This window comes from Saccopteryx leptura, chromosome 2 (assembly GCF_036850995.1).
Source record: "Saccopteryx leptura isolate mSacLep1 chromosome 2, mSacLep1_pri_phased_curated, whole genome shotgun sequence".
Classification (NCBI taxonomy): domain Eukaryota; kingdom Metazoa; phylum Chordata; class Mammalia; order Chiroptera; family Emballonuridae; genus Saccopteryx; species Saccopteryx leptura.
The window spans coordinates 328227057-328282261 of NC_089504.1; the positions used below are offsets into that span (position 1 = coordinate 328227057).

At 42.8% G+C, this 55205-nt stretch overlaps 2 protein-coding genes across 4 annotated transcripts in view; one reads left to right on the forward strand and one right to left on the reverse strand.

Annotated features, from left to right (window-relative positions):
• Nucleotides 1-5045, reverse strand: part of LOC136391602 (asialoglycoprotein receptor 2-like) — an 8700-nt gene extending 3655 nt beyond the window's left edge. Inside the window, exons 1-2 of one of the 3 annotated variants that reach the window (XM_066363364.1) lie at nt 4692-5045; nt 4196-4431 (exon numbers count right to left, since the gene is read on the reverse strand). In XM_066363364.1, coding sequence (XP_066219461.1) covers nt 4196-4319 — 124 coding nt within the window. In that variant the 5' untranslated portion in view covers nt 4320-4431; nt 4692-5045. The remainder of the gene's footprint in view (nt 1-4195; nt 4432-4691) is intronic. The other 2 variants (XM_066363365.1, XM_066363363.1) reach the window with 2 other exon arrangements.
• A 5289-nt stretch (nt 5046-10334) lies between these two features.
• On the forward strand, nt 10335-47106 carry LOC136392261 (leucine-rich repeat-containing protein 37A2-like). The gene is made up of 15 exons (XM_066364331.1): nt 10335-12127; nt 15372-15443; nt 20541-20612; nt 23559-23630; nt 24251-24331; nt 33744-33815; nt 34399-34473; nt 37116-37231; nt 39582-39716; nt 39960-40087; nt 40473-40577; nt 45122-45162; nt 46660-46684; nt 46764-46897; nt 47009-47106. The coding sequence occupies exons 1-15, from the start codon at nt 10335-10337 to the stop codon at nt 47088-47090; spliced, it is 3003 nt and encodes a 1000-aa protein (XP_066220428.1). The 3' UTR covers nt 47091-47106.
• Nucleotides 47107-55205: the final 8099 nt, after the last annotated feature.

The window sequence follows — 55205 nt, forward strand, 5'->3', positions numbered from 1 at the left end:
TTAAAATCCATGCCTGGGCCCCTCGGACAAGTCCAAAACTGGACCCCCCCCCACCCCGATTCCACTGGGATATTTAAGTCCAGGGCATTCCAGCCCAGACCACTCCCCAAGGGCTGCCCTCCAAGCTCATCCTCTCATCTCCCACATCTCTCTGCCCTTCCACCTCAGAAACCCTTGTTCCACTATAAACTCTCTCCCCTTAGACCTGTCACCTCACAGAGACCTCTCCTGCCCCTTGGTCAAGCTGAATCCTGAACACACACACACACACACACAGTTTTCCATTTCACTCCCACACTCATTAGTACATACACACTCATCTCCGCCAGCACTGCCAGCATCTCCTCTCATCAGGGCTCCACCCCTGCTGCCTTGGGACCCAATGACACAGATGGCCACCAGCAGCAGGGTATTGAGGTCCAAGACAAGCAAACACTTTATTAACACACATCCTCACACACACATCAACATGCACATTCTCACACACAGTCTCACATCTTATAGCACACAGTCACAAGTCTCCTCACACATATACACACATTGACACACACGTCCCCACATGCACACATGTGCCCACATCTTCATATGCGCAGCCCTGGCTCCACCCCTCCTGACCTGTCCCTGGGCCTGGAGCAGTGTCTGTCCTCCCAGGCCCAGGCTGCTGCCTTTGCACCATCCTCTTCTAGCAAAACGCTTTCTCCCCTGTGCTTCAGACCCTGCCCTTCCCTCTCTTCTCGCCGCCATCACACCCAGGGGTCCTCACATCTTGGGAATGCTCAGTCAGGGGCCCAGAATCTTCCTCTCCAGTCCATCAGTTACCATCAACCTGAGCTGACATTGTCCCTGTGAGTAACCACCCAGAACTCTTGGCCATTTTACACTAATGACTGTCACCTTCCTCCACTCCAGCCACACCTAGGACCCCATCTTGACCCAGAAAGGCCATGTTTCTGACACTTCCACCACCCGTTCCCCACTCAGAGCACTGCCTTCCCTCTGCCTCTCCCCACCATGTCGACTGTCATCGCCCGTGCGTCTGTCCATCTGGAAGCTCTCACTAAGCACAGTTCTCCCCACCCGCTGGGACCCTATGGCTGAGCCTGACTGCTCTCTCCAATACTGTCCACTTAGTGGCCTTTGTCCTGCTTCTCAGCCTGACCTATGATCCATAAACCCTCAACTCTGGGTCAGCTCAGCAACCTGTCTCTGCGCCTCTGCCCTGAAACCAGACCACTCATGGCTGAGTCTTAACTCTGCCACCCACTAGCTCTGAGATCATAGGTAGGTCACTCAACCCTCTGGTGCCTCAGTTTTCATGTCCCCCTCTACAATCTAAAGTACTCAGTCTCGTAGAAACAGAGAGTAGGATAGTGGTTGCCAAGGACTGGGGGACAGGAAAGTGGGAGTTGCTTTTCAGTGGGTGTAAAGTTACAATTATGCAAGAGATCAAGAGACCTGCTGTACAACACTGTGCTTAGAGTTAACCAAGCAGTATTGTGCACTTTAAACTTTGTTAAAGGGTAGATCCCATATTATGTGTTCTTACCATAATAGAAAAAATACGTAGGTAAAAATAGTAGTTACTTGATCGGGTTGTTCTGAAAATGAAATGAGCAAGTTTGAAAATAAAAGTTCTGCCCAACATGGAATAATAAGGACTAGATTTGCCCTCTCCCAGAAACAACCAGAATAAGAAACAGAAACCTATAAAAAACAAACATCTTCAAGACACTGGAGTTCAGGAAACGGGACAATTGATCCCTGAGAGACAGGACACTAACAAGATGAGCCCTATGATTGTCCCAGCCCAGTGCTGGGAGAAAGCGTTCAGGCCATGGGGCAGGGAGGGGCGATCCAAGCAGAGCCCAGCACATGCTCCCAGTTGAGGAGATGGGGCCAAGAGTCTAAGAAGACCAAGGTCACAGGACCTCAAAGGACAAAGTATCAGAGGAGGTCTGCACAGAGAAACCCAGCAATCTGTGGAGGGTTCCCTTCAAGCACTCAGCACTGAGCAGTGTGTGCAGGTAAAGAAAATGACTGACACCCTGAAAAACAATCTGAAAGGATTAGGACATGTTTGACACTCATCCAGGGCCAGAAATAGTGCCTATTCCTACCAACACAACCCACCAAGCATGGGTGTGGGGACCAAAAGCCCTTGCCCCAGTAGCGCTTCAGACCTGCCTAACAGGTTATAAAAACAACACCAAAAAGGACCAAAGTGACTCCAAGTAACTTAACTACATACCAGAATAAAGTTCAAGAACTTTTAGAGGAATACAAATATACGCAACACACAAGGTAAAATTCACAATGCCTGGCATCCAACAACAATGACCAGATGTACGAAGAAGCAGGGAAACACAAGGAGGTTAATAAATCTATCAAAACTGATCCAGAATTGACACAGACCTTAGAATTAGCAAATAGGAAAGTAAAACGGCCATTATAACTGTATTCCATATGCTCAAAAAGTTAAGTAGAATCTCAAGGAGGATATTTCAAAGTCCCAAGTTGAATTTCTAGATATGAAAACTACAATGTCTGAAATAAAAAATATACTGGGTACAATGAATGGAAGATTAGACATACATTAGGAAAGGTTAGTAAACTTAAAGACATAGCAATAGTAACTATATAAAAAAGAAAAACCAAGAGATAAAAATGTTTCTAATGGAAATAGTGGCCCTGGTCTGGCGGCTCAGGGGAGAAAACATCCTACTGGCACACTGAGGTCGTGGGTTCGGTCCTCTGGTCAAGGCACGTAGGAGAAGCAATCAACGGATGCACAACTAAATGGAACAACAAGTTGATGCTACTCTCTCTCTCTCTCTCTCTCTTTCTCTCTTTTTCTTTTTTCCTATCTCAAATCAATGTAAAATTAAAAAAAAAATAATGGAAATAGCATCAGTGAACTGTAGGACAACTAATAGATGCAGAATTGGAGTCCTTGAAGGAAAAAGGAGAAGGACAAGGCAGATAATGAGCAAAATGTTTCAAATTTACTGAAAACCATGGGCATATAAGGGGCATGGATGAGTGGAAGATGGTTGCGGGTGAGCAGGTGGTAGATGTCGGCTCACCTGAAGGCCACAGAGGCTGCTGGAGAGAATGCGCTGACGGTGGTAGCACCTCAGAGGTGCCCCGTGGCGTCATCCATCAGGCCTTTGGGGTGAGCTTCTCCCACGAAACCCAAAACCTCGGGATTCTCGCCAAGCCTCCTGCTTCAACTCTGAACCCTCTCACCCTCAGAAGATCCAACATCATCCAAAAGCATTTCTGAGTGTTCACTACATGCCAGACATCATGTATATCTCACCAGGGGAGTGAGACAGATGTGGCCCCTGCCCTGGGCAGCCTACTGCCCGGAAGGAAGTCCTGCCAGCCCATCACCCCAAGGAAAGGAGAAGCCTTCGTGAGAACGCCTGTCCCCCCTGCAGCTCCTGCCCTGCCAGACCCCACCCTCACCTGCAATAGCACCAGCCTCTGCAGTCTGCCGGCCTCAGAAAGGGGGCTTTCTCTGCCCAGCCCAGGCTAGCCAATTCCTCTCACCGAGCTCTGAGCAGCAGCCTGTGCTGTCTCCACAGAGCCCCACTCCATCACCAGCGCCCACATCTCACACACCCTACAGCCCTCCCCTCTCCTGGCTCCTGCCCTTCAGCTAGGATGGCTCAGGCCTCTCTTGCCTCAAAACCTTTTCTCAGACACGGGGCCTTCCATCAGGATCTGCTAGAGAAAGACCCAGGTGGGGGCTTGGGGAGAGAGGGAGTTCTCCACAGTATCTCTGTATCTCTGTGTCCATTGTCCCACCCATCCCCACACCCTCCCACATACAAATCCACTCTCCTGGCTAAATGTGCTGTCCTTGCCCACACAAAATGTGCACAGACAGGCCCGGCCCATGTCACACACACAGCACATGTCAGAAGGAAGGGTGGAAGGAAGAGGGGAGGAAGTCACCTCCAGCTTCCACTTATTCCCTTCCCGCTGAGCACATACCCTTTCCTGGGTCCTAAGCACGGAGAGAAAGCTGAGGTCAGGGGGCAAGCAGAGCTGCTGGTTGGCACCACACACCTAAACACCTACGGGGTGCCCAGGCCCTGCTCATGGAGTGACTGTGACAGCGGCCTCAGAGAGACAGAGCAATCCGGAGCAAGACCGAGGTGAAGTGAAGCCCCCAACACTGGGCACCTGCCTTTCCAAAATGCGTCTTCTCTCCTGGGATTGTACCCACGGGCTCCTGGCCCCTCACCCCTACCGAGCGGGTGGTCATTTTCCTCCGAGTCTAGGTGCTGGATGTCTTGAAAGTCCTTGGCCATTCTGGGTCCAGTGCAGCAGCTGGACCTGGGTGGAGCCGAAGCTGCAATCAGGGCTGGGGCCGAGTGCAGGGTTGATGCTGTGCTGAGATGCTAGTTCAGATGGAGGCTGGCACTGGGATGGGGGTAGGGTCAGGGTAGGTCAAGGCGGCAGCCTGGGTTGGGTCTGAGGTTGGAGGTGAGTTTGGGGAGGTGAAATACAGCCTGATCCTCTCCCGTCTCAGGTGTTGGCTTAGGCTGTGCCATGGCCAAGGAGGAACATCCCTTCACATGCTCATCTTCCCATCCAGCCCCCACTGTTCCTGAACTATGGTCCCCTTAATCCCAAACATCCCCAGGCCTGCCAGCCTCTCCGTCCTCCCCACCCTCGGTTACCTGTTAACAACGTGGAGGGCTTACTCTGGAGCTCCTCAGGCTCCCGGGCCCCAAGGCTAAGGAGGAGCTGGAGCCAGGGGAAGTGGGGCATGTGGCGCTAGACAGGAGGGAAGAGGAGGGGAGGGGCCTGGTCCCGGTGAAGGCCCGGAGCCCCTGTGTCTGAATGTCCAAGTGGTTCTAACCTGGCATCTGCTCACCTCAGGACTTTGGACAGTAAACAGGAGAAATGGAGTTGGAATTCAGGCAAAACATAGTGGGGGCTGGGGAAAGGACTGACTGTTTTTCCTAGAGAAAGGGTCTTCTGTTCTGTCCCCTTCACCCCTATAAGACGGTCACCTCACTCTTCACTGCAGTTTGAAGGAAAGGCCAGACCAGGGGCGTGTGGGTACAGTTCAGGGTTTCCTCTCATTCTCCCCTCTTTCACTTCCTGCCTCTGAATTTCCCAGAATTGCCAGTGTCACTAAATACCTCTGACCAGGATCAGAGGGGCCGGCTCTCTGTCTTGCTCAATCTGGCATCTGAGCCTAGGCCCCCGCTTCCTCTGGGCTCAGCCACAGGCTCCCAGCTCTGGGCTAACAAGCTTCACCCTCCTGGTTCCTGGGGAACTGGAAGTGCAGGGGGGAAGAGAGGACAGTGGCAGAGGGCAGCCATCCTGGGGCAGGAGGAGCTCAACTCCAATAAGCCCCTTGCGGGGCCCTGGCAACACAAACCTTTGTCCTCACTCAGCCAGTGTCCCCTGTAACTCCCACAACACAACACCCCAGGAGGTGGCTGTTGTTCCCATTTTACAGAGGAGAACTTGGAGCCTCAGGGAGATTTACGTGACTTTCCCAGGGGGACGGGTCAGAGGGGAGGGAAATGGGAAACAAAACAAGATAAAGAGGAAAAAAGTCATACCATAAAAGAGAGGTCCTCAAGGGAAGTTGGGGTTCATGAACTGAGGAACATTTGTAACCATCTATACTCACAGTAACAATAGCTGGGGGAAGAAAACACATTTTTTGTCCTTGATTTTTAGACCCCTTGTGCTGGGATTTTTTTTAATGGAGTATAATTGACATACAATGTTATATTAGTTTCAAGCATGTGCTTTTCTTGTGATGACACTCTGACATACACAGGAAGTAGGCACACAATTCGATATCCTGATGTTCCTATGAAGCCACTAGGGCAGTGGTGGCTGCTTTGCTATTTGACTGCGACCCACAGTGAGAGATACATTCTACAGTGTGGCCCAGAATGCACATGCGAGCAGCTGTGCACACACACACATTTGTATGCTTTACTTTCTCCTGAATCCCCAGTGCCTGGCACATAAAAGGTGCTCAACAGGTATTTATTAAATAAACGAGTGATTGAATGAATGAATGGATGAGTGAATTTGTAGATATACTATTGCCATGAAAGTTTCATAAAACAATGTTTACCTTCCTACTTGCATTCCATTGAGTTTCCTGATCCATGAATGGGCCACAAATCAAAGTTTGAAAACAGTCACAGAGCCCCAATCTTGGCAAGGATGTGGTTTTAGTGTGCCAAGATATAGACAGGAACCTAGTAACTAGATTACCAACTGCTTGTCACGGTTCACTGACTGCCATCCAGGGACTGAGTTTCACTGGCCACCCACCTCGACTGAAGTAATCCCAAATTTCTGTGTACAACCCCTCGCTCCTGGCACGGTGAGATAGCACAGAAAACAAGAGACATCCTCTGCATCCTATTCTTTCTAACTATTCAAAAGTCAACATTTTAATTAACCAAAATTTGACATACACATGGGTTATTTCTTTAGTTTCCATATTGTCTCCTTACCTTTTTGCTGGGGTTTTTCTGATTTGCTTACAAAATCCTGCTTTATTTGGTTGATTTTAGTTTGGGGTGGTGGTGTACCTCAGGCACAGAAAGTTAGGTTAGTCCATTTCTGGGTTTATGACACCCAGTCTTCCTCTGAGGTCTGACAAGATCTTTCTCTTGTTTTATTACTTTCCCAACACCGATTCCTCTACTCTTCACAGGCAGCCAAAATGATGTGTTTCCTATATGTGGCAGTCTCCAAAGATGGAAGCCATCACTTCTCCCTTCACTGTATGTGCGCGTGACAACACCTTCCAGAGGAAGTGTCTATTCCCCTCCCCTAGAATCCAGAATGACCAAGTGATTTGCTTTGACCAATAGAAAGTGCTTCAAGTGACAGTTATGCCAGTTCTGGGTCTAGCCTTTAAGAGACAGGGACAGAGGTGGATTTAACTGTGGGTGCACCCTGTGTGCCCTGGGCCCTGACATCTGAAGGGCCCCACAAAACCTCAACTTTACACTTTTTTTTCTAACATAAGGGGCCCAATATTTCCTTTTGTGCCTGGGGCCTAAACCATCCTTAATCCGCCTCTGGACATGGAAGCTTCAGTTTTCATTCCTGGAAGCCAGACACCCATGCTGAAAGGAAGTCCAGATATCCTGCTAGAGAGAGACCTCATGGAGAGGTGGAAGGAAGGGGAGGAACTTATGAGTGGGTGGTGAAGAAATAATACGAGATAGAGAGGGAGAGAGACCACACAGAGGAGCACAAGGTCTCCAGAAATGTGAACAAAGCCTTCTGGGAGCTTCTAGAAGCCCAGCCAACAGCTGAAGACATCCAAGCATGCAACCTAGGCAATACCACATGGTCCACCTGACCTAGCTCAGCCCATATTTCTGACCCAAAGACTCTCAAGAAACAATACGTAGTTGTTTGTTTTAATCTATTGAAATTTTGGCTTGTTATGTTCAAATAGGCAACTGAAGCAATATATATTCTTAAATATGTGGTTGTACAGTTTGCATGTTCTATTTTTTTATAAACATAAATATTTTTGGAGTTGACTTGTGTCCTTTTTGTTCAATTTCATAATGTTTTATTTTCTCAGCATGTAAGAGCTACCATTCAAAGAGTGATTTAATAAGCTGACAGTCGTGACTCTACCCTACTAATTTACCTTGTTTACCTTTCCAGTGGTCAAGCCAGCACTCAATTCCAGCCAAAGCAGCTGGAATCACCATAATCTAGCCACACTCTGCCCATTCCTACTTTTGTTTGTGCCTTTGGCCATCTAAAATTCCTTTGTTTTGCTCTGCACATGGAAGTCCTATGTATCTCTGAAAAGTCAGCTCAAGGTCATCTTTCCTCATAAAGCCTCCCTGAGTACTCCAGCCCCACTAGTCCTAGTCTTTCTGTCAGATTTGTTAGCATTTGGAAGGGGGGCAATATAAGGCATGCCACTCTCTTGAAAATTTAAAAATATGGTAAATAGTCTTTTAAGAATGAAATACCAAGGTCAACACATCATGAGCAGAGCAGAGATGTTTCTGTACCAGTAGCAGCATCACTAGGTGATTCCAGTTCCTTTATAACACATTTTCTTATCTGGTAGGATAAGCTCCTGCTTTTTATTTTACTTTTTCATACATTTCATAGCTATTCTTGAATATTTTCTCTACCAGATGTCAGCTGGCCAGTTTTTTTTAGCAAACTGTGTTGTAATTTGAATAGGATTGCATTGCATTTGTAGGTTAATTAGAGGAGAATTGTCATCTTTACAACATTCCAGGAAAGCGATATCTCATGTTGTGTATTCTTCCTAGTGTCCTTCAGAAGAGTTTTGACGTTTCCATCACGTAGGTCTTAGACATTTCTTTGAAGTTTATTTTTTGTTACTCTGTGGATTTTTATTGATATTGGAAATGGTCTCTTTCTTTCATTTTCTAAGTTATTTGTGAGATATAGGAAAGCTATTGAAATTTGAACGTTGAGCTCTTGATTATGGATTTAGCCATCTTACTGAATTGTCGTGTTTCTTGAGATAAAATTTTAGTCAATGCTCTTGGGCTTTTTAGGTTGTACATCATCTCATAATTAAATATGTTTTGTCTCTGTCAAATAGTTCCTTTTTTTACTTATTAAATTGATTAGGACTGCAACAATGATGAATAGTAAGAGTAGTAACAGACATCCCACCCTTGTACTTGACCTTAAAGCTGCTATGTAGGTTTTTGGTATTTTTCTTCTCTTAATTCTAAGAGGGTTTTTTTTAGTAGGGGTTACCGACTGAATGCCAATAAAATGCATTGCCAGTTGCATGCAAGACCCTAAGTTAGGGACTGTGGAAGAGTCCAAGGACTCTGAAAGAGAATTCCTGTCCTTGGAATCAAGCATTTACTAATTTAACAAAATTAAATCAGAACTGGAATGGAATGGTTCTTGAATTTACCTTGTGTGGGACTTCTGAGAATACGTAGCTGGAACTTTGAAATGTGGATGCTCTGATGACTACAGAAAGCAAAAGCTCTGGTGTTGTCTTGGGCTTTAAGAAGTCTGTCTTCCTGTGAAATATGTGAGGAAGGGATTCAGTATTGATGCTAAAGGTTTCAGAAAGTTGATACAATAAAAGGTCCATCCCTACATGAGGCCAATCCTGGACTCAATTCCATTTAAAAACCATTGCTATGGGCTAGACACTGGGAATTAGATGCAGCCCTTCTCTTCTTGGAGTTTATATGCTAGAGGTTGGGCCAGACAATAAACAGGAGTAAAATAAAATAGAATGTGTAAAGGGCTATGAAGGAAGCAAATTGGGTGCTACCTACAGTGTTTCAAGAAAATTATGTGACATGCTGGTTTTCCACCTTAAGTGACTTTTCCATGTGTGCACATGGATGGGGTAGACCTATGAAAAGTGGCATTGTTACTTTTCTAGATTAAGGACTGTGTTGAGTCAAAGTGGGAGGGGGACGTTTTTCTGTACCCTTGTAAAGTGGTTATTCGCTTGATTTCAGACCCACTTTTCCAGAATGAATTGCTTACCCTCCAAAGCCCCATCTAAAAATGTTATGGAGTCATCACTGATTCAGTGGTAGCCCCTATCTGATAGAGTGGTGAGTTAAGAATCAGACATGGATACAGAGAATTTTGAGAAAATGGCAACATTTTGCCTGCCCACCACCCCACCTGCTGTTCATTTTGTAGGCCAGCTACCTGGAGCAGTATGGCCAAGGGGAAGAAGAATGTCTCTGAGTTTTCAGCTTGGAGGAGGAGTTCAGATTGCCAGAACTGGACCAGCACTTCTGAGTTCCTGGGGTGGAGGCCCTGTGGCTTCCTTGAAAAGCTCTGCACCATTCCCCAGTTCCACCCCTCCATTAATAGCCCCCCTGTCCCACCAGCCCTGTGCCACTGGAGTCTGGGCCACCCAGGTGTGCAGGCCCAATCTGGCCTCACTGTGAGGGCTCAGGGGAGACCCAGTGGGAGTTAGCTGTGCCCTCTGCAGGGGAAAAGGACTTCTTGGTTCCTAGTGATTCTAGGTCTAGGAGAAAGGTTTGCTATTCTGCAGTCATCTCAGCCCAAAAGTAATAAAGGTTATATAAATACAGGCTGGGACCAAAGGAGGGGGTGCTTGGTTGCTAAGAGATGCATGCGTGACACGGCTGCCAATTATGACACGGCTGCCAATTGTGACACGGTGAGCAATTGTGACACTGGTGTCAATTATTCACTTTATCTCAGTGCATGGTACTGGTACCTCATTTACTTAGGTCACATACTGTGAACTACTTGTGTGGGTCACTTTCCGTGTCCCAATTGTGCGAATTGCTCTCTGTATCCCGAACGTCATGTCCGGGATGCGCTTCTGGGCCCCACAGCTACTATTTATGTGGCAGCTGTTGTGGCTCCTGGTCCAGGCTCGCCCGCTTCCAGAGCTGGCCCTGGACCCTAACCTGTTGACCACCACCACCCTGGGGCTCACCGAACCCTGGCCTCAGGATCAACAAAACCTTGCCGAAGAGCCCTCATATACTGCTGGAGAAGTAGAATTTCCCTCCCAAAAGGAAGTCTCAGCTCTGCAGACAGAGTCCTCTGAGGAGGAAGAAGAGGAGCCTATAGAAGTGCCTCCAAAGAAGGGCTCAACTACACCCCAAGTGCACTTTGCCAGTGCAGAGCTTTCTGCAGGTAATGAAGAGGGTCCTGCTCAGCCTCCAGAGATCCCTGAGGCAGCGCTTCTTCATCCAAAGCCTGCTCAGGCTCAGCAGCCAACCCCGCCTGCAATCGCGGTTGAGTCTTTGGACCTGGGGCTCATCATCACCCCACGTCCAATGGAGGAGGCTGCACAACCTACCACCCTGCAGCACACTACAGTGTCTCCAGAGATCCCTGAGGTGACACCTCCTCATCCAGAGCCCTCAGAAGTCCCTGAGGAGGAAGAAGAGGAGCCTATAGAAGTGCCTCCAAAGAAGGGCTCAACTACACCCCAAATGCACTTTGCCAGTGCAGAGCTTTCTGCAGGTAATGAAGAGGGTCCTGCTCAGCCTCCAGAGATCCCTGAGGCAACGCTTCTTCATCCAAAGCCTGCTCAGGCTCAGCAGCCAACCCCGCCTGCAATCGCGGTTGAGTCTGTGGACCTGGGGCTCACCATCACCCCACGTCCAGTGGAGGAGGCTGAACAACCTACCACCCTGCAGCACACTACAGCTCCTCCAGAACACCCTGCGGTGACACCTCCTTATCCAGGTCCTGCTCAGGCTCAGCAGCCAACCCCGCCTGCAATCGCGGTTGAGTCTGTGGACCTGGGGCTCATCATCACCCCACGTCCAATGGAGGAGGCTGAACAACCTACCACCCTGCAGCACACTACAGCTCCTCCAGAACACTCTGCAGTGACACCTTTCCATCCAGGTCCTGCTCAGGCTCAGCAGCCAACCCCACCTGCAATTGCGGTTGAGTCTGTGGACCTGGGGCTCACCATCACCCCACGTCCAATGGAGGAGGCTGAACAACCTACCACCCTGCAGCACACTACAGCTCCTCCAGAACACCCTGCGGTGACACCTCCTTATCCAGGTCCTGCTCAGGCTCAGCAGCCAACCTCGCCTGCAATCGTGGTTGAGTCTGTGGACCTGGGGCTCATCATCACCCCACGTCCTATGGAGGAGGCTGAACAACCTACCACCCTGCAGCAGACTACAGCTCCTCCAGAACACTCTGCAGTGACACCTTTCCATCCAGGTCCTGCTCAGGCTCAGCAGCCAACCCCACCTGCAATTGCGGTTGAGTCTGTGGACCTGGGGCTCACCATCACCCCACGTCCTATGGAGGAGGCTGAACAACCTACCACCCTGCAGCAGACTACAGCTCCTCCAGAACACCCTGCGGTGGCACTTTCATATCTGGGGGCTGTTCAGAGTCGGCAGCCAACCTTGCCTGGGGTCATGGAAGGTACCAAGTCTCTACAACCAGGACCATCTGAACGAGTTCCTCCTATGACTGAAAACAAAGCCACCAGGAGCGTGTGTCAGCTCTGCTCCTGCAGAAATGAGACGCTGTCCTGTGTGGCTCTCGACTCAACGCAGAGGCTCCACAGCGTGCCTGTGCTGCAGCCCGGCATCGACAAGGACACCTTCACCACCTTGTAAGACTCCCCTGTCCTCGTTTGTTCTCTGCATCCTGCTGCACAAGGCAGCCTTTTCCTGAGGTTGTCCTGAGCTTCCCACATCTTCCCCAGCTCAGCTTGACTGATGTGGTTTTCCTTTTGTCAACTATCCCTTATCTTCTAATGAGGAAACATCAATTCCTCATTACCCTTCTTACTATTATTTCCTGTTTACTAGTATTTTACTTGTAATTGCCCATATTATCTTTCCTTATTCATCTTTTTAGCCCATCACTTCATTCCTTAACCTCCACTCTCCCACTTTTGATCCATTTCTTTTAGAATGTGGCCCCTCCCCATCTCACTGGTGGTGATACAACATAGTGGTTAAGAGTAGAGGTTTTAGAGTCAGAGTGACTGGGTTTGAACCCAAGGATGTCATTCATTAGTATTGACTTTTTTTTTTTTTTTTGGTGACAGAGATAGAGAATCAGAGAGAGGGACAGATAGAAACAGACAGACAAGAAGGAGAGAGATGAGAAACATCAGTTCCTCATTGCAGCTCCTTAGTCTCCTTAGTTGTTCATTGGTTGCTTTCTCATATGTGCCTTGATGGGGCCTGCAGCAGAGTGAGTGACCCCTTGCTCAATCCAGCAACCTTTTGGCTCAAACCAGCGACCCTGCGCTCAAGCCTACAGCCCCGCACTCAAGCTGGTGAGACTGCGCTCAAGCCAGATGAACCTGTGCTCAACCCAGCGACCTCAGAGTTTTGAACCTAGGTCCTCTGCATCCCAGTCTGATGCTCTTTCACTGTACCACCGCCTGGGCAGGCCCATATTCATCAACTGTAACAAAGATTATGATAGTTATCATCTCATAGGATTGTTGTGATATTTGGTTGAGTTAATATAAACTTAGATCAGTGCCTAACATACGTATGTGTTAGCTATTATCATTATTCAATCCTCAGTTATGTCGAAACTTATCTTTGTCTCTGGCTTTCTAGATAAAATACTCATTTTGTGCCCAATCTAGGGCCACATACTGTGTGAGCCACAGAAGTATGTCATTGTGGATTGTGACAGTGAGAGATGAGAAGGAAGATAATGTGCATAAAACAGGAGGTGATATATGATTAAGTTCTAAAAGAGATTCAGACCAGAGGTGTGACAGTTCACCACAGTCTGTAGGTGCTGGGGTGTGGAAGTCAGGGAAACCTGCAAGGATAACCTAGAACTTCAGCAGGGGCTTAAATGCTGGATATGATTTGTTAGAGAAAAAGTATTGAGTAGTGTCCAGGCAAAGGCAGGGCTGCGGGAGTGATCAGGAATTAATAGGCCAGTCTCGCTGTAAAGCATTGGCTTAGGAAGCAGTGAAAAATAGGACTACGCAAAACCTTGGCTGTCAGCTGTAGGGGTTTGAAAGTCACACTGAGACAGGGAGAGCCGCTGAAAGATTTCAAGTGAGAGAGACAGAAGATTAAAATAAAGATTATTTTAGATTTCATATATAGAGCAATGTAAAGAGGAATGCTTGACTCAGGGAGATAAAATGCTCTGGCTAATTTAGGTGTGAAATGAGAAGGTGCTGAAAATGAGTGGTTGTGACAGGAGTAGGAAGAAAATCCTGGGAACTCTATATGGAAGAACAGACAAGATTTAGTAACTGCCTAGAGTTGGGAGATGGGAGCTAAGGAAAGAGAAAAGTCAAACATGACCCTGTCAAGATTTTGTCCTGGATACAAGGAGAATGGTAGTGGTGTAGCAGGTGAACATACAGCAATTGGGAAGGAGAGCCAGGCTGAGGGAGATGAGTTCAGATTGGGTATTTTATTGCTCAGTGTAAAGCAACCAGAAGGCTCCTGGTTGAGTGGAAATGTCCATTAGGCAGAGGGGTAAACAGGTATCTGTTTGACTTTTTGTGACCTTCCTGAAAAATCTGTATATAAACTGAATAGGTGAGTTGTTGCTGATGAGAGAGGACAAAGCTAGAGGTAAAGATTCAGAGCCATCCACAGACTTAGTGGTTGAAATGAACCTCAGGAATTGATCAGTTTCCAGTCAACATCTGTAATTCATGGATACGTTCTTACTACTTTTTGTTTTTTATTTTTCTGAAGTGAGAAACAGGGAGGCAGAGAGACAGACTCCAGCATGCGCCAAACCAGGGGGCAATGCTCTGCCCATCTGGGACATTGCTCTGTTGCAACTGGAGCTATTCTAGTACCTGAGGTGGAGGCCATGGAGCCGTTCTCAGTGCCTGGGCCAATTTTGCTCCAATGGAGCCTTTGCTGCAGGAGGGGAAGAGAGAGATAGAGAGGAAGGAGAGGGGGAAGGGTAGAGAAGCAGATGGGCGTTTCCGTGTGCCCTGGCCGGGGATCAAACCTGGGACTTTCACATGCCGGGCCGACGCTCTACCACTGAGCCAACTGGCCAGGGCCTTGATTTTTTTTTTTTTAACATCACCAAAGTATATTGGATAAAGTGTGAAAATCCCACCTAACTCTTTCTATGTATTTCTTTTGAACTTATTTATTAATTTTAGAGAGGAAGAAAGAGAGGAGTCAGAAACATCAATCTGTTCCTGTATGTGCCCTGATTGGGGATTGAACCTGCAACCTTTGCAAATTGGGACGATGCTCTAACCAACTGAGCTATCTGGCCAGGCCTCCACCTAACCCTTTCTGTCACTCTTGTTACCATTTTGGTGTATGTGTACCCTTCCAATCTCTCTCTCCTTCTCTCTCTCTCCTTTGAACTCTTCCCCATAATGAGGTGATATTTACCCCTTGTTTGGTGATTTCTGCTTTTCCTATCAAATATGTCTGTGAGATCTTTCCATATTAGTCCTTTCACTTCTCTTTGCCCTTATTCTTCTAACACCTGGAGAGATTTTTACAGAGGGCTTGAGCCAAAGCGTTGATGAGGCCTGGCATAAGGTTTCTTTATATTTATTTGCTGATGTGATATCTTTTCCCATTGATTTGTAGAAGGAGTCATTTTAGATACAAGTAATTGGGTGGGGGGGAGCACTCAGAGTAATTAACTGGCAGCACCTGTCTCAGATAAGAAGGTCAGGTCTGAGGTGGTGCCTCATTATTTGTGCCAGCGACCCCACATCAGGTCTTTATTAATTATGCAACCCGGGAAGCTGATGGCTGTGGAATGAGAAAGCTGGTGTGTTCTGCATTTGAGTATTCCCCACAAGGTCGCCACGGCTGCTTCACTTACTCTGTTCATTCTTTCCCTGCCTGTTCAAGGACACTGACTGTGTTTTTCCACAGAGATTTGCGAGGAAATGCCATAGTGTCACTGAGTGAAAATTCCTGGCAGTCCTTCCACCACATTGAAAAACTGTGAGTATATACCTCCAAAAATGAATACAAAGAACCAACCGCATTGTAAGATCCTTCTTGGTCCAGTATTTTGAGGTCAATAGCTCTGAAAAAAGGTGTTTCCTTGTCTGCATCCCAAATTAACCTCTGTTGATTAAATCTGGTGTTTATTTAAAAAATTTAATTTGGCAGGCCCTCTTTACAATGAATCTGTTTAAGCTGATTTTCTATTATCACAAGTAATACACGATTACGTTTTCAATATCTGACAATGAAATAACAGGTATCGTGAGAACTCGGATGTGCCCTCGTCCCCCACCCTTAGGGTAACCGCCACTCTGAGTTTACTGTATCCTTCTAGACCTTTTCCCACACACTTGCCTAATTACATATTTACAGAGAGCAAAATAGGGATGGCACATGATTTTCATATCACATGTTTTTTTACACCAATGGTAATGTCCTATGACTTGCTTTTTTCACCTAACGATGTGTCTTAGGTTTGTTGCCATCTTGGTGCATAGAGGGTTTCCCCATTCACTTAAACTCCTGCTTAATGTTTCAGAGCATGGGTGTATCACAGTTTAATAACCCTACTGACGGATGTTTAGATTATGTCCAATTTTCTCGTTACATGTATTGCTGCAACAAACATTCTTGTACATGCATCTTTGTATACACTGGCAGGTATTTATGTCGCATAAATATTTAGAAATGGAATTGTTGAGGTGCAGACTATATCGACATAGCATTTTAATTGTCCTCAAAGAACTTGTGCCAGCTTACACTGCGATCTGTGGGCCACGACAGCATTCATTTCCCTCTACCGTCCACCACTGGATAGTCTCCACTTTTTGGCTGATCTAATGGGTGAATAAAAAGGGGTGCCATATAAATTTGAATTTCTCTGTTTACTTGTGAACTTAAATATCTGCTTATATTTTATTGAACATTAGTATCTCTTCTCTAAATTTATCCTGTCCTTTTTTGCCCATTTTTCTATTATTTATTTGTTTTTTATTGATCTGTAGCAAAGTTAGTTTAGACACATAAATGATTTTGGGAAAAAAATATTTACATTCAAAGTAACTAAGTGGCATATTAGTTCTTCTTGAATAAATAAGTCAAAATGACTTCTGAATTAATAATAAAAGACATAATAGTCATAGTAATCTAAAAATAGGGTTTAGGACCATTGTAAAATATTCCTCTCTTAGTTTATCTTATTGGTAAGGAAAAAATACAAGAACCAAGCTGTTTTATTTTTTACATAGGAATTTCTTTAAAACTCTATATAGTTTATATTTCCCATAATAGTATCAGACTTGGAGATTTTATTTCCCAAATTTGTAAGAAAAATGAAAGTCATTTGGCACAAGAAATAAATAATGTGAGTTTTCTCTGAGGAGCTGAAGGGGTGGGGTAGGCTGAGAGTCAGGAGGAGGAGAAAAAACTTTGGATTGTGTACTACATACCTTTGGAATTTTGAGCCACGAGTATATTGAGTTTTATTCAGCAATATCTGCCCTAAAGAGAAAGTCCACAAATGGGAATGACACGCACACTTTTGCATGTATTCAAGAAAGTGCAGTTTTCTAGGGAAAGGGCCCATAGGCTATATGAAATTCTTATAGGGCTCTTGTTTCAAAGATTAAGAGTCACAGATGTAAGGGAGAAGAAAGACACATCTTTTCCTTTAAGGCTGTACTTACCCTCATGAGTACTAATAAATGGATGATTTGTTTTAAATAAAAGTACTATACCTAAAAATTAACACCGGCTACTCTCTGAAGTCACTGGACAAATATTTATGAAACATCTTCTATGTGCAAGAAATGTTTCTATGTGTCAGGGTTATAGGCCCAAGAGCAAAATAGACAAAATACCCAAGCTCTCAAGGGGTTTACAAGGATATACTATAAAAATGAATAGATAAATATAATAAATAGATATAATTTCAAATATTGGTAAGGTCTTTGGAGAGTAAGATAGCTGGGGAAGGAATGTGAATCAATTCCAGAAAATGCTTGCATCCTATATATAGTTAAGTCCTCAAAAATCGCCCCCCAAACCCTGAGCCTCTCAATTCTCTGGAAGTTACAGAGGAGGTGCTAAGGAGAATTGTATAAGTGATTTAGAATTAATGACAAATATGTGAAATTCAGAAGCTTGCCTTAGTGAAAAGAAGCCTGACCAGAAGTCAGACATGGACATTTCTTAAAAGTTAATTTATGGCAGGCTTTGATGTTTTTCTGGTGTGAGAAAATTTTTAGATGTGGCTTTAACTCTGATTCCCTATAGTTTTTAAAATTTTTGCTTTAGTCAAAATGAATATGTGGAGTTCTACAGATCAGAGTTTTGTTACAGTTGGTTGCTTATTTGAAGCTCTTCTTTTTAGGTAATTTTTTGGTGACTGACTCATACTCAATCTAAACATTCATTCCAGGTTTAATTTACTGTTCTTATTTAAAAAATGTGTTTTGGCCTGGCCGGGTATCTCAACTCAGTAGGACATCATCCCCATATTTCAAGGTTATGGGTTTTATCCCTGGTTAGGGCACTACAAGAATAAGAATCAGCCAATGAATGCACAAATAAATGAAACAACAAATTGATCTCTCTCTCTCTCACTGTTTTTCTCCCTAATTCTCTCTCTCAAAGCAATACAAAAGTATTCTTAATTCTTACTATGCTGTCATCCAAATAGCTTCACAAAAAGAAACCCCATTAATTCAAAATCCATACATACCCTTGAGTTACCCTTTAGTTGATACTCAAACTCTTTCACCAAACAGACTATGGGCTTTAGCCAATCAGAATGGACTACTTTATAATAGCTGAGGATTTGACCCATTTCTCTGTCCATACTGGATTCCTGTCAGGGTTTTGTATATATATAATGTGTGTCTGTGTGTGTGTGTGACAGGGATAGAGAGGGACAGATAGGGACAGACAGACAGGAAGAGAGAGAGATGAGAAGCATCAATTCTTTGTTGCCTCACCTTAGTTGTTCATTGACTATTTTCTCATATGTGCCTTGACTGGGTGGCTACAGCAGAGCAAGTGACTTCTTGCTGAAGCCAGTGGCCTTGGGCTCAAGCCAGCAACCATGGGGTCATGTCTGTAATTTCACGCTCAAGCTGGCAACCTCGGGGTTTCAAATTCGAGTCCTCCACATCTCAGTCTGACGCTATGTCCACTGTGCCACCGCCTTGTCAGGCAGGGATTATATTTGTAAAATGATAATTGTATATACAACTTTACTTTTGTCTTGATTTCTTCATACACCATTATTTATTTACTATGATCTTTTTGTATATAATCTATATGATACACATATACCTTTGTTAAGTGATAGGGGGAAGTATAGGTTTTTCCAAGTATTTATACTCAAAAAGGATTACTATAGGCCCTGGCTGGTTGGCTCAGTGGTAGAGCATCGGCCTGGTGTGCAGGAGTCCTGGGTTCGATTCCCAGCCAGGGCACACAGGAGAAGTGCCCATCTGCTTCTCCACCCCTCCCCCTCTTCTTCCTCTCTGTCTCTCTCTTCCCCTCCTGTAGCCAAAGCTCCATTGGAGCAAAGTTGGCCCGGACGCTGAGGATGGCTCCATGGCCTCTGTCGCAGGTGCTAGAACGGCTCTTGTTGCCATTTTTCATACTAAGTCTTTGAAATTTCCATTTGTTTGCTAAATTTTTTTATCATAAAGACTTGATCTGTATTTAGAGTGTATAAATTTACAGTTGAAAAAGTAGCATCACATACCCAGTTGTTGCTACCATATTTAAATGGGAGTCGGAGGAAGGGCTGTGATTGGAGAGGACCATCCTGTGGGCTCTGGGATACTGCAGTGTTCTTTCTTTCTTTCTTTTTCTGAAATTGGAAACAGGGAGGCAGACAGACTCCCACATGCGCCCAACTGGGATCCACCCGGCATGCCCACCAGGCGCGATGCTCTGCCCATCTGGGGCGTTGCTCTGTCGCAACCAGAGCCATTCTAGGGCCTGCGACAGAGGCCATGGAGCCATCCTCAGTGCCCGGGCTAACTTTGCTTCAATGAAGCCTTGGCTGTGGGAGGGGAAGAAAGAGACAGAGAGGAAGGAGAGGGGGAGGGGTGGAGAAGCAGATGGGCGCTTCTCCTGTGTGCCCTGGTTGGGAATCGAACCTGGGACTCCTGCGTGCCAGGCCGACACTCTACCACTGAGCCAACCAGCCAGGGCCTGCAGTGTTCTTTCTTGACATGAATGGTGTCACATGGCTGTTTGTATTTATATTGTGTGTGCTTTATGCACATTTTAGTTTTCAAAAAAATGTTTTATATTTTTATTTTTTAATTTCCTTCTTTTCCAAGTGAGAAGAAGAGAGGTAGAGAGACAGACTCCTGCAGGAACCTGACTGGGATCCACCTGGAATCCCCTGTCTAGGGCCAATGCTCTGCCCATCTGGAGCCATGCTCACAATCAAACTGTTTTTCACATCCTCAGTGCCAGGACCTGGTACACTCAAACCAATCGAGCCATGGCTGCTGGAGAGGAAGAGAGAGAGAGAGAGAGAGAGAGAGAGAGAGAGAGAGGATTTGAGGAGGAATGGAGAAGCAGATGGTCATTTCTCCTGTGTGCCCTGACTGGGAAACAAACCTGGGACATCCACTCGCTGGGCCGAGGCTCTACTAATGAACCAACTTGCCAGGGCCTAATAGAATTTTTTTTTTAATAAGGGAACTCCTTGAATGGCTTCACTTGCAGCCCTAATGTGTTCTGTATGGGACTTCCATAATAAGTTTTGGGAAAAGAGAGGAGCAAATGGTAGTTCTGCCAGTGTTGGTACCAGCCAAAATTGGGTTCTAACAGACTTTGTTATCTAGAGAGTACGCATTAAATAAGTGACTTGTGTGAAGTGTGTGTGTGTGTGTGTGATGGAGAGAGATGGACATAAAGGAGGACATGAGAAGGAAAGTTTGAATAAAAACAGAACAAAGATCCTCATCATTAAATTAAATACAAATTAAATTAGGGTATTTCTATGGCACCATTACTCAGGTTTCCCCATGGATATTTCTATGTAGTTAATGGTTATAGTTATTTTTCATTATGATCCAGAAATAACCTTTTCCTTTTCAGCATTCTCAGTGGAAATGAAATAACAGAATTAAGAGAAAATTCATTTAAAGGACTGCTATCTCTCAAATATTTGTAAGTTTTTTATATTTATTTTTCTATAATTTTTAGCTATAAAATATATAAAATAAATAGGGGTGTAACTGATTTAATCTCCTTAATTTCTCTCAGGAATAGAATTCTGAAAATTTCTAAGTTATGTAGACCTACTGCCCATCTCCAGCATTTAATATTTTTTATGTACTTTCAAATTTTTAATCATATAGATAGAAAACATCTTTAGTTATAGAGGAAAAATGGTAAGAGGTCTGAGTAATTATAGGCACCTATAGGAACCTTTTTATATGTGTTCATATACCATCTGCTTATATTCATATTTAGTTTAGAGCCCATGGAACAAATCGGGTCTATTGTCTATTATTTTACAGCCCTTAAGTTAAGAATAATTTTCACACTTTGAAAGGTCAGCAAAAGAAAGAAGAAAAGGAATAAACAAAGAAGAATATGAGACAAACTGTTGGTGGCCTGCAAAGCCTAAAATATTTACTCTTTGGCTTTTACAGAGAAGGTTTTAAAATACTGATTTAGTAAAATGGGAGGAATTCAAGTTAACCCCAAATTGTCACTATAAGACAAGAAAAGATACAACACTTACATTAACTTGAATGCCATTAAACCAGAATTTTTTGATAATTTCATTTACAAGAGAATAATATTTACATATTGAATGTTTAAGCAGATGAATTATGTAGAGTCTGGTAAAGAACATGATAAGTTACCAAGAGGACAGACTGGTGTTAAGGATTTCAGTGCAGGAATTGTTATACCAGTATGAAAAATAAATGTTTAAAATGATGGCTAAGTAATATAATGAGAATTTTTTACACTAAGTGAGCCTATCAGAAATGCTTCTAACTTCACTTATTACAAAATAAAAATCTCTCTAGCCTCCTGTCTTAAGAAGTGCTTGCCTAGCAATTCTATCTATGTAGAGATAAAGAAATGCTTTTTGCTATAAAAACTTAATGCTTATCCTTTGTCCATGGCATCCAGAGCTATGTATGTCACTACTTCTTATTAAACTAATTAATGATGCTCTTTAGCAAATATTCTTTTTGCAAATGGAGAAGGCTAAAGGGAAGTGGGTGTAAAGAGCCTCCCATGACACTGAAAATAGTCCTTTGAATTATCAAACATTCCCAGCCTCAAGGGGCAACCACTTTCATATTGGTCAGTGGGTATCGCTGTCCTCTGGTTCCAAGCCTTACAAATTGAATGAAGAGAAACAATTGAGGTAACTAACAGCTAAATAGTTTAGGTCATTCATTACATCTACTGTGAAATACATGGTAAGCTAATTATTTCACGCTAGCATAAGTATTTTCTTTCATTAAAAAATGCCAATCTGTAAACAAGCAGAATAAAAATATGCCAAGCACTGTACCTAGTGCTGTCAGCACAAAGGTAAGACAGGGTTCCTACCCTTCTAGTAACTCATGATCCCACATGAAAGTCTACGCATAAGCTCAGACCATAATGCACAAGAGCTCAATGGAGAAGGAAGGCTGCAGAGGCACACAGGAGGGGGCCGTGAAGGATTAAAACTGCATTTTTTAAAAAACAGTTTCCTCCCTCTACTTCCCAGTTATTGTACAAAATTTGAGTTTGCATATGTTCTTGAGTTTTAAACATCATAGACAATGCAGATGAGCAAGACCTAGTTCATACTTTCAAAGAGTTCATGCTCAGAGGAAATAGGATACATAAATAAGTGTGTTAAAAAGAAGAAATGCATATGGGCCACGACAGGCATAGATTGGTTTTGGAACACAGCAGAGGAAAATGAGACTTCCGGTTGGAGCAGTGAAGATGTTACTAGAGCAATGCCGCTTTGAAAACGGCTTTGAAGGGTCCTTGGGGATCATCAGACGGACATCTTGGGTAGAATGAGTTTGCAACAGGAGCATGGAGAAAGACAAAACAAGAAAAAATACTGCGAGTACCTGTAGAGTACAAGTAGGCAGAGTAGGAGATGAGAGCCAGATCTTCTGGGGTTTGGAGGCCAAGTTTAATACACCAAGCTACCATGTTATCACACCCGCTCTCTAGCACAAACCAGCCTACAACAGAATCACTTGGAATTAAAACTCAAGCTCCACCGCCACGGTTACTGATTCAGTCTGTCCAGAGTAGGGCTGAGAATTTGTATTTTCAATAAGTTCCCGAGTGCTGCTGGCTGGCACTTGAGAACCACTCTGGAGAGTTGATCTGGTGACTGTGCAGGATGGATTAGAAAGGGTGAGCCTAGAGATGGAAACGCCAGTCAGAAGACAGTTACACCGTCCAGATGAGAAGGGAGGGACTAAGCTGGAACCAATGGACAAGAGTGGGTGTTTTCAAAGAAAAATCCAGCACCGTGTGGTTTTTCGTTGTCCCAGAACTGCACAACTGAAGCAACTAAATTTATGAATTAGTAAAGCAGTGTAAAAAATTGAATTTCGATTAATATAGAAAGAATCATTCTGAATTAGTTCAAAGTTCTGATTCAATTAGAAGAGTAAATTCCTTCCAATTATGTGAGACTTGGCATTTTTTATTTCTTCTGGTATTGAACTGACCTAGAAAAACAACTAAACTAAGAAGGTGTGTGTAAATGTGAGACCAGTTCTTTTCATGTTATAAATATTTAATTATATATGAAGATAAAAATTTGGAGCTCATAATCTAAACTTGATAAGACCACAAACGGTCATCCGGTCAATTCCTTTGCTCTTAGAAAAGATCACCTTCACAATCTAGCAAGATCTATAGTTGTATATATTATTTAAGATGATCATGAAGGTGAGACACTTATGAGAGGTGAGGGCAGGGTTAGGGGCTGTGGAAGGCTCAGATCACAATTCTGTTCAGAGTTTAGACTACAGCTAAGTATTCAGTATTATCATTTTAACCTTTGCCAGTTATTTCTACTAATAGATATCTAGTAGCTAATTGAGGCAATATCTCTTTTACTTTTTCTAGAGACTTATCATGCAATAAGATCCAGTTCATTGAAAAAAATACATTTGAATCCCTTCCTTTTCTGCAGCATTTGTAAGTTATAAATATATCTTCATTATGTTTAGAATTTTCATAAAACTTAATTGTAAACCTCTTTGTTACAGTAATTAAAGCTTAAAATTTTGTTAGAAAGGTATTAAAGTTATGTAGCAAATTCTTCTTTTATGTAGCAAAAATTAATGTGAGAATTATCTCACAGATCAGAATGAACCTTTCTAGAGCAGTGGTTCTGCACCAGGGTGATTTTGCGCCCAGGTGACAAGATCCAAACACATTTTTAGCTGTCAGAACAGAAGGTACGCTACTGGCACCTAGTGGGCAGAGGCCAGAGTTGCTGTTCGACATCCTACAATGCACAAGACAGTCCCCTTATCAAAGAATTATCTAGCATAAAATGTCAATAATGTTGGAGTTCTGTAACCCTTTCTAGAAAAATAAACATCACTTAACACAAGTATTTGAGCACTTACTGTTTTGTATCTAATACACCACATGCATAAACATGAAAGCATGAATCATAAGCAAATACTTTCCACAGTGATACTTAGAGTATGGAGGGGTATTGAGGTTGTTTTATCATAGGTGAATTAGAATCTCAGCCAAAGGATAAATGGTCCTAAAGAATATCCTTGTTCTTTTTGTCTTTTTTATAGAAATCTGAGCTGCAATTCATTAGAAAAACTGAGCTTAGAAACATTTAAGGCCTGGCATGGAATGCAGTTTTTATACAAAATGTAAGTGAAATTAAAGATGAATACACGTAAAAAGCTATATGTAAAAACATCATACAGTGATTGGTTAGCTGAGTATAAGCCCAGTTTGAACTCTGAAAAGGGTGGCTTAAGAGTCATTCATTTTTCAAAAACACTGCGGTACAGAGAGGCCGAGAGACTTGTCTGACTCAGAGGTGGCATGCTCTGCTTTCCCCAGTGCTGGCCCTCAGTGTGGGCAATAGAAAGTACCTGGCAAATTACATTCAAGGTAGCAATGTTGCAGGAATTCCAGCGGTGCTGCTGCTCCGCTATGTGAATGGTCCTTGAAATTCCACGTGTGCATTTCACTTTGATTCCTGCTCATGTGCAAGTTTTCTGACTGCTCATCTGTATGCAGCATAGAACTGAAAGAATTAGGTTTGGCTTGAAGCAAAATGTCCAGGTATTTGTCAGCCATGAGTCTCTTTTAAAGGGAAAAGCGGAATAAGTTCTGAAAAACCCACCACAGGGCACTTCTCTTCTCGATCACCCAGAACACTGTTTTTCAGAAAGTATATGCCTCTGAAGTGAATTAATTACCTTTGGGCAATGGAACCTTTGAGGCATGAGAAAATACACTGTGTGAAAAATATATTCATAAAGAAAATACATAGCTATAACCTGATTCCAATATTTTTCCTGACGACTACTCAGTAAGGATTGTGGGTTTTATTCCCTTAGCTGAAAAATTCTGTGATTTCTCTGTGACCCCAGCATATTATACTGGGTGTGTTCAGTGGCCTGAAAAGGATTTTAGACTCAGGTTGAAGTACAGCAAAGACTGTCTGACTGTCTTGTGGTTCAGAAACCCAGTTTCACACAATTCGTTTTGGGTTAGATGCAGGTGTTTAGGGCGTGTCTGCAGCTGGACTGACAGCTCCTGCAGATGCCCATCTGTAGCGGCCTCCCCTCTTCTCTCATTCATTTGCTGATGCCTGACTTGGGACAGAACACTGACGGCCAGTTTCCCTTTCGGCAATGCAGCAGAGAGCATGCTCATTAGGTCCCTCCACCAGGAGGTTTGGTAGCGTCAGTACAATGTGTTAAACTCACCACCTTCACTAAGCATTGTGGGACACCAAGAGTCCCTTATAAGAGTCTGTGTTTCACTATAGTTATGAAGGCAACACAGGAAAAAAACTGTGGAAACACAGTTGACAAATATTAATGAATTCATTCAAAAACATTTATTGGGTGCCATGTTCATGGTGTGTCAGCTCTATTCTAAGTGCTGGAGGTACAAGAAGAATTCGACAGGGACTTTATCCCCAAGAAACTTTTATACTGGCTGGAGGAAGATGGATGTGATGGGAAAGCACACAAGAGCTATGCCAGCATCTCTACAGAAGGGTATCAAGTTAGTGGGGAGACAATGTAGAAAGTGGTGATAGGTTAGAAAAGATTCGTGCCTTAGCTGGGTGGTTCAGTGGATAGAGCATCATCCTGACATACTGGGTCATGGATTTGATCCCCAGTCAGAACATAGAAGAAGCAATCACTGAGAGCATAAATAAGTGGAACAGTCAATGCTTCTCTCTCCCTTCATCTCCCTCGTTTTCCCCATCCTCTCTCTCTTGCTCTCAAATCAATGGAAAAAGAAAAAGGACTCATAATAGGGGTGGCACTGAGTTGTTAATTTTGAGTTTCTGGGTTCATCTAAAATGACAGAAAATGTAATGGAAGAATCAGAGCTAGCTGGTGTTAGAAATAAATTTATACCGTACCACGTGACTTGAATAGAGCTGTATTTCTAAAACTATTTCACAATCACTTTCAGAAGATCATCACAATACCGTAAGTGTGTGTTGGGCACAGGGCTCCTTTGTTTTGGGCCAAATCTTTCAAACAGACAAAGCTAATTTGCTTCAGGAAGCACTGGGTCTTAAGACAATTCCATTTTTAATTTTTTGATGAAACTTCATACTGTTTTGCACACGGACTGCATCAATCCTCATTCCCATAATAGCGCACAAGGTTTCCTTTTGTCCCTCTCCTTGCCAGCACTTGTTTGTTGATTTATTGATGGTAGCGTCCTGACAGGGATGTGGTAGTATTTCATTGTGGTTTTAATTTGCATTTCTCAGATGATTACTGACGATGAACATCTTTTCATAGGTCTATTGGCCACCTGTATGTCCTCTTTAGAGAAGTGTCTATTCAGGTCCTTTGGTTATTTATTAATTGAATTGTTTGGATTTTTTTTTTTGGTGCTCAGTTGTGTAAGTTCTTTATACATTTTCTCAGATGTATCATTGGCAAATATGTTCTCCTGTCGAGGGGGTGGACTTTTCATTTTGTTGATGGATTTCTTTGCTTTGCAAAATCTTCCTAATTTGATGTAGTCCAATACTCATTTTTCTTTTGTTTCCCTTGTCAGAGGCAATATAGCAGAAAAAAAATATTGCTGAAAAATGTTTGAGATTTTACTGCCGATGTTTTTTTCTAAGATTTTTATGCTTTTGAATCTTACTTTTAAGTGTTTAATCCATTTTGAGTTTATTATTGTGTATGCGTAAAGTTTAGTTTCATATTTTTGCACATATCTGTCCAATTTTCTCAACGCCCTTTATTGAATAGACTCTCTTTACCCCATTGTATGTTTTTGCCTCCTTTGTCAAATATTAATTGATCATGAAGGCATGGGTCTATTTCTGATCTCTCTATTCTGTTCCATTGATGTATATTTTTTTTGTTTCATCTTGTTTTGCTTGCCAGTAACCTGCTGTTTGGAGTTCTATGGCCTTGCAGTAGAGTTTGGAGAACAGTAGCATGATTCCTTTAACATTGTAGAACAGTATCTTTTAAACTTTGACTCTGAGATAGCCTGTCAGAATAATAAAAATCTCTGCCATGTTTTATTCTTATTAAGGTAAGCCCATAAACATAAAAAGGAATGAACGAGGAATCAGCACACTGTTTATCTGTAAAATGAGGGCATTGATGGGAAGTGGAAATTATACATAGTGCAAACACGCAATCACTCATATTGTGGTTAGTGGAAAAACAGTTGCTGTAAAGTCCCTCAAATTTGAGCTGTTGAGTCCGCTCTCCCTCCTTCTCTCCTTTGCCCAGGCACAACCCTGGTGAAGAGAAGATGGCACTAAAGGCCAGAGGAGGAAATAGGATTCTTGAGAGTGGCTCCATATTTTGATTCCACTAGGGATAAATGCATGGATATTAATCTTCAATATTCTGTGTTCTGGATGTAGACCTCTATCAAATATATAATTTGCAAATTATTTTCTCTGATTCTGTGAGTTGCCTTTTCATTTTCTTGATAGTGTCTTTTGAGGCACAAAAGTGCTATATTTTTATAAAATTTATCTATTTTTCCTTGTTTTTTTGTGTGTGGTTTTAGTATCCCCTCTAGGACACTGTTGGCCTAATATAAGGTCATAGAGATTTACTCCTTGTTTTCTTCTAACGGTTCTATAGCCTTAGCTCCTACATTTAGGTATTTGATTCATTTTGAGTTGATTCTTATAAACAGTGTGAAGTGTAGGCTGAATCCAACTTGATTATTTTGCATGTGGATGTACTGTTGTCCCAGCACCATTTGAAGAGCCTATTCTTTTCATATTGGAGAGCTTTGGCAACCTAGTTAAAAAAATCAATAAAAAGTACATGTGAGCACTGATTTCTGGACTGTCAATTTCATTCCATCAATTTAGATGTTAGTACTAGAGCCTTCTGCAGGTAACATACTGTGATTGCCATAGCTTTGAATTGAGTTTTGAAACCTGCACGTGTGAGGCCTCCCACGTTGTTTCTCTTTATCAAGAACGTTTTGGCTATTCTCGGTCCCTTGAATTGTTATACAATTTTAGAAGAGCTTGTCAGTTTCTGGGAAGAAATCAGTTGGGAATTGGATTAGGATTACATTGAAACCATAGATCAATTTGGAAAGTAGGGCCATTTTAACAATATCATTTCCTGATCAATGAACACAGCTTGTCTTTTCATTGATATACATCTTCTTTAACTTCTTTGACCAGTGTTTTGTAGTTTTTAGTGTATGAATCATGTACTTCTTTGGCTAAATTTTTTTGCTATTTCATTCTTTTTGATGCTTTTATACATGGAATTATTTTCCTTTCATTTCTTGATTACTCATTTCTAGTGTGGAGAAATACAGTACAGCTAAGTTTTGCATATTGATCTTGTATCCTGCACCCTTGCTGAACTCACTTATTAACACTAATAGTTCTATTCTAGATTCCAGGAATATGTCTTATGGTCTTCCAGTTTCCCGGGCATGTGCTGAAGCTCTTCAGAGTCTCTATGCACATCATTTCTCAGCTTTTTCTTTTAAGCTTTTTTGCTAAGTCATTTTTTGCTCCAACTGTTATCTGTTGTCTCACCACCTGTTGTGTTAAAACATGTACTGTGATTATTTTCTTTTTGTTTGTTTTTTTTGTTTGTTTGTTTATTTTTTTTTGTGACAGAGACAGAGAGAGTCAGAGAATAAGTCAGACAGAATGGAAGAGAGACGAGAAGCATCAACTCTTCGTTGTGGCACCCTAGTTGTTCAATAGATTGCTTTCTCATATGTGCCTTGACCAGGGGGCTACAGCAGACTGAGTGACCCTGCGCTTTAGCCAGCAACCCCAGGCCCGAGCTGGCGAGCCTTGCCCAAACCAGATGAGCTTGCACTCAGGCTGGTGACCTCGGGGTTTTGAACCTGGGTTCCCTGCATCCCAGTCTGATGCTCTGTCCACTGTGCCACCATCCAGCCAGGCTTGTGATTGTTTTTTAAAAAATTCCCCCTGAGGAGGGAGGCTTTTGGTGCTAAGCCGCTTTCAGGCAGGTCAGAGACAAACCTTCCATGTGAGGTCTTGCAGGGAACCACCCAGTGGTGGGATTCAAATACTTTAACAACCAGTTCTCTGCCCTAATGACTGTTTTAAATATAAAAGAATGATATACTAAAAGGTAGTTTATTATTTCATGCATTTAATACTTAAATGAAAGCAATAAGAGATGTACAAACAACTAGATTATGCTATAAGAAAGTTTTAAAATATTAATGAAAAAATTTTAACTAATACCTGACAAAACCCAATAAAACTGTTATGAAGTTATTTCCAATGACAGCTTGTCACCCCCTGGCCGTCTGGCATATTCTCTTTACATTATATGTTTACTGAAGGAACAAATGCAAGGGGATTAAAATGTATTTTATCTAAGGTATAATGAGTTTTATGAATGAATAAACAAATATAAGCATAGTTCTGTCAATTTTTTTTTACTTATTGACTAAATGAACATTATTACAGGTGCTTAGAATTTGCTGTTGCTAGTTAAAATGGCCCTATTACCCAAAGCAATATATAAATTTAATGAAATGCTCATCAAAAGTCCAATGGTGTTTTTTATACAAATGGAAAAAGAAATCACCAGGTTTGTATGGAACCATAAAAAACCCTGAATAGCCAAAGCAATCCTGAGAAAAAGGAATGAAACCAGAGGTATTTCAGTACCTGACTTCAAATTATACTACAGAGCCACGATAATCAAAATAGCATTATATTGGCTGAAAAATAGACACACAGACCAATGAAACAGAATCAAAAGCCCAGAAATAAAATCACATACATAAGGGCAAATCATCTTTGACAAAGGAGCCAAAAACATACAATGGAGAAAAGAAAGGCTCTTCAGTAAATGGTGCTGGGAAAATTGTAAAGCTACATGCAAAAGAATGAAACTTGACTACATTTTGTCCCCCTGCACAAAAATTATTTAAAATGGATCAAAGACCTAAGTATAAAATCTGAAACAATAGGTAGTAAACTCCTGGACCTTGACTTTAGAGAAAACCCCCTTTTTTTTGTATTTTTCCAAATTGAAGTGGGGAGAGGCAGACAGATTTCCGCACGTGCCTGACCGGGATCTACCCGGCAAGCCCACCAGGGGGTGATGCTCAGCCCATCTGGGGCATTGCTCCGCTGCAACCAGAGCCATTCTAGCACCTGAGGCGGAGGCCATGGAGCCATCAGGTGCCCAGGCTAACTTTTTGCTCCAACGGAGTCTTGGCTGCAGGAAGGGAAGAGAGAGAGAGAGAGAGAGAAAGGAGAGGGGGAAGGGTGGAGAAGCAGGTGGGTGCTTCTCCTGTGTGCCCTGGCTGGGAATTGAACCTGGGGCTTCCACACACCAGTCTGATGCTCTACCACTGAGCCAACTGGCCACAGCCAAGAATTTGACCCCAAAGACAAGGGAAGTAAAGACAAAAATAAATGAATGGAACTATATCAAACTAAAAAGCTTCTGCATAGCAAAATAAACTAACAACAAAACAAACAGGCAGCCACCTAAAAAGGAGATTATACTTGCAAACAACAGCTCTTATAGGGGTTAATATAAAAAATATACAAAGAACTCAAAGCTCAGCAATAAACAAGAACACAATCCAATTAAAAAATGGGGACAGACACTCCTCCCAAGAGGACACACAAATGGCCAACAGATATATGAAAAGATGCTCATCTTCACTAGCTATTCAAGAAATACAAATCAAAACTACAATGAGATACCACCTCATGCCTGTTAGATTGGCTATTATCAACAAGACAGGTAATAAGTGTTGGAGAGGCTGTGGAGAAAAAGGAACTCTCATTCACTGTTGTTGGGAATGCAAATTAGTACAACTGTTATGGAAGAAAGTATGGTGGTCCCTCAAAAAATTAAGAATAGAACTACCATATGAGCTAGCAATCCCTCTACTGGGTATATACCCCCCAAACTCAAAAACATCGGTATGTAAAGACACATGCGCCCCCATGTTCATGTTGCTCTAGTCTGTTTATTTATGTAATGTACCTCACTCCTTGCACAGGGACCATATTGGCAGAGACCTGTCGTGTAGATTGTGAAGCGAGCAACTCTAAAGGGATGGAATGTTGGGCAAGCAAGTGTGTTAGGCTTGCTCACTTGTAGTTTGCCTGATTGGAGCATGATCTTGGGGCAGCACCATGTGTGTATAGTCTGTAAGGCTGCAGGTGCTTGCCTTCAGGACTGCAGAGTGTACATTGCAAATTGCATTTCACTTTTTGGTATTGTTTGCCAGAGAAGGTTTTCTCCTCCAGCCTGTTTGCTCATCAGCCCTGAGAAAGAAAAACAGTTTACCCTGCCTGCTCGCTAGTCTGCATTGTAAGACTAATAAATGGAACGGCTCACCATTTTCCAGCTTCGTAGTTTCTCTACCATCTCCCCGAATCCAATGTGAACTTGCATGGCCATGGCCACCAGCCTTACAGGGGGACATGGGGGAGGGTGTTGGGGGAAGGGTATAAAGAGGGACAAATATAAGGTGACAAATGATTATTTGACTTTGGGCTATAGGTATACAACATAATCGACTGTTCAAATGATGTTTACCTGAAATCTATGTACTCTTGTTGGTCAATGTCTCCCTGTTAAATTTAATTTAAAAAATGAAAGAAAAATACTATGCTATTGTGCAGATGAATGTAAAAAAGAGGAAGGAATGTGATGTCCACATTGGGCAGTTGCCCAGGCGCCCACCTTAAAACCCTGATTACAAGTATCATTTTAACTATCAGTTTGCTGAACTCAACAAAAAATTAGCTATTGGTTTTGCTGAACTGTTGCAAAACAGCTGATTGCCACCACTGGAACCACTGGACAGTTTAAAGGACAGTTCTTTGGGGATGAGAGTTTTGTTCTATTCTGCTCCCTCTGGCATTGGGGATTGTGAACTAATTTTCAAGGTTACCCCTGAGATGCAGAGCAAAGGTCTAGAATGTGCTAAAACAACACACAACACTGTTCTTGCAGAAATGAATCATTTTTCTTGGATAAATGTTTTCTAGATTTCTGCAAGCCTGTTGGTTGCCAGAGTTTGAAAAAATTCTGACAACTTTTGCCAGTTTTTGGTTGTTTTTTAGGGATGAGTTTCCAGGTGTCCTTACTTCACCCTTTTCACTGATTTGCAGGGTTCCAAATCCCTAAAGTCTCAATGACTATAAGCTAGTTAACTATTTAGTCATGGGAGATAATTTGGGAACAGGAATGAAAAGAGAAAATATAATTCTCATAGAGGCTCTCCCAAATAGTACATGAAATTTGAAAGGTATTTCTCTATTTAGTGGTCTCAGAATTAAAGTTAAAGTAACAGCTATTTTAAACCCTTTTTATTAATATGGGTTCAACACAGGCTTTGGAGTCAGAACTGATTTCAAATTCCAGCTCTGGTTCTTTCTAACTTGAAGACCTAGGACAAGTTACGTAACCTCTCTGTTCCTGAGTTTCCTCATTTGTAAAATGGGATAATAATAATATCTATCAATAAGGTTATTGTGAGGATTAAATGTGAAATGTTCATCACAGATGACAGCAGCCTAATAGATATTAGCTGTGATAATCACCTTTATAATATGCTGCAAAAGTACACTCATGATTCTTGAATCGAGTTAACCTAAAGACAGGTATCTTTATCTTTCTTCCTGTTTTCCTGTTTTGCTTATTTATTTTAAAGAATTGAGAAGAAAATTTATTCCAGCATTTGGAATAAAAATTTGTGTCAAAATTTTTATTTCATTGAATGTAAACAAAATGTAATTTATATATAAAACAAACATGTCTTACCTAGTAAATGTCAGGCAGTACCAGTCAGAGAAATTGACAAGTAAACAGGTGATTACATACAATCTAACAAAACCTGTGCTGCAAGAAGACACATGCGCCTATGTGATGGGAGTGGGGCTTTCAGCAGCTCCTTTTCTATTTATCCCTTCCTTGGTTTCAAAAGCACGGAATTAGTTCGTTTTTGTTTTTAACTGGGTGATTTAAACTGTGGAATTCTTTATATTTCTAGAGATGAAAGAAAAGTACTTTGAATTACGGAGGACACTACATAAATTACAGTATTTCCTGTAGAGAAAGAGCTTCCTAATAGCACAGTCACGTCTAGGTTTTTTATTGATAGAAAGATTGATTGATTGATTTTAGAGAGGAGGGACAGAGAGAGAGAGAGAGAGAGAGAAAGAGGGAGAAGCAGGAAGCATCAACTCACATATGTGCTTTGACCAGGCAAGCCCACAGTTTCAACCCAGTGATCTCAGCATTCCAGGTCAGTGCTTTATCCACTGCGGTACCACAGGTCAGGCCTAGGTGTTTTAATCTGAAAAGTTCTTGAGCATATATTTTTCCTTTGCTATTCACTTTTTTTTTTTAACTTTCTGTTCTTCACTTTATCATTTAGAGACCTGCGTCATTCCCCAAAAAAGAATGTTTTAGAAATTCTTAGGGTGATCTATAGGTAAAGACAGAATATAATTTTTTAAACTTCAAGTTTTGTACTAACAAAATGAATATAAATTTTCATGGCAGTTATTGAAAATGCAGATAATTTTAATTCCATTGCATTTTTCAGAATTCTCGATCAAAATCCTCTAACCACAATTGAAGATCCAAATCTTTTGAAGTTGCCAGCATTAAAATACTTGTAAGTATTGCAACATCTCATGCCTCATGAGATGGTTTCTGCTCTTTTTTTCATCAAAGATTAAGTATTTTGCATTTTGACTAAAAAGTTAAAATTTAAATTTTAACTGGGTTATTACTGAAAAAGTTATTGGAACAGAAAAATGATTGAGAAAAGATGTATGTGGAAAAGCCAGCCAGCAGAGGGAGGCAGTGTGCTGAAGAACACACTCAGAGCTGGGACATGTAGGTGCAGGTGGAAACACCATTGATGTTAGAAAAGCGAAAGGAGTAAATTGTACATTATGCATTGTTTTAAAGAGTAATCCAATAGTGGATACAATTGAGAATGAGAAGTGGGATAATGGTAAAATAAGAAATATAAAAAAAAATTGTACTGTTCACCAAGGTCATTAATTTGATGATGCAAATAAATTTAAATTTCTTCAAGGCAAGCTCTCTGAAATTACCATCTCTGGCAAGAAAACGCTTGAGCTGGTTGACAGAGAAGCTAGACTGAAGTAAATCACATGTTAAGTGTCTTTTGAAGTGTAGAATTTTTTCCTTTGGGTTCATATCATGCATCTTTGGGCTTTCTCCTTCAGAGACCTGGGAACAACAGAGGTGTCACTTAAAACAGTTGAGACTATCATCATGAAGACCCATGAATTGGAAAAACTGTAAGTTGACAGCACCAAAATCAAACTGTTTATCACATGGAAAAGTATTTTCATGTCTCCTTGCCCTCCCTAATCCCAGTGCATCCACTGATCTGTTTTCCGTTGATGTAGATCAGTTTGCATTTTCTAGATTTTTGTAATATTCCTTAAATTTGATTTGTTTTGGTCCAGGATCCAATCAAATGTCAAGCATCACATGTCATGTTTTCTTTATTCTAAAACATTTTCCGGCCCTGGCCGGTTGGCTCAGTGGTAGAGCATCGGCCTGGTGTGCAGAGGTCCTGGGTTTGATTCCTGGCCAGGGCACACAGGAGAAGCGCCCATCTGCTTCTCCACCCCTCCCTCTCTCCTTCCTCTCTGTCTCTTTCTTCCCCTCCCTCAGCCAAGGCTCTATTGGAGCAAAGTTGGCCCGGGTGCTGGGGATGGCTCCATGGCCACTGCCTCAGGTACTAGAGTGGCTCTGGTGGCCATAGAGCAACACCCCAGATGGGCAGAGCATCACCCCCTGGTGGGCGTACCAGGTGGATCCTGGTCAGGTGCATGCAGGAGTCTGTCTGACTGCCTCGTTTCCAGCTTCAGAAAAAAATAAAAATAAAAAATAAAACATTTTCCTACATATATATTAATATATATTTATTTATTTTAAGAAATTTATTTATTTCCTACATATACATATATATATATATTTGTCTTTTATGACACTGGCATTGTTGATGTGTATAAGACCATTGTCTGTAAATTGTCCCACAGTCTGAATTTGTATGTTTGATCATGAATAGGTTCAAAGAAAACGTTTTTAGAAACAATCCTACATAGGTGATACATCCTTCCTATTTCATCACTTAAAGTTCCCATAATACTAAGTTTGACCACTTGGTGAAGGTGGTATCCCCCAAATCACTCTATTGTAAAGTTACTTTTTCCCTTGGTAATAAATGTGGGCTGATACGTTGAGATCAGTGAAGATTCTACTTTCAACTTATTACCCAACTGTGCATCAATAATAATCTTGTCTGTATCAGTTATTACATCGATTGCAAAGTGATACCTTTTCCTATTATTCCTTATTTACTAGCTAGTATTACTCTATAAATAGCTCCCATTATTTTTTAAATTTTAATTGATTTTAGAGAAAGATAAAAAGAGAGAAAGTGAAATATTGAGTTGTTATTCCACTTGTTTATGCTTTCATTGGTTGACTCCTGACCCGGCATTGAACCTGCATCTGCAGCCTTGGCATATTGGGATGACGCTCTAAGCAACTGAGCTATCTGGCCAGGACTCCACTCATTTTCTTTTTGAGAACCAATTTTTTTTGTGTGTGTATTTTTCTGAAGTGAGAAGTGGGAAGGCAGAGAGACAGTTGCCAGCATGTGTCTGACCAGGATCCACCCAGCAAGCCCACCAGGGGGCAATGCTCTGCCCATCTGGGGCATTGCTCCTTTTCAACTGGAGCCATTCTAAAGCCTGAGATGGAGGCCTTGGAGCCATCCTCCAAGACCAACTTTGCTCCAATGGAGCCTTGGTTGCAGGAGGGGAAGAGAGAGAGAGAGAGAGAGAGAGAGAGAGAGAGAGAAAGGAGAGAAGGAAGGGTAGAGAAGGAGATGGGCGCTTCTCCTGTGTCCCCTGGCTGGGAATCAATCCTGGGACTTCCACACACCAGGCTGACTCTACCACTGAGCCAACCGGCCAGAGCCTTTTTTGAGTATCATTTTATTTATATTTTTTGTATTTTTCTAATGTTAGAAGCACAGAGGCAGCCAGACTCCTGCATGCACCCGACTGGGATCCACCTGGCATGCCCCCCAGGGGGTGATACTCTGCCCATCTGGGGCATTGCTCTGTGGTGGCTGGAGCCATTTTAACATCTAAGGCTGAGGCCACGGAGCTGGCCTCAGTGACCGGGCCAATCTTGCTTCAATGGAGCACTGGCTGCGGGAGGGGAAGAGAGAGAAAGAGAAAGAGAGGAAGGAGAGGGGGAAGGGTGGAGAAGCAGATGGGTGCTTCTGGTGTATGCCCTGACTGGGAATTGAACCCAGGACTTTCACATGCGAGCCGATGCTCTACCACTGAGCCAACAGACCAGGGCTTGAGTATCATTTTAACTTATGGGCTCTGCTTTAAATTACTATGTTATACCTTATTAACATTATTCTTTTGAATCTTCAAATATTATTATTTACAAATGTTTTTTATGCCCAGAGTAATTTCTAATATGTTTATCACTCACAATTAGGGATTGAGAAATTGACTCCACAAGTTGGGAACTTATTCAGGGCCTTTTTAAGAGTCTTTTCCCTTTTTGTGTACACTCTACCCTAAGTGAGACTTTTGGGTTGTGAGGATATACTTCTGAATTAAAGTATAGATCTGTGTCACCCAATTCTAATCCCTATCCCCTTCATGCTAGGCATTCCATACCCACTGCCATTCTTCCCCTGCTGTTGGGCACTTCGGGCCTCCTCTCTCTTTATGTACAATATTCAAGGGTAGCGTATGGACAGCGGATCCCTACCAACCTGTTCAGGCGATGTGGCCCAGCGACTTTTTCTCCACAGCCCTGTGGTAGCCTTGAGCTACCTCTTCTGCCTACTCAAGTAACTCCTGTGCACTAACTGAATTCTCTGTGTTTCCATTTGTAGGATCTTACCCAGCCGTTTGTCCTGCTGCCTCTGCCAATTGAAAAATGATATTGAGGCTGTCAGCAAGACAATTAAACTGCACTGTGAAGCTGAATGTGTGGTAAACACACCTTGTGGTGAGTCCGAATTGCCTGCTGATAAAATGTTAATTTTATTATGTCTTAGTATTTTTATTTTTAATGGATGATAAATTTTAAACAAATAATGTAATTGCACTTTATTCATTCATTTAGAGTTCAACACCCTACATTATACTCCCCTGCTAAAAGTCAGGTTAAGGCACATGAGAAAGGAATGGAAGGGGAAGGGAAGTAACATTAATGGTCACATACTGTGCGTTGTGCTCTCTGCTTGGTGCTTTACTTCCAAATGAGAACCTGTTCATTAGTAATTTACAGTTTGTAAACAGGTCTGTATGCATTAGGTTTCATTCCCCTTTGCTTTATAGGACAGGTATAGATAAATTTTTAATTGGCTTGTTTTTGCAATTTTTTTTTTTGTGGGACAGAGAGACAGAGACATTGAGAGGGACAGATAGGGACAAACAGGAAAGGAGATGAGAAGTATCAGTTCTTCATTGTGGCACCTTTGTTTATTGATTGCTTTCTCATATGTGCCTTGACTGGGGGTGCCAATTGAGCCAGTGAACTCTTGCTCAAGCCAGTGACTTGGGCTTCCAACCAGCGACCTTTGGACTCAAGCCAGTAACTATGGGGTCCTCAGCACCCCAGGTCAATGCTCTATCCACTGTGCCACTGCCTGGTCAGGCTGCTTATGCAATTTTATAAAGAGAGTACAAATTGCACTATTTCATGAACATTTTATTTGGAACCTGAGAGTTTCTGGTTTGATCAGCAGAACTGCTCTCCAGCCCTTCTAATGGATGGAGGCTCTTGTGTTCTTAAACTGTCCTGCTCCAAGCCTGCTCTGAAGCTCAAGTTTTTCTATCCACCAAACACTCAGGTGCTTTGAACTATTTTTGTACACATTAGGTTTATTTGAACCCATTTGATCAGTTCCAAAATGTATCCTCCTGCCCCGATAGCTTGAATATGGGTCTCTGTCAGTGATCTGGGCCACATCATAAATAATAACACTTTGCTACTTATATAAAGACAGTGTCATTTATTTTTCAAAGCAATTTTTTGACCAAATAGATGAGTCCTTTTTACTCAAAAATGGGCAGAACAGGCATTTTCATCTCCTTTTACAACTGAGCAAAAATAGCATCTAAAAGTGTTAATTGCTGTCCCCTAGTGACCAGGTCTCCTGCTTCCAGTTTGGGGCTCTCTGAAGCCCGTGCTTCCTTTCTTAGTACTCCAACCTCCTTTTCTGACCTTGTCACCACCAGCAGCATACTTTTAATTCTTTCCTAAAAGAAACCCTGCTGCACAAACGTACACTTGACCTTCATGTGGTCAGAAGCTTTGGATGGTTCCCCAAGTATAACTGAAAATATAAGACATGACATAACCTACATCCTAGATGCCTGCTGAAAATTTTCTTTCTTTTTCTTCCAAGTGAGAGGACATAAGATACACAAACTCCCTCATGCACCCTGGCTGGGATCCGCCTGGCAACCCTGCCTGAGGCCGATTCTCTGCCCATGCTCACAACCAAGCTATTTTTATCACCTATGGGGAGGCTCCACAGAGCCATCCTCAGTTCCTGGGGCTGCCGTGTTGAACCCAATCCAGCCATGGCTGCTGGATGGGAAGAGAGAGAGCTGAGGGAGGGGCAGAAATGCAGAATCAGATGGTTGATTCTCCTGTGTGCCCTGACCAGGAATTGAACCTGGGACATCCACAGGCTGGGGTACATGCTCTACCACTGACCCAACCAGCCAGGGCTGATGCCTGCCTAAGTTTAATCAGAGCTAGTGTGGACATAGTGGTTTTTCCTGTATAGAGCCTTCTGCTGTGGGTGTCAGGATATGTGGCAGCAGAAACCAAGCTGAGGAGTGGGTGGTAGGTTGGGAATGGCAGGTCCAGATGAGGACATGTTGGCGCTGGGTGTTCATCATGGTCACCTGTGATGGTAACAGGAACACGAGCACACTGACACGATGGAGAGAGGAAGCCTCATGCTCCCTCCGCATCTGAGGACAGGATGGGGCACATGAATGTGAGGAGTCACGTGGATCTGCAGAGTCTACCTGAGAGGTGTCTTCCAGCCTTGGCTTTTCCTCAGTACTGGGCAGGTGTCCCTTGGGGACCAGAAGAATAATTCTAAATATACCTACTATAATCATGCTATGTAGCCACTTTTGAAAAAGATACCTTTTCTGCTTCTGTTACATTGCCAAGCATAAGTTTAAGTAGGGGTTTTTTTTTTCCTCCTCTGTAAACAGCACTGAGATATCTGCCGATTCCTAATTGATCTGGGTTGAATGCAGGCTGTGGACTGACAAAAGCTGTCCCATGAGTGTTTCCTTATCAAAAGTGGTCTCTTCTTTTTTGACAGAAGAAGAACTGTCCACAGCAAAGGCAGCGTTATTAGATGCAGTAAGAAGCCATAGAGAAAGCACCAGCACTGAGCTGACTATTGAACCGGAGAAGACGTCCCCAGAAACACTTGGCAACATGCTGTCAAACTTGATGAGTGAGTAGCTTGATTTTAATGACAAAACTGATGTTCTTAGAGCACTAAGTTACATGCTGCCTTATTTCATGAAGGGAAATACAGAAGATAGAGAATCAACATTATTAAATTCTCTTTTTCAAATGTACAAGGTGGAGATATGCCCAATTCGTGGTAAATGCAATAGAGGGAGCCCTTCTCTAAACCTGAATTTTACAATTCAAGTTACAAAAATAATTGAGGAAACTCTGATTTCTGGAATAGGACTCCTGAAGAAGCTTCTCAAGGGTAAGGAACAAGTCGAGGTTCCCAAAGAAGAGTGGGAGACGGGCCAATTGGTTAATACGAATACAAATGCCCAGGATGAAGAGGAAGAGCAGGAGTCAAGTGAGGTGAGGACAGCTCCCAAAACACGGGACCTGGACTTTAGTCAGAGTGGGACAGGCCATGAAAGCACCGGCAGAGGACCAGGGGTGCCTAGTCTGTGTCTTGTGTTGCCATGTGACTTTGGCGAAGACAGTGATCTCCCGCTCTGCTCATTTAGAGACTGGTGCCACTGTCCTTAGGGTAGATGAGAAGGGGACCTAACACACAGGATAAATTGTACAAGAAAATCCTAATGCTAAGATTACATAACACGGTACATTGTGTGCATTCTTGAAGAACCTGAAAGAGTGGTATTTTAGAGTAATAGCTATTCTTTAGAATAGACTCAATAATAGTTTTTATTTTTTCTATCTGGTTTCTTTAAAAAGTTGTTCTTTTATTTTCTTTTAGATGAAAACAGAACTTCCATCCTACCTGTTGAACAAAAAACTCATCGTGGCCATACCTATTTCAGTGGCAGCAATGATGTTCATTTTTCTTTTGTGTCTCATCTTGGTAAGACATCAGTTAATTCAGGTTTCCAAAATACATTCTGTCTTTAGAACAGATTCAGAACCCACAAACAGATAATGAAAGCCACTTTCCCACCTATTCCTACTTGATATTTCTCTTTAGTCACAAACACTGAGATATGTTTTGTTCTTTTATTACAAACTGTATTCCAGGAATTTTTAAAGGATGTTTCCTCTCAGAGATGTATTAAAATTGACATCAAGAAAACAAGCCACCAGACCATGTTGAGAAGGTTAATAGGCCAGAGTTGGCATGATAGCAAAATTCCTGCAGCTCAAAATGAACATGTTCATTTCATCTACTGTACTCTAAAATGACTCTTTCTGATTTCTTCTCTTGTTGGCTGCAGTGAGGAGAGATACAGAATCTCCATCCTCATGGTGCCGTGCCACCCTGGCTTAAAGGACATGGCTAATCAAAGTGTCTTCTTGTCAGTTCCTTACATTGACTTACCAGCTTTCTTCTCCAGTGTGTAAGGTGCAAATAGTTCAGTTAGAACACCACAACCTAAATCCTGCATCAGGCTTCTCAAAAGCACATCATAGTTAGTCACCTGTTCCTGGAGATGGTTTGTGTCCCTTTTGTTCAACTTTGTAATGGTTTATTTTTCAGCATGTAGGGGCTACCATCCAAACAGTGATGTAATAAGCTGACAATCCTGACTCTACCCTACTAATTTGCCTTGTTTACCTTTTCAATGGTCCTGGCAGCCCCTCTTTCCAGCTAAGGAAGCCCCTCCCCATAGCTAGCCACCACGCCCATTCCTACCTTTGTTTGTGCCTCTGGCCATCTAAAATTCCCTTATCTCTCTCTGCATGTGAAGTGCTATGTATGTCTCAAAAGCCAGCTCAAGTTCATCCTTCCTCATAAAGCCTTCCCTGAGTACTCCAGCCCCACTAGTCCTGGTCCTTCTGTCAGATTTGTTACCATTTTGGGGGCTGGGGGGGGGGGGGGTAAAGGGATGGGAGCAGTAGTAAGGCATGCCACTCTCCTGGGAATTTAAAAATACGGTAAATAATTTTTTAAAAGGTGAATCCCCAAGTAAGAAATTCCAAGGTAATAAATACCAAGGTCAGTACATCCTGGGGCAGAGCAGAAATGTATAGAGACCAAATGACTTCCTGGTCTATCAGACTCCAATAAAACCTGACTGTATGTATTAACTGCTTAAGATAAACAGGACTATCTGCAGAGGGTTGATCAGCAGTAAGAACAGAGAAAAGGTGAAGAGACCATTGTAGCGGTGGCTTAGGATAGAGATGGCAGATGTAGAGTCGGGCTATGGCTGTCGGGGAGACAGATGGATCCTGAGAACTCAGTATTTTCCATCCACACTGGATTCAGCTGATTCCTGCTCTCCTTCTGTTCTCACCAAGTAGGCGTCAGATTGTGCTTTACTGTGCCCCAGTGGCCTCTCTGTACACAATGTATTTTTCTAATGTGTGGACTAAGAAGCTGTCTGTGGAGATGTAATTCTGTTGTAATTTGGCATTCTGGATTTTAATCAATCGTGTGGTGTCAGCAAGGCAATTCACCAGTGGGAAGAAGTAAGTTCTCTCTTGGTGAAGAGAGTTTGATTTCTGAACCTAAGACACTGGGGACAAGCCTGGGCTCAGCTTGCCAAGGCCTCTGGGAAGAAGGCCTTTGTCCAGACAGTAGCAAGTATGTCTCTTAGTGGCATACAGTTTTTTGTTTTATTGGAATTCCCACAATCTTTTATATTGTCTTTAATTTCTATGTACTCTATTTCCCCATGTATAAGATGCACCCCTTTTCAAAAAATTTGGGGTCTAAACACTGGTTGCCTGCTATACAGTGGTCGTAGATTATTTTACATTGCATTTCCTGCTTTTTTGCTCCTGTTTTTATGCTCATTGTTGAAGACAGTGATTTGTCATCAGATACAGATGAGGACAAGCTAATGGATGGGAGTTTTGACAGTGATGAGGAGTTGTATGAATTTTATGATGAATAAAACTTGAGTTCAATAACTTTATGTAATAGTTTATTTTTCAAAATTCAGGCCCCAAAATTAAGGTGCATCTTATACAAGGGGGCATGTTATACATTGGGAAATACAGTAGTTGAAATTTGCATTTGTGTTTATTTATGGAGTTTTATTATCAGGGCAGCAGTGGGCAGCGGCAGCTCATCCCCAGTTAACCCCCTGAACCTGTCTCCAAGGCCCCCTTTTCTCTTTCTTCCTGAATTCATAATGAATTCTTTCATTACTTGCAAAAAAAAAATAAGGAAAAAAAATGTCACCTTTTAATATTCTAATCAATAAAAGAAAATGCAGAAGTGGCAATGCAAGAGCAACCAAACTATTTGAGGAGGGAATAACAGCACATCTGTATTTCTCACCTTAAATAAATGTATTTACATAAATGTAGAAAAAAAGAACTTATAAAAGTACTAGAAAAAAATAGAAGCAACATTTTTATAATCTGGTGGTAGTGAAGAGCTATCTGAGCTCACTACCACAGGCAGAACCATTTGACAGATAGGAACACCTTGTCTGTGACACAATTAGCAAACTTAGCACTGGTTTATGCCAAGTATAGGATGCAGAGTTTTCCATATATTGTCTGACTCAATCCCCACAATCACCTGAGGATATGACCTCCTTCCTCCATAGATGAAGATCAACCTAAGGTCCCAGTGGCAAAACTGAAAGTAGAACCCAGTGTGGTGTGACTGCAAAGCCTGTGCTTCTTACTCCAGTGTTCTGTCTCCTTAAGCCAGAAACACTGAGGAATATTTGAAACATTTAAATTCATGAAGTCATTGAAAGTATCAAGAAATTTCATATTAAAAGGAAAAACATAATCCAGGGGAGAAGAGGGCAAGGGCTGTGAAGAGTAGGGTGTGTATTGTTCATGTGTCACCATATCTGCCAGTCCTCTTATGGCTTATGGGCTGTGGGTTTTCTTAGTGAGGCCTTTGTTACCTCCTGGTATGAAAGTACTGATATTTTCTTCTAGTCCTTTTCCTAACATTTCTTGTTATGTATAATTTTTAGGTTTTTAAAAAAAATTATTTTTCTTAATAATTTTTAAAAATCTGTCAATTATTTTCCCTACATGAAGATCCAAGTGTTCTAAAATCATTTATTGACTGGCTTATTCTTTGTTCACTGACCTAAAATATTACCTTTATCTGAGTCTAATCTGCTGAGCCAGTTATCTTTTCTGTACCAGTAGCAGTGTCACTAGGAGATTCCAGTTTTTTTTTTGTTTTTTTTTTAATTTTTTTTATTTATTCATTTTAGAGAGGAGAGGGAGAGAGAGAGAGAGAGAGAGAGAGAGAGAGAGAGAGAGAGAGAGAGAGAAGGGGGGGAGGAGCTGGAAGCATCAACTCCCATATGTGCCTTGACCAGGCAAGCCCAGGGTTTCGAACCGGCGACCTCAGCATTTCCAGGTCGATGCTTTATCCACTGCACCACCACAGGTCAGGCCAGATTCCAGTTTTTTTATAACACATTTTGGTACCTGGCAGGGTAAGCTTCTGCTTTTTATATATTTTTTTATTTTATTATTAAATCTAATGCAGTGACATTGATAAATCAGGGGGAAGGATGGGGCGAAGGAGATAGAGGGGGTGGGGGAAGGGAGGGACACAAAGAAAACCAGATAGGTGACAGAAGACAATTTGACTTTGGGTGAGGGGTATGCAGCTCCTGCTTTCTGATCTTACTTTTTCATACATTTCATAGCTATTCTTGAATTATTTTCTCTGCCAAATGTCAGCTAGATAGTTTCTGTTAAACAAACTGTGTAGAAATTTGAATAGGATTGCACTGCATTTGTAGGTTAATTAGAAAATTGACACATTACAACATTCCAGGAATGCTGTATCTCATGTAGTGAGATAGAAGAGTTTTAAAGTTTCCATCACATGGACCTTAGACATTTCCTTTGAAGTTTATTCCTTGGTACTTTATGCATTTTTATTGATATTGTAAATGGGCTCTTTCTTTTATTTTCTAATTAGTTATTTGCGATATATAGGAAAGCTATTGATTTTTCCATGTTGAGTTCTTGATTTTGGATTTAGCCATCTTAATTGTCATGTTACTTGAGATAAAATTTTAGTCAATGCTCTTGGGCTTATTAGGTTGTGCATCATCTCATAATTAAATATCTTTTGTCTCTTTCAAATAGTTTGATTATTTTTCTTATTAAATTGATTAGGACTCTAACAATGATGAATAGTAACAGTAGTAACAGGTGTCCCACCCTTGTACTTGACCTTAAAGCTGCTGTGTTGATTTCTGGAAGGTATATATTTTTTTCTCCTGAGTCTTTTTTTATTAGGGATTATCTGCTGAATGTTACCTAAAACAGACAATAAACTGCATTGCCAGCTGCAAGCAGGACCCTACATTAGGGACTGTGGAAGAGTCCAAGGACTATTAAACAGAATTACTGTCCTCAAAAAGTTATCTCATTAGAAAGGGAAACAATAAAGATTCAGACAGGGGTTGTTGTGATGAATAATCATGTTGTTGTTTTCTTCCAAAACAGATCTGTCACAGATTCGCAAAAGAGAGAGAAGGAAGCTCAAGGTAATGCAGGTCTGACAGTTTTTAAAGTAGAATTTTAAAACTAGAGGAGCTCCCCTCTCTTGTATGTAGCCTGAGGTGAAAACTTTAAATAGTTCAGTATTCACTTGACCCAGAAAACCCCACAAAGTCATGCGAATCAAATCTTCCTCTTCACTTTAAGAACACTCATGAAACTGCTCAGGCCGTCAAGGATATTCATGTTTGAAAAGCCACCAAGTATCTGAAGGATGTTACTTTACAGAAGCAACGTGTGCTATTCTGTCTATAATGGTGGAGGTGGAAGGTGTGCTCAGGCCAAACAGTAGGTCTGGACACAGGATGGGAGTCCAAACAGAGTGATGAATTCTTTTTTTTTTTTTTTTTTGTATTTTTCTGAAGCTGGAAACGGGGAGAGACAGTCAGACAGACTCCCGCATGCGCCTGACTGGGATCCACCCAGCACGCCCACCAGGGGCTACACTCTGCCCACCAGGGGGCGATGCTCTGCCCCTCCGGGGCGCCGCTCTGCCATGACCAGAGCCACTCTAGCGCCTGGGGCAGAGGCCAAGGAGCCATCCCCAGCGCCCGGGCCATCTTTGCTCCAATGGAGCCTTGGCTGCGGGAGGGGAAGAGAGAGACAGAGAAGAAGGAGGGGGTGGGGGTGGAGAAGCAAATGGACACTTCTATGTGCCCTGGCCGGGAATCGAACCCAGGTCCCCTGCACGCCACGCCGACGCTCTACCGCTGAGACAACCGGCCAGGGCCCAGAGTGATGAATTCTTGCTGCACGTGTTTATGCTGAACAGGGGTTATAGACACTGGTCTAAAACAAAATTATTATGCACTGTGATTCTGTCCTATTCTGTTTGTATTCAAAAAAATACTTTGGGAAAAAAAAGACTTGTACTTTAGTGCTGGTTATGACCTTTAAACTGAGGTCACAACTCACTCATCAGTGACAGCCTACAGTAGGAAAGTCAGCAAGCTCGATAACTTCGCTAAGTTGACTCAGGCATTTAATTGGCGTGCTTTAAGTTACCGGATAAAGCAGCTAGGAAAATAAAAGCACCTTCTCCCACACCACCACCAAACAAATGCTGCATGGGAGACTACGTCTGAGGGGGCCGAGGTAACATGCTTCTGGAGAGTAGACGGCTTCTGCCCAGTGTGGTTGTGCGTTTCTGTTCACTGCACGAAGGCACCTGGCCAAGAGCCAGTGAAGTGGAGGAGGTGGCTCCTCCCTGGACCCCCTCCCGAGGCACATGCAGGGTCTCCCCAGAGACCTTGCAGGGCCATTTTAAACAGGCACAGAGAACTTCTGGGAGCCCAGCATGCAAGGAATCATTTTCAAGGTCCCAGGTCTGGAGCATTTTTCTCATGACTATGTACCCAGTACACATTTAGTCCTACTTAGACCAGAGTTGTGCATTGTGAGAGACATGAAAAATGGCACAAATCACTAATTGTTGGTATATGTTTTCCCCTGAGGGGCTTTTTGCCAATTATGGGACATAACAGAAGCTCTCCAGAAAGTGAAATGGAGGTAACTTTGAGGAGGGTAAAGTACTGAGGTGGTCAAAGGAGGGAAAATGCAGAATTCAGATTTCCCTGTCTGTTTATAGGCGGGCGGTGTCTGGAGCAGGCGGCCACTGGGGCTTAAAAATGTTTATAGACCACTGACCACCATTTGGAAAAAAAATATGGTCCAGAGGCTCCATGATGAGTCATCTGATGAGGATGAGTCACCGGACAAAATGTAAGTGATTGCGAACAAATTAGAATTCTTGTCTAAGGTGAGGAAATAACGAATGGTTTATAACTGTTCCTTGCACAAGTTAAAGGCTTCACCTTATTCTTCTTCCCCCAGGGATGAAGGTGAACTCACAGAAGTGAGGATTGAAGGATCAGAATCAGCTGCTGAGGACACAGGTGAAGAAAGGGAGTCATAACATCACCTCCTCCTCGGGCGAGCTGAAAATAGTATTGAAAGAATGTGCTCAGCATTGCTGACAAAATATATATTTTCCTCTTTTGAAATGTCTAAGTTTATAGCCGACGCTAGCCACGAGGTTAGACATTAAAACATAACTAGTTAAGCCCTGGCTGGGTAGCTCAGTCGGTTACTGCAGTGTTTTTCAACTGGTGGGCTGTGGACTGGCAGTTTTCTGGCAGACCCACACCACTCTACAGACCTCTGGTTGAGAACCACTGGGTTAGAGTGCTCACGACACTCCAAAGTTGCAGGCTTGATTCCTGGTCAGCACACATAAAAGAACCAACCTATGACTGCATGAATAAGTGGAAAAGCAAATGATCTTTCTCTCTCACTACCTCTGTGGGGAAAACAGCTGTTAGGCTTACTGGCTGGTTTACTGGCTGCAAGCACTTTGCCTGATTAGCGCATGAGCATGCGGCAGCGCCGTGTGTGTGTGTGTGTGTGTGTGTGGTGTGTGTGGTGTGTGTGTGTGGTGTGTGTGGTGTGTGTGTGTGGTGTTGTGGTGTGTGTGTGGTGTGTGGGTGTGTGTTGTGGTGTGTGTGTGTGTGTGTGTGTGTGTGTGTGTGTGTGTGGTCTGTGTGAGGCCATGGGTGGTGTCCCTCTGGGGCGAGTCTCCCAGATCGCTCTCCCGCCAGTGAGTTGTGGTTTTCCTGCTCCGTCGCCCTTCACTGCAAAAAGCAGGTTCTCCTTTATTAGCTCTTTTCCTTTTTTATTTGCTCGCCTGTCTTTGCGAGCCTCCAATAAACGGGTATGGCCCGACGCTTTTTGGCTCTGCAGTTCCTCTACCATCTGTCTACGTTCATTAAGAACCTACCTGGCCTGACCTGTGGTGGCGCAGTGGATAAAGCATCAACTTGGAAACGCTGAGGTTGCCGGTTCCAAACCCTGGGCTTGCCTGGTCAAGGCACATATGGGAGTTGATGCTTTCTGCTCCTCCCCCCTTCTCTCTCTCTCTCTCTCCTCTCTCTATAATGAATAAATAAAATCTTAAAAAAAAAAAAAAAAAAGAACCTACCTGGCCTCAACCACCAGCTCTACACTCTCTCTAAAATCAATACATTATATACAAATAAGCAGGCGCCATAGGCTAGAAGAGCAGAACTGAAGCTGGAACCCAGGGTAGCCAGTGCTTCCTTAGTAGCTGTGTGGTCACTCAAGGGTGAGAGCGGCTTCTGTCCTTGTTTCCCCAATCCAGCCCATCCCTGGGAACTGGAAAACACATCACCCTCAAGGGGTGGAGGTTATTAAGCCAAATAACAATTTGTCTGGTGCTCCCTCCCCTGGCTCACCGAGTACCAGTTATGTACAACATACCTGACCTCCTGTCCACGGAGCATCATGCAGTTCCGGTCCCTGGCATCAGGTCTTTGGGACTGGCAGAATATTTCGATCCCCGAGCCGACCTTCACGTGAGGTGGGGCCTGTCTTTTCCCCCAAGTGTTAAGCTCATGCACAAATGTGTGCCCTGTCTCGGTGTAGCGGGTTCTTCTCCCTTACAAGCTAGTGGAAAATTCACATTGGGTTTTTGGGTTTTCTTTCTTAATTTAGAAAACTCCCAATTGCTGGACAGCTAGCAGGGAGGTGCCGGAGAGACGGGGTAAAGAAGAATGTGTGAGCGCAGTAATTGCACAAGACTTCTCTCCTCGGGCCCTGATTTCAGGAAACACATGGCTGAGCCACTTCTCCATCCCTTGTCCTGCCGCAGCCTCTCCTGACCCCGCTGAGGGTCGGGTGTGTGCTGCTCGGCACCTCCCGCTCAGCTGGCACCCAACCCCCAAGTGACAATGCACAGGAGCCGCGTTGCTAGATCATGTAGTAAGTCAGTGACTTAAATGCCCGAGAGAGTAAAAGAAACTCTGAATGAACAAGCTTCAATAATTGACCTAAATGACCACAAAGGAATGCTGGTGGTTTAGCAATCTGAGATGGAGAACGGTGCCAGCCATGCAGGGGACAATGGCACACAGTCCTCCAGTGGGTCAGTGGGACTGGGAAACAGCCCAGTGTGTTTGTGGTGGGAGAAAGCAGGGGAGACGCAGAATTTATATTATTTTGTCTGTTTCCTAGGAGGGCAGTTTCTGGAGCAGGCAGCTGCTTTGGCTTACAAAAACAGATGCAAATAGTGTTGACTTTCTAGCCAAAAAACTGCAAAACTAAGTGTGTATGCATATATTGTTTAAATCTTTGTTCACATTCCATTCTTTTGACTGAACTGTATTCAATCTGTCCTTATATTCTCCTTGTGTGAAAGGCATCACTGTCTAGTCACACAGGCCAAATTTCCTTCACCATGCCCTACTCTCTAGTTAGAATGTTTCTCTGTTACTTGCAGATGAAAGTATCTTAATTACCCTTCAAAATTTAGCCAAAGTTTCTACTCTGAGAAAACTTGCAATAATTTTGTTCACTTTTTTTTGTTTTTTGTTTGTTTGTTTTACAGAGACAGAGAGAGTCAGAGAGAGGGATAGATAGGGACAGACAGACAGGAATGGAGAGAGATGAGAAGCATCAATCATCAGTTTTTTGTTGCAACGCCTTAGTTGTTCATTGATTGCTTTCTCATATGTTCCTTGACCACCGGGCTACAGCAGACCGAGTAACCCCTTGCTGAAGTCAGTGATCTTAGGTCCAAGCTGGTGAGCTTTTGCTCAAACCAGATGAGCCCACGCTCAAGCTGGCGACCTCGGGGTTTCAAACCTGGGTCCTCCTCATCCCAGTCTGATGCTCTATCCACTGCACCACTGCCTGGTCAGGCTTGTTCACTTTTTTTATCAAAATACTTTACTAGGCCCTGGCTGGTTGGTTCAGTGGTAGAGCATTGGTCTGGTGAATGGAAGTCTCAGACATTCCATATGCTAACAAGACATTTTTCTAAATTTCTCTGGAATTTATCTCTTTACCATCAGAGGTCCTTTTGGCAATTCCATTTCTTCATAAGTCTGACATGTGAGATTTTAATTGCTGTACAGCAGTTTTCTCTTCTTCAATCAGTGGTGACAGCTAGAAAACAAATGACATGACAAAGTATTTCAAAAACCTTTAAAGGATTCAACTGCACTGTAATTTAAAAAAAACCTTTAAAGGCTATTAAATTAATTTAGTTAACTTTTTTTTTTTAGTCAAGGGTGGGGAGACAAAATCAGATTCCCATTTTCTCCCTACTGGGATTCACCCAGTAAGCTCCCCCGGAGGGTATGCCCTGCCTATTTTGGCAACAAAGCTATTTTTAGTGCCTAAGGTGAGGCTCCAGGGAGCCATCTTTAGCATTGGGAGCCAACTTGCTTGAACTAATCGACCCATTGCTGCAGAAGGGGGAGGAGAGAGAGAGAGAAACAAAAAAGGGGCAGGGGGTAAAGAAGCAGATGGTCACTACTCCTGTGTGCCCTGATCAGGGAATCCAACTGGGGACATCCACATGCCGGGCTGACCCTCTACCACTGACCCAACTAGTTAATTTCTTTATCACACCAACTTTCCAAAAGCTCATACTGTGGACAAGTCCTGCTGGGGGTGAGGACGACGGAGATGCAGAGACCTGACTCCGGGGACCAGGTTCAGTGACGCAGATCCATTTTATTAAGAAAGTAAGCTAGCTTATATACACAGGTTCAGCCTATAGGGTGTTACAGCGTGTCCTTTATAAGCCAATGGCTGAAAATATCAGGGAGCTGCGTGGTTGGCGCAAAGTCACTTCCTTATAGCGGGCAAGCTTCCTTCCTGGGTATGCCCAGGAGGCTTCTGGGAGCTGGAGTATTCTTACAGCATTGTATCAGCCACAGCTTCTAGGAATGTGCTCTGCACTCCACCCACATCATACCATTTATTTGATCACAAAATTTAGAAAAACAGGGAAAAGATAGATTATTTGGCTATCCACATATAAAGTACTTTGATGTTTCAGCTTCCAAATAATTTGCGATTAAGTTGAAGAAAACAGATCAAGAAATCAAAGAACTGAAGGACTACAATTGAATAGAACCAAAGAAGTCGCATTTGAATGTCATATTAGTAAAATATGTTTTTTTTTGTATTTTTCCGAAGTGAGAAGTGGGGGGAGGCAGGCAGACAGACTCCCACATGCGCCCGACCAGGATCCACCCAGCATGCCCACCAGGGGGCTATGATCGACCCATCTGGGGTGTTGCTCTGCTACAACCGAATCCATTCTAGCACCTGAGGTGCTATCCTCAGCGCCTGGGCAAACTTCAATGGAGCCTTGGCTGTGGGAGTGGAAGAGAGCGAGAGAGAGAAAAAAGGAGGAAGGGTAGAGAATCAGATGGGCATTTCTTCTGTGTGCCCTGGCTGGAAATCGAACCTGAGACTTCCATACACCAGGCCAAAGCTCTACCACTGAACCAACCAGCCAGGGCCTAGTAAAGTATTTTGAATAATAAAAAAAAAAGTGAACAAAATAATCTGCAAGTTTCCTCAGAGTAGAAACTTTGGCTAAATTTTGAAGGTTAATTAAGATACTTTGATCTGCAAGTAACAGAGAAACATTCTAAAATGGATAAATAATAAGAAAAGTTATCACCATTGCAAAAAAAATACAGAAAAAGGGCAGATGTCAGGGCTGGTTTATTTAGCAGCTCAAGAACGTAGGGGCTCCGTGTTTTCCTTCTCATGGCTCTACCATCCCTGATGGTGGCTTATCCTCAAGCTGAGAGGAAAATAGATCTAGCAGTGCTAGGCATCACATCTATACAAAATATTTAGAAGAAGTGTCTCTTCCCAGGGTGCTCTCAGTGGTGAGGAAACTCTTCCTCATTTCCTACTTCCAGACTTTCCCTCCTCACATGTCACAGGGGACAGTAACCCATTCCTGAATCAAGTTTAAGGGGAGATCCATTCACCTTGCCAATAATACACACACTGAAAAGCTGAGGTTAGTGCCAACTTTATTTACCTCAGGCATGAGGCTGTGAGGGACAGCACACATCTTAAGAAAAGCAGCACTCTCAGGCAGGAAGGGAGAGCAGATGCCAAGAAAACAGCCAGTGCATAGTATCCACGAAAGTTGGTAGGAGCAAACGCAAAGGGAGGAAGAGACGCTGAAGGGGGACTTGTAAAGGACTGTCACAGAGCACCAACACACAGGCTGGCTGGAACAGGGAACTAACAGGAGGCGGAAGCTAAAGAATCACTGAGACAGAAGTCTGCCTAACCATATCCAGTCGTCCTAAGATGTGTTCCAAGACCCCCAGTGGTTGCCTGAACTTGGAGCTAGTTCTGAACCCTAAATATGCTTTTTCTCATACATACATACATACATACAAACATACATACATACATACATACATACATACCTGTGATAAAGCTAACCAGCCAGGACCCCTCTGTGCCCTTTTTAATTGCCTTTCCCTCCCCAATATTCATCTCTCATGACATAACAGAAACATCTAAATTATCATTTTACATTTAAAATTTTTTTTCTTTTTTTGTAATAGAGAGAGAAGGACAGGTAGGGACAGACAGGCAGGAAGGAGAGAGATGAAAAACATCAATTTTTCATTGCAGCACCTTAGTTTTTCAGTAATTGCTTTCTCATATGTGTCTTTACAGGGGTGGGGTTCAGCAGAGCAACTGACCCCTTGCTCAAGCCGGTGACCTTGGGCTCAAGCCAGCAACCATGGTGTCATTTCTATGATCCCATGCTCAAACAGGTGGCCCCACTCACAATCTGGTGAGCCTGTGCTCAAGCCAGGTGAGCCTGCATTCAAGCGGTGACCTTGGGGGTTCGAATCTGGGTCCTCTGCGTTCCAGTTCAACGCTCTATCCACTGCACCACCGCCTAGTCAGGCAGATTTTCTTTTTGTCTTTTTCTGAAGTGAGAAGCAGGGAGGCAGAGGGACAGACTCCCACATGCACCTGACTGGGATTCAGCCAGCATGCCCACCATGGGGCAATGCTCTGTCCTTCTGGGGTGTTGCTCCATTGCAACTGGAGTAATTGTAATGCCTGAGGTGGAAGCCATAGAGCCATCCTCAGTGCCCAGGGCCAACAATGCTTCAATGGAGCCCTGGCTGCAGGAGGGAAAGAGAGAAATAGAGAGGAAGGAGAGGGGGAAGGGTGGAGAAGCAGGTGGGCACTTCTCATGTGTGCCCTGGCCAGAATTGAACCTGGGACTTCCACATGCCAGGCCAACACTCTACCACTGAGCCAACTGGCCAGGGTCTAGTCAGGCAGATTTAATAAATATTATCATCTTTTCTCTTCAGTCATGGCCATATAATCCAAGACAGCATACCTCTTAATCAGCCATGCCAAGTCTACATGCTCATTTTAAAATAAAAGCTAATAAAATAAAAGAGAGTCAAGAGAATCTTATTTCTATCAACAGTTGAAACTGACCGCTGAATATTAAATGAAAGTTACTGAGGATTTATTTTTCAAAGCAACATTCAGAATAAAAACTGTACAAATCCAATGTATCAATTGAAAGGATTACTTCCAAGTCTGTTTGCTTTTGTAGTTCTTGTATCATGGTCAAAGTCTTATTGAAAGTGGCACAAATGCGGCTCTTAGTCACGTTCTGCTCATCAGCAATTGGCTTAAAGCGTGCACACAAAGTTTGATATTGAGACATTATTGCTGACAATTCCTGTAAGAGTGCAACTGGATTTTTCTACATTAGAAAAAAATGTTTATATATCTTAAATTGTCAAAATGAAAAATTAAGCTTTTAAAAATTAAGATATATACAACACCTTCTACTGAAGTTTAGAAAAAGTCTTTTAACATGAATAATTTTTGGCAAAATAATACTTTCTGTAAAACAAAGAGACTTTTAGCAGAACTTACTTTTTCTGAAAAGACTCCCTATTCCTGGCCTTGAGGCTGGTCTCACGACTGTGGCCTTGGGATAACTTTGCAAAGTTGCAGGTGTTCTCAGAATGTTTCTCCCTAAATTAACCCTATAGACGAACATTGTAAGAAAGCTTGTTTCACTGCTCTGCTTTACTGCTCTGCTTTCTCTCCTCCCCATTCCTCAATCAATATGTAATTCTGCCTATAAAACCTAATTCAAAATTGCAGTCGGGGCCACATTGATTTGAAAGACTTAGGTCTCCATGTGGTCACGCAGCTGGTTAATTAAAGACTCCCTAATTTGGCTAATTGATTGTGTGGCAAGATGCCTGTTTCTTGCTGTTTGATACAACATATTATTTGAGGCCCCAGTAAGATTACTGTCCTCTGGACAGATTTGTCTTTTTGTCTTTGCAACACAAGCAGGGTGGCTGACCTCCTCGGCCTGACTGCCAGGAGTGGAAACCCAGCAGGGGAGGCACCACCTGAGACATTTCAGGGCCCCGCTGGTCTTTTCTGTCTGGCCAACAGTCAGCCGCGGACAATCAGCATGCCCGTCCATCCATTTGGAGTCATCAAGAAAGCCTCCAGAGGTAAGCAGAGCAGATTCGCAATCTACTCAATTTGTGGTTTGTTTGTCTATGGCTAGCTGTCTCTGTACTATTGTGATCGAGGATCGGACAGGATCGAACTCACACAATAGGCTCTCCAGTGCCAAGACATTAGTGGAGAGTAATCTGGAAGAGGGATCTGTGTGCTCTCGGGAGGACAGTTGCTGGGACTGAGTCCCACCTCAAGCTTCCCAGGACTCATTTGGATTTGCTCTCATATGTTTGCCCTCTGTTTGTTTTGCCACTTTTGTTTATTTTTACAGGATATCCCAAAAGACATCTCCTGCTTTGGTCCCTCTTTGGGATCTCCTTCCTGCATTCTTCACTGAATAGAGGACCTCTATTTTCAAGGGTCCCTCTATGATTTTACTCCTGTCGAGATATCGTTCTTCACTTCTGTTTTGTTATTCTCTGTGTTGAAAACCCCTGAGTGAATGTGTGAATAAAGAGCTCAGACACTTGAGCCTGAGTTTCCAGTGTGTGGCTCTTCATGGGCACCCCCTTCCCTTTTGTCTGAAAGTTCTTTGTCCTTTGGTTCTCCAGGATATGATCCAATGGGGACATTTTAGAAAACTGGCACAAACTTCGGTTCTTGATCCCTTTTGTGATCTTGGGAAGTTCATTTGTACTCATGTTGTTTGTAACAATGG

Coding starts and splice junctions, on each gene's coding strand:
- LOC136392261 (XM_066364331.1), top strand. CDS start 10,335: ATGTCCGGGATGCGCTTCTGGGCCCCACAGCTACTATTTATGTGGCAG. Junction 40,578..45,121: donor TTCTTTTGTGTCTCATCTTG/GTAAGACATCAG, acceptor CTTCCAAAACAG/ATCTGTCACAGATTCGCAAA. Junction 46,898..47,008: donor GATGAGTCACCGGACAAAAT/GTAAGTGATTGC, acceptor TTCTTCCCCCAG/GGATGAAGGTGAACTCACAG.